Raw genomic sequence first — 72,089 nt, 5'->3', positions numbered from 1 at the left:
CATCATACGCACGACCATATTGGTCACCACTTACACCGGGTCCTCTTCCTCTTCGCTTCTCCTCCATCACCTGCGAATCCCTCATCCGGTTAATGAGCACATCATCACGATCCAAACACAGACTTTGGACCAATTCTTTTATCTCCTCTTTTATCTCTTTCTTATCCCCTCTCCGTCGCTTCTTAATTTCGCTCACCCCTTCTTCCACTTCTTCTAATTTGTGCCTCACCTCTTTTATTCCCCGGTACGTCTCCTCAAGCTCATCCTCTAAGGCTACCTTGACCGTTTCCATGTGCGTCCTCACCTGCCGGTCCGTCGTCTCCATTACCTCTATCACCTCGTCCAACCTCGTTGTCAGTCCCTCACGTACCATCTGACATTCCCTCTTTGTCGCTATCAAGTCGTTTTTTATGTCGTTTTGTGTCGCTTTTAGACCTCCTAATACCGCAGTGTTCCTTTGAACCTGCTCCACTAACTCCGTTTGTCCCACCGTCAGCTGCTCCACCTCCTGCGTCAGGTCCTCTATGCCCCCTTGTAACTTTACAGTCCCCTTTCTCACCTCCTTCTCCATGTGCTCCTTACAGTGCCTCACCTCCTCACGCACTCCTCCGACCTCCTCACTCACTCCTCTTCTGATCTGCTCTCCCATCACTTGCATCTCCTGCCCAGATGCCACCCTCATCTGCTCCATTTCCTCCCTGTGAGCATCCAGTTTGGTTTCTACCCCCATTCTGACCCCCTCTATCTGCTGCTCCATTTGTTTAACTTCCCTTTCCGCTTGGTCCCTCGTGTCCCTCAATTTGCCTTCCATACTGTTTTCTAACCCCTCTAACCCATTTTTCACTCCCTCTATCTGATTCTCCTGGGCAGCCATTCTATTTTCTACCCCCATTAACCCATTTTTCACTTCTTTTATCCCGTTGTCTAACCCCTCAAAATTATTGTCTAACTTCCCAAATTTCTTGTCTAACTCCTCAAAATTATTGTCTAACCCCTCACTGGTACCCCTCGCTTCGTCCCTCATTACCCCCATTTGCTCACTCTGAGCATCCATCCGGTTCCCCAACCGCTCACCCAATCGCTCAATTTGGCTCCCCATACTCATCTGTACAGCTGCCTGTAGCTGCGCAATGAGGGCCTGTATGTCAATCGGCTGCATGTTAAAGCCCGTTGATACAGCGGGCTCGGCTACCGCGCGCTCTTGCGAGGCGCCATTTTGCGTGCCTGCTACCCTCGCTGTTTCGCTCTCCTCATGTCCCTCATGTCCCTCAATTTGGTCCTGGACCGACCCTGCTTCACTCTCCCCTACCGGACCCCAGCCGTCTTGATCCGCCATGGCGCGACTTTCAAAATTCGAGTTTCGTAACACAAATTCGAAATTTCGCCGTTATAATTTCGTCGAGCGCAGTAACCGCGGGACCGCGCTCCGGATCGATTTGGTCGAGCGCCGTACGCGCTCCGGCTCGATTTTCCCTCCCAAAATTTGGGCCTAACTAATTTAGTCCCGGGTCCGAATCTCACTCCTCGACACCAATTGTTACAGACGTGGCTTAGATGTTAGTTTACCGAGCGGTTTTGGTATGACCACGTCTGCACAAGTTACCGATTATACTCGACGTTGACGAAGCCGCGCCACGCTGGCTCAATAAGAAAAAGAAGACACCCGGCTGGGTTATAAAATGACGACACCAGGGATACGGTTCTCAAGACCTCCGGAGGAGATTATATTCGTTACGGAAAAGGTTAGATTACAGGGGCTAGAGGTACAACATAGAAAGACAAGCACTTAGACACAATCTTATATTATTCCCCAACAGACGACAGGCAAACGGGACAACGGCTGACTCACACGGGGGTTGATGGAAAGGACAGGCGGGTAGCGATGGCTCCAGGTGCACCTGTGCTCAAAGGTTAGAATCGACCCGGTCCGGTCCAGAGATGCGGGAGGTTTCACAGCGCTCGGAGGGGACGTTCTTTCACAGGCGGGCCTTTCTCTCTCAGCGCTCGCAGGTCCTTCTTTTTCCAGCTCGGGGCGCATCTGACGTCACGTCCGCTACGTGGCCGCGTATATCCGGCGGGGAGTGACACGCCCTCGGCTCGCTAGCGCCGCCCCAGATGGAATCGGTCCGCCCTTCTGATTGGGTGCGGGGGGTTACCAGGCTCCGCCCTTGAGGAGGAGCTGACAGCCAGCCCCTCCGTGGTAACCCCGTGGAGCGCGTGGTCAATGGCGCTAATCGAGCCGGTGTGAGGACGCATCCTCCCCCGCTCCGCCGCCATCTCCTCTGTTGTTGTTGTAATTGTTGGGGAAGAAGATGGAAGGAGGTATGGGAAAGGTCCTAAACTCACTACTGATGCCATATAATCACATTCTGGTGCAACGAAGAGTCATAATTAATGGAGACGAGGCCTTAACTGACATAGAATAAGAATAACTAGGAAGATGTCCGAAAGTTGTCTACGTGTGGTGCGGTGGACCTGGGCACGACATTTAATGGGGGAATAAGGGGAAGGTCGGCTCTACTGATTGTTATCTATCTATAATTCCAGTAATCTCTGTCTGTACGTTTGTACGTTTGTACGTTTGTCTGTTTGTCTGTGACCGCTGTTTCTCGACAACTACCGGTCCGATATACTTGAAACTTGCCAGGTATATTGCTGGGGACCCGAGGATGTGCCTTTTCAAGGTTTGAAATTAATCGGACAAGTACTTACCGAGCTATGGCGATTTAGCCGTTCGCCGTTCGCTTTGCCGTTGCGAATGGACCAAACCATTCATGTAAATAGAGGGGGGGGGGGGGGGGGTTCTGTGGTCGTTCGCTTTGGCTTTGCGAATGGACCAAACCATTCATGTAAATAGAGGGGGGGGGGGGTTCTGTGGTCGTTCGCTTTGGCTTTGCGAATGGACCAAACCATTCATGTAAATAGAGGGGGGGGTTCTGTGGTCGTTGCGAATGGACCAAACCATTCACATCGAATCATCGAATCACATCGAATGGACCAAACCGTTCGCTTTGGACCAAACCATTGCATGTAAATAGAGGGGGGGGGGGGTTCTGTGGTCGTTGCGAATGGACCAAACCATTCATGTTTTTTTTTTTTTTTTTTTTGGCAAGGAACGGGCACCCACGTACGGGCACGTCCTAGCTTATATATAGTACGGGCATGCCCTAGTTTACATGCAATGGGACTAGGGAATGGGGGATTGGGGAAAGTTGGGGAGTATTGGAGAAAATAGGGGAATATTTACAAGCGGATATGGAGGCCAAATTCCATATTCGCAACAATATATATATATACATGTATATATATATATATATATATATATATATATATATATATATATATATATATATATATATATATATATATATATATATATATATATATATATATATATAAAAATATATAGATATAGATATAGATATAGATATAGATATATATATAGATAGATAGATATATAGATAGATATATATATATATATATATATAGTTATATATATATATATATATATATATATATATATATATATATATATATATATATTGTTGCGGATATGAGGATGGTATTTTTTTTTATTGTGTGCTTTATTATTATTATTGTTGATTATGGCCCCTCCTGCCTCCGGAGTTGTGTAAAGGTAAAGAGGGCGTCCCGGTAGTTATTCCATGAAACACCACATTGAAGGACACGATAAAACCCTTGTTCAGTAGCTTATATCTTATTATGTGTTTTAGAGTAAGGCCTTGTCTTCCATTAGAATAATACTCCATTGCACCGAATCAATTAAGAATAGCTCCCCTTCAATACTTCCATTTCCCAGCCAAACTCTCCATCTGCGGGTAAAGCAGTTCACAAGCGTGGGGTGCACGCCCTCTCATTTCGCTGCTATAGTGAATATGTGCTCCGTGCTCTGTTTGAACAGGAGGGGCGGGGTCGCCCGGGAGAGGCAAGCCCAGGGCGCGCCACGAAGGGCGGGGCTGTTCAGCCCCATGCCCAAATAAGGAAACAAGCCCGTGGCTCGCCACGAGGGGCGTGCCGTCGGCGCCATGCCCAAATAAGGAGACAAGCCCGTGGGATTACCATACAAGGTCACGAAACAGAGCACGGGGGGGGGGGAGGGCGGTACCGAAACCGAGGAGGGCGTGTCAGACCCGCGCTGAAGGTTTGGACAGAAGGGTGCGACGATCGCTGGGACAAGCTACACCAGAGATACGGCAGATGAGTCCAGGTGCGTAAGAGGGTCGGCAGTCCACCGGGAGAGAGTTCAGAGTTGCACCGGAGTTGCGTGAGAGATACGAAAAGCCTTTGACAAAGAGCCGCTTCAACCAGCCCCGTTTCAACCCGCCGAGTGACCCTGCCGGCATGCGCTGTAAAGCCGAATACAAGGAGCTGCCGGCGTGCGCTGTAAAGCCAAATACAAGGAGCTGCCGGCTCCTCGCTTCCCGCCCGGAGTGGACCTGCTCGCTGTGCCCTGTGATTCCACCTGCTCATCCCTCCAAACGATTCCTACCCTTCCATCCATTTGCGTACGTGAGTTTGTTCTGTTCGTGCTGTCCTGGGTAGTAAACTAAGTCAGTATAAGCTAGTAATTTGCACTGTGTTACCTGCTTTTTCATGTCAGCTGTAAATACCCGTGACTGCTCTTTTTTCTTATGTGTGTGTAAATAATAATAAACCCCGTTACTCTTCTGTACGTCTTCTTCTTCCTCTTTGCATTCGTCGTCTTAGTCTTTTCCTGATTGAATAGCGGTGGCGCGATACGGCCAACGTCTGGGTGAATCGGGTGAGTCGGGGAACAACTGTTCGGCCGCGGTGCCTTCGCTCGGCAAACAACATCCATATCCGCGGACCGTAACAATATATATATATATATATATATATATATATATATATATATATATATATATATATATATATATATATATATATATATATATAATTATATATATATATATCATACTAGCAGGAGTACCCGGCGTTGTGTTGCCGAGGGGGGAGAGGAGAGGGAGGGGTAAGATATACTACATATACATCCTTTGGGGGGGGGGAGGGCAGAGGAGAGGGAGGGAAAGATATACTACATATACATCCTGTGTGGGATGGGGGGGGGGGGGAGGGTGGCTTTGACAGACCCCTCCGTTTTGGGGGAGGAGGGGAAGGGAAGGAGGAAAATTTTACCCTTGCAAAGAGTGCTTCATAACCTCAGTGTTGCATAGGTAAAAAAGGAAGTTGTAATACCCTCTGCCACCATCACCAGGTGGGGCTACACGGTACACATTTACATAGAGAATATACTCCCCTCTCTCGGTCCCCCACACCCCCGAATGAGTCTGCGGCGATATACTACTGGGCATTATATACTACATAGACTACAAGGACTATGTTACCCCCCAGACAAAGTTGTATTTGTATTTGTACCCCGAGTAAAGTATAAAAGTGTTTATAGCTGGAGTACCCGGCGTTGCTCAAGCAAGAAAGAAACATTAACATCAATGAAATGAGGGCAAATATAATGGAAAAGCAATTACATCCAAATCAGAATCCATCACAAATGTCAAATCATCATTTTACCTTTTCGTTTAATATCTGCTGGTGAATGTTCCGTTCATCACGTTTCTCAGGAAAAAGAAGAAGAATGAGAAGCCTTACCACCAACTTCGACCGCTTCCGGAATTGTTATATTATTTGTGTTCAAATGTCTGGTAATTGGTATTTATTTATGTGAATGTGTACTTGTATATAATTGTCATTAATCAAAAAGGTTTCGGCAATATAATGCAATGTTTAAAAATCGAAAAAAAACAAAAAAAACATTTTTCAAAATATATATTTTTGGCCTAAAACACTCCCAGGCACTCACTGATGAACTTCTGAAAGTTTGACGAAGATCCATTCAGCCATCTGAGAAAAATGGCAACACACAGACACAAAGACCAACGGCTCTCTTATATCGTAGAATGTATAATATAATACAGCACAAGCAAAATGATTGATACATCCCAAGGATTTTTCGGTATCACCACAATGAGTGATAAAAACAGCAAATGCCAAACTAAGGTTACCTGCAGAAACGAGACAATGAAGTGTGGCCCGAGGGAGATGTGTGTGAAAGGAAGCGAGAGAACAGAACCAAGACAATGGCCCTTTGCGTGTGCAAAGCAAGTGTCGTGCGAGGCGTGTTCGACTCTTTTGTGGTACTCCACGAAAACTCAGTGATTAGTAAACATTTCAAACTGAATAGAAGGCAGTTACTTGCACTGGTCGTCTTGATGTAGTCTTTGAATGCTCGCTCTTTTGATTCTGCAACTGGACCTGACGGCATCAGCCCACGGGTCCTAAAATCCTGTTCTTCTGCTCTTTCACTCCCTCTCTCTGTTCTCTTCACCCTCTCTTTTGCTCAAGGTCATCTGCCATCTGCTTGGAAATCTGCCAACATCACCGCTTTGCACAAAAAGGTGCAAAAACAGATCCCAACAACTACAGACCAATCAGCCTTCTCCCAATTATCAGCAAAGTCATGGAATCCATAATTGCTTCAGATATGAAATCTATCCTCTTCTCCAATGGCTTGATCTCTGATCATCAAGTTGGTTTCAGACCTGGTCACTCTACTCTGGACATGCTGCTTCTGCTTTCTCAACAATGGATGGAGGTCCTCAATGCCAAACAGGAAATTAGAGCTGTCTCCCTTGACATATCACGTGCCTTCGATACGATCTGGCACCCCGCTCTGCTCACCAAACTCTCCTCTTTTGGTATCCATGGAAATCTCCACGCATGGCTGGCGGACTTCCTCTCTAGTCGTAGTCAACGTGTGGCCCTGAATGGGTTTCTCTCATCTCCTCTTCCTGTTCAGGCTGGAGTTCCCCAAGGCAGTGTTCTGTGCCCTGTGCTTTTTCTGGTCTTCATCAATGATCTCTCTGACTCTTTTGAAAATCCTCTCTATCTCTTTGCTGATGACTCTACTCTCTGTCGCTCCATTCTTCATCCCTCAGATCGGCAGTCTGCAGCCTCCTCACTCTCTGCAGACCTGGACAAAATCACAGACTGGGCAAACAAGTGGAACATGTCTTTCAATCCTGACAAATCTCACACTCTTACGATGTCTCTCCGAAAAGACCGACTGGACAACCCTCCCATCCACTTTCTGAATAATCCTCTCCAATAAGTTCTGTCACTCAAGCTTTTGGGTCTCACTATCTGCCATGATCTTTCCTGGGAAAACCACATTTCAAATCTGGCCTCCAAAGCCAGTCGCCGACTGGGCATCCTCCGTCGTGCGAAGTCCTTCCTTGGCACACCTGAGCTCCTCACCACATACAAGGCTTTCATCCGCAGCTCAATGGAATACTGCTCTCCCCTCTGGGCTTGTGCTCCTGCCTCACACCTTGCTCGTCTTCACGCTGTTGAAACCAAAGCATTCAGAATCATTGGAATCTCCTGCGATGACGCTAACTCCAAGGGCCTCTCACTCACTCACCGCAGGCAGGTTGGTGGTCTTTCCGTCTTCTACCGACTCCTCTCTGGCCTTGCCCCCCCAGCTCTCTCTCTGGGCTCTGTCCCGCAAATATTCCTACAGGTCGCACAAGATCTGCCTGCAACCCTCTTATGGTTAAACTGCCAAAATCAAGACTCTCTGCTCACCTTCACTCCTTAATTCCTCTTTTCTCCCGCCTCTGGAACAAACTCCCTCACTCTCTTCAATCCCATTCCACCCTCCAGGTCTTTAAAACAGCTGTTCACCACCATCTCTTATCTTCCCCCATCCAAAACCTTGATCTTTTCTACCCCTGCTAATTTCATCCCAAATCCACTTTTTTGAAATACCAACTTCTGCCCTGGAAGTCCTTGGTGTCCTTGTGTTTTATACTTCTCCCCCCCCCCTTCCCACGCCTCCTCCCCCCAAGCCCTCTCCCTCCCACACATCTCCCTGCTCTCAAATGTTGTGTGCCCTCAAGTGTTTGTGCGTTTCCCCATCTCTCCCCATCTTGTCTTCCGCTCCCTCTTTTTATATATTTTGTTTGTCTGGTTGATTTGTTTGTGAAGTAAATGTCAGCTCTTTCACGAGCCTCGATTCAGTATACAAAAAGAAAAAAGAAAAAAAAAAAGTGCAATACAATGTTCAACGACCTGTGATAGACGTATCCTCCTTCAATGTCCTTCAATGTCCTATTATGGAGCAATGTCCTAATATTATATTGAATATATATTATTATTACATTGAATACATTGAATAATATCAATGTCCTAATAACTCCTTCAATGTCCTATTATAGAGGCCCACATGTATCTTTATTAGGGATTCAACCTGGAGGACAATTGTTGGTTCACGAGTTATCAAACAGAGTGACCACTATATTCGTCATGTGTGTGCGTCTGTCTGTCTGTCTGTCTGTCCGCAGCATAACTACCCGATGATATCATCCGATCTTGATGAAACTTGGGTGGGAGGTTGATATCATGATCTAGTTGTGTCCTGCCTAGAGTGGACGCATTGCGCCCATTGTGGGCGGAGCCACGCCCAAAAAAGATGTCTTTCGGGGGTAATCGAGTTCAAGCTACATCTTCTCCGAGGGAGTTGGTGGAATCTGACAAGGGTTTCGGTATTTGGTTAGGCCAATGTCATGTGTCTAGCCCCACGGAGCTAGATTTTTCATTTTCGCCCCAAGGTCAAGGTCACAAGGTCACGAAATTTAGAAAAATCGATTTTTTATGGTTTTATTACATTGTTCGCTTCCTGGTAGGGTGAAATGTCGTACATGATCTTATATTATCACATACATCATGAAATACAAGTTTTCCAACAAATTTCAGAATCCTCGGCCTTTGACCTTTGAAGGTCACAAAGGTCAAAGTTTCAAAGTTGTCGGAATCAAACCGAATTTTCGGTATTGTGTAGCTAACTAACCTTATAACTGACTATACATTATTTTCTATCTCATTTCAAGGTCAGTAACCTTCGTTTTGACATTTCAAGGTCACAAAGGTCAAATTTTCAAAGTTGTCAGAATCGAACCGAATTTTCGGTATTGTGTAGCTAACTAACCTCATAACTGATCATACATTATTTTCTATCTCATTTCAAGGTCAGTAACCTTCGTTTTGACATTTCCAGGCCTGTCCGGGCCAGTTTCGGTTATAGTCCGTCCTTTGTCATTGAATACCGCTCGCTCGTGAACCATCGTCGTCTCCTGACTTGTCCTGTTTATTGTGTCCAACTGTTGCCCCACTGTAGGTTCATACACTCAGTCACCTCGCTCTTCTTATGATCCTCGATCCTGTAAAGAAGAAAAAGAAAGTTTTTTATTGATAAAGTTATCTTGGGCTGTCAGGATGGCCAAGATGTGCGCACACTCACTCACCTCGAACTCACTTTTAAGATCTCTTTTTGTGTTCTAACCCTGGTGATTGTGTCGCTGATGTTCTCCCTGCAATTGGTGACACTCCTGGGTTGAAATCCAGGCCCAGCTATAAACTTCCATCCTGGTGTTTCACAGGCAGGGTGATTGATTCGTCAATGTGTGTGCCGTCCCTCGGATGGTAGTTAAACAGGCCTATTATAGAGGCCTGTGTCTCATACCTTAATTGGACCTGAAAGCAGCACGTATCTGCCAGCATTAGTTAATAGATGTAAAAGACCCCACAGTGTAAATGACGAAGAGTAGGCAAGCTAGCACCTTGAACAAATTACAGGTTCCTGGTCCTAACCTTAGTCGAACATCAGGCCTTGCTAGACATTACGTGAAAGACTTGGGCCAAGCTTCCGCTGGCCAACCGCACAAGAAGGTGGGAATAATGGTGGCCATTAAAGAAGAAGATCGAAGTTATTCTGCCCTGGATTGTCTTTTGTGTTCTCTTCTGTAGAAATGGAGGGTCTAGAAGAGGGAAAGAGAGAAGGGAGGAGGACTAGATGGGGAACGATGAGTTAGAAGGAGGAGATGGAAACTGAGAGTAGAGTGAGACGAGGACTTGATCGGAGGCTGGGGGGAGTGGGTTCAAGAAAAAGGCAACAAATTCAGCGGAAGATGCATTTCAAGTGTCTGCCTGTGTCTCATACCTTAATTGGACCTGAAAGCACTACGTGACACTTCCTCGGTTCCCCATGAGGGCCACTCTGACCTTTTAAAGCAATTGTTGGCAAACTATGAGTAAACAAATCCAGGGGCTCATAAGCGGTGTTCAAACACAGCGACCAATTTGCGTTATTTACTCTGAACAGGCTCAAAGGAGAACTTGCACATGGAAACAAGACCGAAGGTCTAACAAAGGCCTAGCCGGGCTTGTTTGATACTCTAGTTTAAGAGGATAGTATGACCTGGGTCGGGATACCCGTTAGCAGCAGCAAAATAATGTAAGTATTAAGTTTTTTCAATAAATTCCACATTTCTGTGCCACCTTCAGTCAAACGTCAGGCATTGACACCAGGTTCGTGAAGGACTTGGACAAAAAACAGACCCAGTCTGAATGTTGCTTTATCCTTGCAATGGTGAAACTGCAAATGGGGAATCCGCGAATGTCACGGATGGAAACCCTTACGTCATTTCCTCATTCTGCTTTCAACTCAATATCTCTATATTTTCATTCCAAACAACATCATTCATCATTCCAACCACAAATTAATACTGTAGTGTTGATATATCAAAATATAATGTCAAATCAGGATTGTATTTAGATATTATCTAAACAGCAAACCGTCATCATCTGTTCACTTCCGCTTTCGAGAGCAAGGACCATGTCGATCACATTTCTGAAACCTCCCAACTACCTTACGACACCCGCTGGGATCCCAAAATGTTCCACAGAAGGTTATTATATTTCCTTTCAGTAAAATATGCAACTTTAATGGTTACGAAACGACGTCCCCCTGTCATGTGACCAGATCCTCAGCTCTGATTGGTGGACGTTTGTGACGTGCATGAATTCCAGTCACGTGGGCTAAAATCAGGAAGACTTGTTAGGAAATGAGATTTTCAGGATAACGACCGATCTGATTAATAGATTTTAATGCAGTGGATCTGAGGCTCGTTTGGGAGCACTGGATTACCCTATACCAAGAGCTAAGGGTTCAGAAGAGAGTCTCTATCTACGGCTCTGATCTCAACCAAGAACGCCATTGATGAGTATAATCTGTTTCGCCCTTTACCTGTTACTGAAAGCATTAACTAGCCAGGTGTTGACTTACCGGTTAAGGTAGCTGGTTTAGGATCTTAGGGTCCTGAATTTGAGCCCCTGTCAGCCGTTGAATTAACACCAGGCGGGTTGATAATTTGCTCAGGATGCAGGTGATATCTCGCCTACTCTTCACGAAAGACACGGTGGCATCTTTACCGTGCACCAAGCCACCAACTAATGCTAGCAGGTGGGACAACCGGCTTAACGTTCAACCGGGTTGCTTAACGTCCAATTTATAAACCAAGCCCGTCGTATACAGCAGCCGGCTAAACAATTACGGTACCTAATTTTCATGTCGATTCTAGAATCTCAGATAGGTGAAACCCACCTGTTGTGACTCCAACACATTCTTTCTCACCTTATCAACTGAAACGATTTAATCTCGTTCGGAGACCAACTTCAAAGTCAAAGAGTTTCACACATTGGGGTTATGGGGTCGATCCTACCCCCAACTTAAGAGTAAGGATGGAGAAAGACCCCTATGACGTCACATATCATACTCACAACAGTGCAGCAGTGTGCAGCAGAAGCGTGACGTGGCATCACGTGATCCCTCGCAACGTGCACAACTGCCAAAGTTCCATGTATTCGAGCACACACATTTCAGTTGAGCAACACCACGTGACCCTCAGGGTGGTGGTTCCTGATTCGAAAAATAAAAAATGAATCTCAATATGTCCAAAGCTCATTCAAGCGTTGACCATGTTTTGAAAGAGCTGTGTCGTTTCAGGAGTACTATGACGTCATCATTATGTACCATCTGTCGGGAACACGCGCGAGTTGATTTTGCAACAACCCTGCTGACTCGGTGGTGCAATGGTTACACTAGAGTGTCTGCACTGTCTGGCAGGTCAATGGTTCGAATCCTGACCAAGTCATACCAAACACTTTAAAAACGGTACATGTAACCATAGCGCAGACTTTGATGAGCCTAATGGCCTCTGCTTGTGTTGAAGTTCCTGGTACTGTATAAGAAAAAAATCATCTTATTATACTGTGGCGGACACAAAAGCTCACTGGCGTGATGGCATCATTCCGCGCACCAAGTGGGCGGAAGCCACGCCCGAGGGGTAGGCGTGGCCGCGGGATATACACCGGGCGCGCAGCCCGGAGCGCTCCAGTGCTACAGTGGAGCTCTTGTAATAAAGACTCTTTGAACTTACCGCGTTGTCTGCTTCCTCCTTGCTATACAAGTAGCGCGCGTAGCACCGCGCTTCATTGGTGACCCTCCGACGTTCTGGTCAGCCGTCGCTGACCACCCGAACCCGCCACAGCAATGGCAACCAACGCGGTCCAAATCAAACTCCCCGAGTTCTGGGAGGCTCAAGCCGAAGTTTGGTTCCTGCAGGCAGAAGCCCAGTTCCGACTTCGAGGCATCACGGTGGACGAGACCATGTACTGCCACGTGGTCGCCTACCTCGGGCCCGGCACGGCCGCTCGCGTCGTGTTGGTCCTGAGGAACCCACCGGCCGACGGCAGGTACGAGGCGATCAAGCGTCTCCTCCTCGCCACGTTCGGCCTCACGGTGGACGCACGGGCCGACCGCCTCCTGGACCTCCCCGAGCTCGGTGACACGTGACCGTCGGTCCGCATAGACCATATGCTGTCGTTGATGGGCGACGAAACCCCGAACGCTCTATTCCGGGCGTTATTTTGACGCCTGCTGCCGGCACGAGTACGCCTCGCCTTGGCCGGTTCTGCGACGACGGAACCCTGAGCTCTCGCTGCCGAGGCCGACAGGTTCTTCGCGGCTTTGAACATGCAGGCGAGTTTTGGCGCGGCCGTTGCAAATCCCGAGGCTGATGCACACCTCGTGGCTGATGCTGATGCACACCTCGCGGCCGCCGCCACGCCCCGCCCACCACCGCCGCCGCGGAGAAAACTGCGGCCTCCGCCGCCAACCTGGTGTTTTTTCCACGCCCAGTATGGCCATGAGGCTCGGCAATGTCGCCCGCCGTGCTCATTCGGCAGGTCGGGAAACGCCCGGGCCGGCCCTCGGTAGTGGCACTGAGCGCCGACCGTTCAAACAGCCTACTGTTCATCACGGACACCTTATCCGGGCGCCATTACCTGTGCGACACAGGAGCGCAGGTGAGTGTCGTTCCAGCCGGTACGTCCGACAAGCAGACCGCGGGCCGGGGCCCCGCGCTGCTTGCTGCCAACGGTACATCCATTCGCACATACGGAAAACGCTGCCTTTCTCTGCGGTTCGGAGGGCAGGTTTTCCGGTGGTCGTTCGTCACTGCCGACGTGCCTATGGCACTGCTTGGCGCGGACTTCCTCTGTGCCAATGGCCTGTTGGTGGACGTAAAGCAAAGAAGGCTTGTCCAGGCTGAGACGTTCAGCTCGCTCGCTTGCGCGCTGCCCGCCTCGTTGAGCATCTCCCGGAGCGGCTCATCGAGCGGCTCGCCGAGCGGCTTGCTGAGCGGTTCGGTTCCAGCCAGGTTCATCTGTACGCTTCCGGCAGCGAACGAATTCACCCGCCTCCTCGCCAGCTTCCCGGCCCTCACGCGGCCCACCTTCTCAGTGGGGGCCATCAAGCACGGGGTGGAACACCACATCCCCACCGCCGGGCCACCGGTCTACGCCTGGGCACACCGCCTCGAGCCGACGAAGCTCGCGGTAGCTAAAGCGGAGTTCGCTACGCTGGAGCGGCTCGGCATCGTGCGGCGCTCCGAGAGTGCTTGGGCGTCGCCGCTCCACATCGTGCCAAAGCCCGGCGGGGGATGGGGACCGTGCGGGGACTACCAGCGCCTCAACGACGCCACCACCCCCGACCGCCACCCCGTCCCACACATTCAGGACTTCTCCGCCCGGTTGGCGGGCATGTCCTTCTTTTCAAAGGTGGACCTCATACGCGGCTACCATCAGGTCCCCGTCAGGCCGGAGGACATCCCGAAGACGGCGGTCATCACGCCATTCGGACTTTTCGAATTTCTTAGGATGCCCTTCGGATTGAGAAATGCGGCTCAGGCGTTCCAGCGACTAATGGACAGTGTCTTGCGCGACTTGGATTTCGTCTACGTCTACCTGGACGACATCCTCGTCGCCAGCGCGTCCCACGAAGAGCACCTACACCATCTCCGCACGCTCTTCGAACGTCTGGGCCAGCATGGCCTCATCGTGAACCCCGCCAAGTGCCGGTTCGGCGTCGCCGACATTGACTTTTTGGGGCACAGCATCACCAGGCACGGGGCCGTCCCCCTACCGGCCAAGGTGGAGGCGGTGAAGGGGTTTCCGCGCCCCCGCACGATGAAGGGGCTCCAGGAGTTCCTGGGCATTGTAAACTTTTACCATCGGTTCCTGCCCCGCATCGCCCAGCTCCTGCGCCCCTTGCACAAGGCCCTCCGAGGGAAGCCGGGCAAAGGTGACGTTACCTGGACCGAGCAGATGGACGCGGCGTTCGCGGGCGCGAAGCTCGCCTTGGCTAACGCCACCATGCTCGCGCACCCGGCGCCCGATGCACCGATCGCCCTCACCACCGACGCCTCGGACTACGCGGTGGGCGCGGTGCACGAGCAATGGGTGCGTGGTGCCTGGCAACCGCTGGCGTTCTTCAGCCGGCAGCTTCGCCCGCCCGAACGCCGGTACAGTACCTTCGACCGCGAGTTCCTCGGACTTCACTTGGCGGTCAGGCACTTCCGCCATCTGCTCGAGGGCCGGGCGTTCACTGCCTTCGTCGACCACAAGCCGCTGATCTTTGCGATGGGCAAGGTCACCGAGCCGTGGTCGGCCCGGCAGCAGCGTCACCTCTCGGCCGTGTCCGAGTACACGACGGACATCCAGCACGTCGCGGGGAAGGACAACCCGGTGGCGGATTGCCTTTCCCGGGCCGTCGCCCACGCAGTCCACCTCGGCATCGACTATGCCCGGATGGCAGCGGACCAGGCCGCTGACCCCGACGTCCAGGCCTTGCGGACCGCCGTCACGGGCCTCCGCATCACCGAGGTGCCGTTCGACGGCGCGGGCACGGCCCTCTTGTGCGACGTCTCCCTCGGGCGTCCTCGCCCCATCGTGCCCGCGGGCTGGCAGCGCCAGGTTTTTGACGCCATCCACGGCCTGTCCCACCCGGGCACGAAGGCCTCCCAGAGGTTGGTCGCCGACAAGTTTGTCTGGCATGGCCTCCGGAAGGCCGTCCGCGGCTGGACCAGGACGTGCCTCGTGTGCCAGCACGCGAAGGTGCACCGGCACACCCAGGCCCCATTGGCCCCGTTTATGGTGCCGGAATGGAGGTTGGACCACGTGCACGTGGACCTGGTGGGACCTCTGCCCCCCTCGCGGGGTTTCACCCATGTCCTGACAATGGTGGACCGCACCACCCGGTGGCCGGAGGCCGTGCCTTTGGCGGCGACGATGGCGGCGGACATCGCGCAGGCGTTCATCGCCACCTAGGTCGCCCGGTTCGGCGCCCCCTCGGACATCTCGTCCGTCCGCGGCCCCCAGTTCACCTCGGAGCTCTGGGGGGCGGTCGCACAGGGGCTCGGGGTCCAGCTGCACCGAACCACGGCCTACCACCCCCAGGCCAACGGCCTGTGCGAGCGTTTCTACCGCTCGTTGAAGGCCACCCTCCGCGGGCCACCCTCCGCGACGGCGGCTGGGTCGACAGGCTCCCCTGGGTCCTGCTGGGCCTCCGGACGGCACCCAAGGATGACCTGCGCGCATCCGCGGCGGAGTTGGTCTTTGGACAACTGCTGCGGGTGCCGGGCGAGTTCCTCCCCGACCCCACGGCACCATGGTCCACGGCGCAGGAGTGCTCCGCACTGCAGGGGACCGCCCGGAGGTTCGCCCCGGTGCCGACGGCGCACCACGGGCACCCGCCTACGCATGTCGCCCCGGAGCTTCGCACCGCGGAGTACGTCTTCGTCCGGCACGACGCCCACCGGACACCACTGCGGCCCCCGTACGACGGGCCTTTCCGCGTGCTGGAGACCGGGGTGAAACATTTCACCTTGGACATCGGCGGTACTCCCGACCGCGTCTCAGTGGATCGCCTCAAGCCGGCCCACCTCGACGTGGACCACCCACCGCCGGTGGCTCGGCCCCCGCGTCGGGGCCGCCCCCCTGCGGGCGGACCCCCGGCACCGCCCAGGCCCGCCGGCACGCTGCCCCCCAGTCCTGCACCCATCTCGGGTGCAGCCGGAGGCATCCCAGCTGGCATCCCTGCACCCCGGACGCCGCCAGTCACCAGAGGGCGCTTCGGCCGGGTCATCCATTTGCCCCGCAAACTGGCCCTCCAGGTGCGCGGGAATTCTGGGGGGGCGCGTGTGGCGGACACGAAAGCTCACTGGCGTGATGGCATCATTCCGCGCACCAAGTGGGTAGCGGCCACGCCCGAGGGGTAGGCGTGGCCGCCGGATATACACCGGGCGCGCAGCCCGGAGCGCTCCAGTGCTACAGTGGAGCTCTTGTAATAAAGACTCTTTGAACTTACTGCGTTGTCCGCTTCCTCCTTGCTATACAAGTACGCGCGTAGCACCGCGCTTCAATACTATATTATAACCCTACAACTCCAATACATCAACGGTTCGGTCATGCGCATACATTCGTAGTCATTACCTTGCTATTCCCACAGGTAAGAGTTGCACGTAGCCACTTGAGCGAATTATCGACCCCATGCTGTTAAAACGTTAAAATACTTGGCACACCTTGATCAGAACACACCGACTTGGCACACATTGATCAGAACACACCGACTTGGCACCCCTTGATCAGAACACACCGACTTGGCACCCCTTGCTCAGAACACACCGACTTGGCACCCCTTGATCAGAACACAACGACTTGGCACCTCTTGATCAGACCACACCGACTTGACACCCCTTGATCAGAACACACCGACTTGGCACACCTTGATCAGAACACACCGACATGGCACCCCTTGATCAGAACACACCGACTTGGCACCCCTTGATCAGAACAAACCGACTTGGCACCCCTTGATCAGAACAAACCGACTTGGCACCCCTTGATCAGAACAAACCGACTTGGCACCCCTTGATCAGAACAAACCGACTTGGCACCCCTTGATCAGAACAAACCGACTTGGCACCCCTTGATCAGAACAAACCGACTTGGCACCCCTTGATCAGAACAAACCGACTTGGCACACCTTGATCAGAACAAACCGACTTGGCACACCTTGATCAGAACACACCGACTTGGCACCCCTTGATCAGAACAAACCGACTTGGCACCCCTTGATCAGAACAAACCGACTTGGCACACCTTGATCAGAACAAACCGACTTGGCACACCTTGATCAGAACACACCGACTTGGCACCCCTTGATCAGAACAAACCGACTTGGCACCCCTTGATCAGAACAAACCGACTTGGCACACCTTGATCAGAACACACCGACTTGGCACCCCTTGATCAGAACAAACCGACTTGGCACCCCTTAATCAGAACAAACCGACTTGGCACACCTTGATCAGAACACACCGACTTGGCACCCCTTGATCAGAACACACCGACTTGGCACACATTGATCAGAACACACCGACTTGGCACACATTGATAAGAACACACCGACTTGGCACCCCTTGATAAGAACACACCGACTTGGCACTCCTTGATCAGAACACCCCGACTTGGCACCCCTTGATAAGAACACACCGACTTGGCACCCCTTGATCAGAACACACCGACTTGGCACCCCTTGATAAGAACACACCGACTTGGCACCCCTTGATCAGAACACACCGACTTGGCACCCCTTGATCAGAACACACCCACTTGGCACCCCTTCACCACAACAAACCGACTCGGCACTTCTTGACCACAACAAACCGACTTGGCACTTCTTGATCAGAACACACCGAGCTGGCACCCCTTGATCAGAACACACCGAGCTGGCACCCCTTGATCAGAACACACCGAGCTGGCACCCCTTGATCAGAACACACCGAGCTGGCACCCCTTGATCAGAACACACCAACCAACTCCACCATCACAATCACCGGCAATACCCCCACTTTCGAAAACAAAAAAGGGTAAAAAAAACTGGAAGAAAAAAAATGATTGGAGCCAAATATTATGACGATGTGGCGGGAGATGTGCAAGGAGTGAGGCTACGTTATGACGTAGATTGGCAGAGAGGGTCGGGAAGGAAAGAAGAAGAAGTTAGGAAGGATAAAGAATTAAGACGAGGAAGGAAGGAAGCTTTGAAGAAGTTGGCATATTAGTGTAAAACAAAATTGCGTACGTAATAAATGGACGAGCCATGCGTTGAGGATTTATTCTATCTTTTGCAAGCGACGTTTCTTTGCAGAGTAAAGTGTTTACATCGAATAAATCTGCGCTTGCAGCTTTCCGCACTCCGCCGCCTTCCCGTCTCCATATTTGTGGAAAACAAAACAGTGACCCCTCAGCGTGGGCTCGTCGGGATGCAGCCAACATCAGTTCAGGCCGAAGCTCAGAAGGTAATTGATAACATATGCCTGGAATTCCCACTCTTGTTGTTGACAAAATGTTTCGATCGCGGAGATAAAATAAAATTGCTGACACTGAAAACACTACAAATTGTGTGGGGACGGAAAGTTTACATGCCAACACACGATGTGCACATCACAAGGTGATAACGCCATTATATATATATATGTATATACGTATACTGTATATACGTATACTGTATATACGTATACTGTATATATATATATATATATATATATATATATATATATATATATATATATATATATATATATATACTGTATATATATATATATAGATATATATACATTATAAATGCATTATATATAAATATATATACATATATATATTACATACGCCTACTGTGGAAACTGTTCAAAACCTCAAAACGGTCCACAGATGGGATTCCTCCACTTGGGGAGGGAAAAGGCAGAGGAGAAAGGCTCGCAGACTCCCCACTCTCCCAATAGCCAAATATGGGTTTTTCAGAGTCAGCAGCCTTGGGAACGTCCCCCCAGCAGCCAGTGATGTGGGAATCGAACCCACAACAGTAAGTGGAGAAAGAAACAAATGTGACCACTCGACCAAAAACCTCCTCAATATGTGGTCTTAATATTGAGTCATCACGTGTTCTTCCCATAAAGTCGTTCCCTCGACAAGGAAGGAAGAGCCCGGCAGATTCGATTTTTTCCGGCGCGAGGTTTCATGGCAAAATCGCCGCCTTTGTTGTTGGAATCGAAATGTCAGGAAGGACCGAAATGGTCGCTCGACGGTTCAAGTTGTGACAAACACTTTGGAAAGTTTTTATTTCATCAACTCCCGATAGAATTTATCGTACAATGTATCGTTGTGTTCATTCCATGATTCTATCATGTTAGCAGGAAAGAAAACTACGAGGAAGGTGTGCTCCAGGCACTTCGTGTATCATGGAACACGCTGTCCCTCGTGGTGGGCGTTAAGCCGGCTGTCTTCTTTGTACCGCCGAAGTTTAGATCCAATGGTATAATTTACCTTCACAAGACTATGCCTAAGGATTCGGACCATGGTCTAATTCAACATCATTGTAAGGATCGACCATCATTGGTTTACTGCCTTGCCTTAGTAAAAGCCAATTCCAGGTTACGTGTTCGAACAATGGAACAATCAATAAATCAATAAAACAATCAAAGAACAATGGAACAATAAAAACAATAGAACAATCAAATAACAATGGAACAATAAAAAACAATCGAACGATCAAAGAACAATGGAACAATCAAAAAAACTAGAACAATCAAAGAACAATGGAACAATAAAAAACAATAGAACAATCAAAAAATACCTCGAGCTTTTGTTACTTGGTTGACTTTGTTATTGTCTGTTTGTCACTCGCCTACAGGTCACAATTCTAAACCGATCGTCATGAAACTTTACCAAGCTGTTAGGTCGTCACAATTGAGAAACCTATTGATTTTGAGGTCAAAGGTCATCTTGAGGACAAGTTTCTAAAATCGTCCATTTTTATCCAGTTGACTTGAAAGTTGAACAGCATTTGCAAATTGGGTCGCTCAATTGAGAAACCAACTATTTTTGAGCTCAAAAGGTCAAAGGTCAACTCAAGGTCAAACTTCTAAAATCATGAATTTTCATCTGAAAAATCAGTAATTTTCATCCAATTGACTAGTGAATTAAACAGCAATTGCACACTACCTCATATAATTTGGAAACCAAGCTGGCACCATCTTCTGGGTCATCTTCTGGAAGGTCAAACATCAACCCAAGGTCAAACCTCTAAATTCATCTATTTTCTTCTGAAATATCGGCAATCTTCATCCGATTGACTTGAGAATTAAACAGCAATTGCATAGTGCATCACTGAATTGGGAAACCAACTATTTTTGAGCTAAAAGGTTGAAGGTCAACTCAAGGTAAAACTTATAAAATCATGAATTTTCATCTAAAAAATCAGCAATTTTTATCCAATTGACTAGATCACTAGAACATTAAACAGCAATTGCACACTGCCTCATATTAATTGGGAAACCAACTATCTTAAGGTCAAAAGGTCAAATGCCAAATCAAGGTCAAAGCTCTAAAATCATCAATTTTCTTTCGAAAAATGGGCAATCTTCATCCGATTGGCTTGAAAATTAAACATCAATTACATAGTGCATCACTGAATTTGGAAACCAACTATTTTTGAGCTCAAAAGGTCAAAGGTCAACTCAAGGTCAAACTTCTAAAATCATGAATTTTCATCTGAAAAATCGGCAATCTTCATCCGATTGACTAGAACATTAAACAGCAATTGCACACTTCCTCATTGAATTGGGAAACCAACTATCTTAAGGTCAAAAGGTCAAACGTCAACTCAAGGTCAAAGCTATAAAATCATCAAATTTTCATCCGATTGACCCAAGCATTGATTAAGACCGTTAATTTGAATCTTAATGAAATGGATAATTTGATGCATCCATGGCAACCTTTTTGGGGACGTGGGGTGGATTTTGCAAGTGTCGTGGTCTGCATGACGTTTTTCTTGTTACTTGTAAAATCGAAGATTTTTCAAGTATATTGGTCGGTTGCGTTTGCGGTTCTGTCTGTTTGTTTGTTACTTGCCGGAAAAGATTCCGGCAAGTATGTTGATCGGTTGGTTGTCTGTCTGTCTGTTTGTTCGCAGTACTACGTCTACACCGTTGCACGTAGAATCGCCAAACTTTACACACATATTTGTCTTGCCCTGGAATAGATTGTGCCAAATTGATGACGTCATCAGTCACGTGGTTCGGCCGCCATCTTGGAAAAACCAAAAAACGTTGTACCTCTATATCTCCGAAAGTGCTGAATAGAAAAAATTGAGACATGGCTCATTGTAAAGAACTCTCCATGGGGAATAAAATATGTTAATGATGATGCCATAGGTGCCTCCATTATGACGTCATAATTCGACAAGTACAAAACTTCATCCGATCAAGATGAAATTTCTTGAGCATCATCAAGGAATAAATTAGTTTAGAAAACAAATAATGATGACGTCATCGGTCACGTGGTTCGGCCGCCATAATTGTCCAAAATGGCCGATAAAAAAGTACAATCCGGCAAGTCCTCGGTCTCTGATTTTTCATTTGTCTGTCTGTTTGTCACCGGCTTACAGGTCACAATTCTAAACCGATCGTCACGAAACTTCACCAAGTTGTATAGGTCGTCCCAATTGAGAAGCCTATTGATTTTGAGGTCAAAGTTTATCTGGAGGTCAAATTTCTAAAATCGCTATTTTAAATCTGATTGACTTGAAGATTGAATAGCATTTGTGTATTGTCACTAAATTGGGAAATGAACTATTTTCGAGGTCAAAAGGTCAAAGGTCAACTCAAGGCCAAATTTTAAAAATCATCCATTTTCATAGCCGTCAATTCTCAACCGATTGACTTGAAAATTAAACAGCATTTGCATATTGAGTCCCTAAATTGGGAAACATACTATTTCGAGGTCAAAAGGTCAAAGGTCAACTCAAGGTCAAACTTCTAAAATCATCACTTTTCATCTGAAAAAACCCGTCAATTTTCATCCGATTGACTTGAAAATTGAACAGCATTTGCATATAGCCTCACTGAATTGGGAAACCAATTATTTTTGAGGTCAAAAGGTCAAAGGTCAACTCTAGGTCAAACTTCCAAAATCATCAATTTTCATCTGAAAACCCATCACTTTTCATCTGAAAAAAACGTCAATTTTCATCCGATTGACTTGAAAATAGAACAGCATTTGTGTATTTCCTCACTGAATTGGGAAACCAACTATTCTTGGTCCAAGGTCAAGCGGTCAAAGGTCAACTCAAGGTCAAACTTCTAAAATAATTTTTCATCTAAAAAATCGTCACTTTTCATCCTGTTGACCCAAGCTTTGATCAAGATCATAAATTTTAATCTTCATGAAATGGACAATTTGCTGTATCAATGGAAAACTTTGGGGGGGGGGGGGCGGATTTTGCAAGTATCGTGCTCCGCATGACGTCTTCTTGCTTTTTTATTTATTGTATATACATAGTCAAGGCCCGTGGAAGAGCTAGTACTAGTACAGTGAACGGATCAGGAATTACAGGACAAAAGGAACAGTAGAGAGAGATGGGAAACAGCAGAGTTGAAAGCCAAGACAGAGGGAGACTTGAACAAAGAATGGGTGTGGGGAGGAATTGGGGGCAGGAGAGGATGCATGGGGGTGGACAATATGGATACAGAAGGAAACTCCAAAGAGGGAAAACTGGAAATTTGGATTGAGGAGGGATTGAGGTGGGTTAACGAGGACAGAAAAAAAAATTATGGTTTTAGATTAGGGACGATCTGAGATGGTGGACAGCTGTCTTGAAGACCTGGAGGGAAGAATGAGATTGAAGAGAATGATTGAAGAGAATGAGCTAATAAACCCGACAAACATTCTCATTTCGCTTCTAGGCATGAGGTGTCAAGCCCACACATGCGCGTCTCGCTACGAGAGGACCACACCCTGCACTATCCTCAACACCCAATGCTGGCACACCTTTTCGACTCACCTGCACGTCACGTCACGTGACACATCTCACCCACTCTCAAAACTGAGGGACCTGATTCACACATTTGAATTCGAAATGGTCATCGGTCTATGGCATGCCCTATGGATATGGGTATCAGGGTGTGTATACCCACATGAATACCAACGACATAACACGCAACATAAAAATATTGTAATTTTTAAATGTAATTTTCCTATTTAACTACATAATATTTTTTTTTTTCGTTATTAGCAACCAATTTCGGTACAAAAAATGTTCTTAATTGCAGTGGGCTCAGATTCACCAAATGTTACATCATTATCAACATGATTATGAGTTTATGACGTCGCATATCGAGGCAATTGCAATCGCGACTCCCCGCCAATGGTACGGTCCGTGTTGTCCGCTTGAAGGAGAAGAAGAGCGCGCGAGTGCGTCGCGTCACGTCCACGCGCTCGCGCTCCCTCGCTGCCGGCGCGATGTCCGCAGACTTCAGTCAAGAGGGAGTCCTCCGGTTCCTGCTGGAAAAGGGCGGCCGGTGCTCGAACGCCGAGCTCATGGAGAGGTACGGCTCTTTCCTGAACGACCCGCACGACAAGAGCACGGCCCGCCAAGCGTTCAAGGGATTTGTGAACACCCTGGGCTTCGTGAACACCGAGGATGGAGTCAAGTACATCTTTCTCAAGAAGAAGTTCAGGCACCTGTTGCAGGATCATGGAGCGTCTCAGGAACGCGCCACTGATGTCCAGGATTCCCGGGAAGATGTCCGGCTGTCCACTCCGGCCCTTCAGACGCAGACGGAAACTGAAGGTGAACCGGTCACCGAGACTGCGGTCGGATCTCCTGTATCTAATGTCCCCCATCGTGTCCAATGGGACACGAACAATAGTTTTGGGGGCATCCTGGCTGATTCAGGTGGATTGGTGCATTGTCCCACAGGTCAGTCGGGGACAACAACAATTGAAGACGATGTTTCAGGGATTCAGTCGCAAATCAAGTCAACTTTAGAGACAGGCGCCGGAAATGGCCGTGGTCTTGGTCCAGGTGGTCGCCAAGACTTAAGTAAACGTGACAGCAGTAAAACTTCCCAAGACAACGAAGTCGGTGCAGATCCGAGCACGTTTGGACCTTCTACGAGTGTGCCCAGTGCTGTCAGCACGTTGTCCGACTACCCTGGACAAGACGACCAATGCACGTCAGAGCTTCGAGACGTTCTGAGCTTAAAGAAATCCAACGGTGAGTCAGAACGTCGAGACAACTTCGCAAAAGAGATCGACAAGAATGTCTCCAGCAACGCGGTTGGAAATTTGACCAAAAGCGACGTCGACCGGACAAGCGTGACGCAATCGAGCGACGATGACGTCAGCAGCAACCACAGCGGTCCGAGGCTAGCTCTGGATCCGACGGAGCACGAATGGACGATCCGTGCTGCGGAGGGGAACTGGGAGGCCGTGCGCGCCATGTTGCTCAGAGACCCAGGGCTGGCCTTAAGAAGAGACCCTTTGACCGGCCTGACCGCCCTTCACTGGGCCGCCAAGCACGGCTCGGCTGACATCATACCGTTGCTCCTGGCAGCGGCGGAAAAAGCAGGCCAACGTCATGAGGACGACGGTGTGAATACGCGCTCGGCCGGAGGTTACACACCGCTGCACCTCGCCGCCATGCACGAGTCCCTCGATGTGGCCAAGATGCTGGTGGGAGCGTACGAGGCGAACGTGAAAGCGCGAGATTATGGCGGATTGAGGCCGTGGCAATACTTGCGGCCTACGGCCGGGTGGGACATTAAAGACCTTCTCGGAGCACCGGAGATTGAAGACGACGAGGACGACGAGGTCTGGCTGGATAATCCACGACGACGACCACAAAGTTGGCGCAGCCGGCTCGGCAAAGCACAACTCGCTGGTTTCCGGCTGCACAGCCAATCGGCCGATAGCGGTTCGGACGACGAGGTGGACGCTGGAGGTGGAGGTGGGAGAAGTGGTGCAGGATCACGACACGATCACCTGCAATCACTCGTCAACCACAAAGCGTCTTTTGTAAAGTTTTTCCGTCCGCAGATCAACAAACATGGAACCAAGTCACAAAGAATGCCTTCTGCGACCACGATGTCGACGGAAGAGCAAGAAGCACAAGAGCCTCATGAGTCATGCTAATTTCGTGGTGTGTGTGTGTTTGTATATGTATGTATGTGTGTCTGTCTGTCTGTCCGTGTGTGTGTGTGTGTCTGTGTCTCTGTCTGTCCGTTCATTCACGTGTGTGTCTGTCTGTGCATGTGTTTGTATTCATATGTGTGTGTGTGCCTCTGGACGTGTGTGTGTGTCTGTCTGTTCGTTCGTGTGTGTGTCTGACTGTCTGTGCGTGTGTGTCCGTCTGTGCGTGCCTCTGCACTTGTGTGTGTCTGTGTCTGTGTGTGTGTGTGTCTCTGTGTGTGTCTGTGTCTCTGTGTGTGTCTGTCTGTCCGTTCACGTGTGTGTCTGTCTGTGTATGTGTTCATATGTGTGTGTGTGCCTCTGCACTTGTGTGTGTCTGTGCCTGTGTCTGTGTCTGTGTACAAGTGGATGACAGGTTCAGAATGCTGGAGCTACACTAAATGTTAGCACAGTCCACCTAGCTTCTATGGCTCCACTTTGTCCATATTCTTCTCTTCTGTTTGTATAACATTAACATGAGAAATTGAACTCTTTTATAAATTTGATGTAACGTTAAATATTCTTGTATAATAATAATTTTGTTTTCCAGTTTTATTGACATTTTCTTTGTGGATCTTTCCTCTTAGATATTTTTGCATAAATTATGCACAAATTCGCAGGAGACACTTCCTGGTTGCAATCTGAACCTGTACAAATTATATTTAACTGCAATATATTGAGCTGTCTAACCCAGTGCTTTTGCTCCTGCGGACATGCGAACACTGTGGACACTGCGGGGACAGTGAAACAGTGGAATCCTCTGTGTCAGAGGCTACCTATGCGCACCTGTAATGGAATATAGCGATGATGTGCTTTTGATTTGGATAATTATACTTGTTGAACAGGTTTGCTGGTCTAGACGTAGAGGTATGCACACTCGCCTCTAAGCCGTATACCCTGGGTTCGAATCCCGACCCAGTTATAAACTGCCGTCCTGGTGTTTCACAGGCAGGGAGATTCATCAATGTGCGTGTGCCGTCCCACGGATGGACGTTAAGCTGGGCGTCCGGCAATAGTTGGTGGATGTTAAGGATCCCACGGTGTCCTTCGTGAAGAGTAGGCAAGCTATCACCGGCACCGTGATCAAATTCCCAAATTCCTTCCCAAACTACTAGTCGAACGTCAGGCCTGGCCAGCCGGTTCGTGAAAGACTTGGGCCACAAGGATGTGGGAATAACTGTGGCCGTTCGAGAATATACACTATACTTGTTGAACATGTGCGTAGGACGTTGATTTTTATACTTTGTAAGGGGTTTGATATGTTTTACTCTTCTTACACCTGTATTTTATTGTAGCTTCATGTGTGGTAGGATTAGTAAACAAAGTTCGTGGACTGGGTGTAGGTGGTGGAGGGAAGAGAAGGGAAAGGGGGTTGGAGTTCTGTACGTTGGGACGGTTTTAGTGGTAGGTGATACAATGACTCTCATCGTCTATTTATATGACATCCCTATGCTAATTGTGGTTACAACTCCAGACAACTTGCAGACAACATCCTAACCCAAAGTGTTGCCAGTGAGCCAGGTGTTTTTACTCTAGACAACTTGTAGACAACATCCTAACCCAAAGTGTTGTCAGTGAGCCAGGTGTTTTTACTCTAGACAACTTGCAGACAACATCCTAACCCAAAGTGTTGCCAGTGAGCCAGGTGTTTTTACTCTAGACAACTTGTAGACAACATCCTAACCCAAAGTGTTGTCAGTGAGCCAGGTGTTTTTACTCTAGACAACTTGCAGACAACATCCTAACACAAAGTGTTGCCAGTGAGTCCGTTGTTTTTACTCAAGACAACTTGTAGACAACATCCTAACCCAAAGTGTTGCCAGTGAGTCAGATGTTTTTACTCCAGACAACTTGCAGACAACATCCTAACCCAAAGTGTTGCCAGTGAGTCATGTTTTTACTCCAGACAACTTGCAGACAACATCCTAACCCAAAGTGTTGCCAGTGAGTCAGATGTTTTTACTCCAGATGATCCCCAGGGTGCACTTTACAATGGTTACCAAGTTACCCATTGTGCCCTGATAACTAATTTCGGTTTCCTTCTGTCTTTTTTAGAGTTTAGACCAGACGCATGTTAAGTTCACTTTAACTGTTTCTCAAAACTTTTAGCACTTTCAAAAGCACCACATGATGTCCCAAATGTAATTGTAATACAATTATCATTTGTTTTAATGTTTGTGTGAATCATATTATTTTTTGAATGCAGGGTTTGGGGGACTGGTTGTAAAATTCTGTGCAATTATGATGTTCTGCTTTGCGTCTTCCGTTGCTATGACGACACGGACGAGCAATGACACCATTTTGACCCAGGAAGTCATGTTTTGTTTGAACATGTTGGTTCAGCATTATGATGCTGGAATTCTTTTAACTGCTACAAGAGTTGTGTGACGGCCATTTTTAAACACTTCGTACTATTAACATTCCCGAGGCATGAACGCACCCTTTTGCGCTGCACTTCGTACTTTGGACGCGTCTGGTTCTTGTCTGATGTTTGTTTTGCTGAAAGACTCATGCAGAAGCAGTCTGTTTGGGAAGCCATAGATAATCTTTAAATGTGGCGTGTACTCTGGACACCACGTGTATACCTGGGCGTGTGATGAGCCTTTAATTAATTTAAGTGAGCAGGTACAATAAATAGCTGATTTATACTTTGTACAAGTGTGATGTTTCTGTGTGCAGCAGACATACCTATACTGAGTGCCTCTGGCCGATGTATAGCAATTGTAAAGATTCCCGGGTTTTGATATTGTTTTAAAGAAAGAAAAACACATTAGGAGAGGGAGAGGAAGACATGGATAACAGTGCTTTCACCTTGATGGAATACTGCTCTCCCCTCTGGGCCGGTGCTCCTGCCTCACACCTAGCTCGCTTCACACTGTTGAAACCAAAGCTTTCAGAATCATTGGAATCTCCCGCGATGAAGCTAACTCCGAGGGCCTTTCACTCACTCACCGCAGGCAGGTTGGTGGTCTTTCTGTCTGCTACCGACTCTTCTCCGGCCTTGCTCCCCCAGCTCTGTCTGTGCTCTGCCCCCAAATATGGTGAAACTGCCAAAATCAAGACTCTCTGCTCATCTTCACTCTTTCATTCCTCTTTTTTCCCGCTTCTGGAACAAACTCCCACACTCTCTGCAATCCCACTCCTCCCTCCAAGGGCTGTGCACCACCATCTCTTATCTTCCCCAATACCAAAACCATGATCTGTTCTACCCCCGTGAATCCTCCCCAAACCCACCTCCTTTAAATTCCCTGGTTTCTTTCCTGAAATCCCCTGTAGTGTCCATCTTGTTTATCCCGTGGACCCTGTGCCAGCCCTCACTCTTCCATAGATCTCCTGATGTCCCTGTTCCCAACTGTTGTTGTGCTTCCCTCTCCCCCCCCCCCTCCCTCCCCCCCCTCTTGTCTCCTGCTCCCTTTGTTATATGTTCTGTGTGTTAGCTCCACTACGAGCCTCGACTTGGTATCCAAAACAGAGTCCATAACTAATTCTGCTTCTGGTTTTGATGTACTTTCCTCTGTTACAGAGGACTCATGCCAACAGATGGGATGCCCAGTTTAATGCCAATCCGAGGGTTGGCACACACATTGAGGAATCACCCTGCCTGCGAAATACCAGGTTGAGAGTTTATCGCTGGGTCAGGATTCAAACCCAGACTAGACAGCTTGGAGGCGAGTGTGTGTGTGCCTCTTTTTGTGTTCCTCTTAGACAGCTTGGACGCTCTAGTTTCGGTACCCCTAAAGTATCCTACCAGCCTATCAGAATAATTCGTTCTAATAGTGAAAACTAACTTCTTCAGAGTTCTGTGTGTGCTGTGCAAATTAAGTTGTATTTTAAAGGACAAATTGGCCAATTCCATTAATTCCCACAATTCTCTCCTGGAGGCGAGTCTTCTTCACTCGGCGTTTGAAAAGGTGGACATTGACGGTGTGAGTAACGCGTTTGAAAAGGTGGACATTGACGGTGTGAGCAACGCATTTGAAAAGGTGGACATTGACGGTGTGAGCAACGCTTTCGGTTACCTTAACACCAGAATCGTTTAACTTCAAAAAGTTAAAAAGTAGTGAAAAAAGAGGCTGACATATTGATTCCTTTAAAATAGTGCCTCACACTCCTCCCCACCTACACCACTCTCCCCGCCCACCTATTCTTCGACCCTTCGTCCCCACTCTTCCTCCCACCCATCCCCACACAATGGGTCTAAATTCAAAGTGTTATGTCTGGTGCAAGCCGAACACTGCACATCATCCAGTCAACACAATCTCTACTGTCAAACATGGTGGTGACAGCATCATGTTATGGAGCTGCTTTTCATCAGCAGGGACTGGAAAGCTTGTCAGGATAGAACGGACAATGGATGGTGCAAAGTACAGGAGAATCCTTGATGAAAACCTGCTTGAGTCAGCCATGAATCTGAAATTGGGTAGGAGATTCACATTTCAGCCGGACAATGATCCGAAGCACAAAGCTAAAGCCACACTCGAGTGGCTGAAAAATAAGAAAAATAAATGTTCTTGAGTGACCCAGTCAAAGTCCTGACTTGAACACAATTGAACATTTATGGCGAGACTTGAAGATTGCATTCCATCGCCGATCCCCATCAAACTTGGAATAACTAGAGCAATTTTAACCTGAAGAATGGGTAAATATTCACGATGTCATCTTGCAAAGCTGGTAGCGATCTACACAAAAAGACTAATCACAGTCATTGCTGCAAAAGGTTTTTCCACCAAGCACTGAGCAAAGTGGTTGAATGCTTTTACCACCAGTGAATTTTGCTTTGTACATGTTTTTGTAGGTATTCTTGACACATAACCTTCTTCAACTATAACAGTGTTTAGTTTGATCTCTTCAGTTGTGAATAAAAAAGTTCATTTGGAGAAATTGTTGTGGTGATATGAATGTACAACTCCTTCCAAATAGTGAGATTTATTGAAATCAAATCTTCCACGTCATCTACAAAGAGAATAATCACATATCAGCAAACTGCCATGAAACCCTATAAAAAGCAAGCCGTATAAAGAAGCGACAATTATGCTTACCAGCTCGTATCGTCACAGAATACAGGCAGTTTCCTCGCACGCATACCCAACCGCTTATAAGGCATTGCTTATCTCAACCGCTAGGGAGGAACTACAAACAACCATTATTTCATTACAATTGTTTCTACATAATTCATCTGGATGTGGCATTATTGGTAGGGGGTAAATACTTTTGCAGGCCACTGCATATGATCGATGAGCCATGGGGAATATAGTTTGAAAATTTCAACATCATAAGTCACATGTTCTGGCAGCCATGTTGGATTGAGGGTAAAACCTTTATAAAACCTTTAAACATATCTTCTCTCAAAATGCTGAACCAATTCATTTGAAAGTTTAAGTGCAGTAATTATATCATCAACGACCCTGGAGATACAAAGTTGATAACTAACGCCATTGGTCATGTGGTAAGGCAGCCATCTTAGATTGAATAAATCCTTTTAAAAATCTCTGAAATCAATAACAGATGGAAATGAAACTTCACACACACACACATATATAATTTTATATATATATATATATATATATATACACTGTTGGCCATAAAGATGGAATAAAATATTTTTGACATGATTCCAGTTTCTTTGGTATTTGACAGTCTACGTGTAAACAAAAGGGTAATTGAGTGATTACATAACGTTTCCCCATTACACAGGTGATATGATAACATTGAAAAAATGTGTATTACGTAATAATTTTTTTTGTTAGGGACTATAAAAGCCCATGCATGTGATATTCTGTCCCTTTCCCTGATTCAACACTGTGTTAAACGAGGCTGGTTTTTTTTCGAGTTCCTTGTACCGTTTGCAAGAAAAATCGGTGGAGACGTTCCCTGGGCTCTGCCTGGTCCAACGGAACCAGCAATACGCGAGAGAGTGGTAGCACTGCGGCAGGAGGGCTACAAACAGAGTGATATCGCAGATGTCGTCGGGATATCACAGAGTACAGTCTGTAAGATCCTGAAACGTCAACGTGAGGCGGGGAATGTGCGGCCGCGGAAACCTCCAGGACGTCCAAGATTAACCACGAGACGAGATGATCGCCAACTGTTGAATCTCTGCCGCAGAAACCGGAAAATGCCGACGAGTCGTCTTCGTCGCTTGTGGAAGAGACATCATGGGATCCACGTTTCCTGGTCAACCGTTAATCGGAGATTGCTCCAACATGGTTACCGAGCACGACGGTTGACTAAATGTCCACGCCTGGCTGTTCGCCACAGAGTTGCTCGTCTTCGCTGGGCTAGGGAGCACAGAAGGCTTCATCCTGGACACTGGCGACATGTTGTCTTCACGGACGAGAGCCGCTACATCCTTGACCGTACAGATGGGAGACAACGAGTTCGTCGATTACCCCGGGAGAACCTTCGTGATGACTGCATCCACGAGACGACTCAAGGTGGTGGCGGCTCAGTGATGATATGGGCCGGCATCCATTATGGAGGGAAAATCGCCACTGGTGGTTCCGGACGGAAACGTCAACGCCGTCGTGTACCGGGATATCTTGGAGTACCACTGCCTTCCACATGCAAGACGAGTGTATGGACACAATTTCCGACTGCAGGACGACAACGCTAGACCGCACAGGGCCTCTGCAGTAACGGAATTCCTTGAGGCAGAGGGCGTGGAGCAGTTGCCATGGCCAGCTTGCTCGCCGGATATGAACCCCATAGAGCATGCATGGGATGCCCTAGGCCGAGCCATCAACGACAGAGATGTTATTCCTCAAACTTTGCAGGAGTTGGCCGACGCTCTGAGGGAAGAATGGGATGCTATGCCTGTTGACGTCGTCAACAAGCTAGTGGACAGCATGCCACGACATCTGCACGCCCTGATTCGTGCCAGGGGTGGACATACCCGCTATTAGTGACTGAGTAACAACAAGGACTCTACTGTGATGCAAATTGATCCATGAAATCACCCCAAAAAATGTTATCTGGAAAACTGACAGAGATTAAAAAGAAATGTGTCATGATCCTTAATTTACTGTCTATTGTCGTCATTGTCGTTTTACGCTCAAGACACCAACCGATTAGGACTGATATATATAATTAATAAAAATCACTGTCAAATGTGCGTAAGACACAGAATAATAAAGAAAAGTGGTTATATGCACCATAAATGCCAATGGTAATTTAGATTGAAATAATGATGCTATGAAAATTTGTTGAAAAAAAAATATTCCATCTTTATGGCCAACAGTGTATATGTATATATTGTTATGGATTCGGGGGCCGCTCTCCCCTTATCAAGGGGGGGTTAATCCCCTTGTCTTTTAAGCTGGCCGTCCCGAGTCCTTGGGAAGTTATAACGTTCCTTCCGGTCATTGGTAAGTAGGGTTATAAGCCGAATTAGTCTTAGTACCTAAGTACTACCACCGGCCGTAAAGCAAGGAGATAACTCCCACCCGAGCCACAGCGTTAGTGGACACGCCAAGCGAAGCGAGCCGCGACTCAGGCCGTTAACAAAGACTAACCCGATTCTGAGCGGTTCCTAATCGTGCCAAAGATACTCAATTGAGAGAAAGGACGAATGCGATCGGATGGAGAGGAAACCAGAAGGTAGGAAGAACAAAGATGGGTTTATTCACAAATATACAAGAGAAGAGGAAATGAAAGGAATATACAAGAGGAAGAAGAAGGAGAAGGACACAGGGCAGGCTTAACTACACAGTCTTAACTTACGACCCCGGACAAACATACACACTCACACGGGATTGTAGCTGGTAGGGTGGAAGGTCCAGGTAGTTGGTCCAGGCGATGGGGTCCAGGCTCCAGGTGAGGCTCCGGTTCCATGGGCGAAAACCCAGCAGGCAGCTTCGCGTGTATCGTTCGATGCGAGCGGACCTTACATATGGTGGGGGGGGGGGGGGGGGGGAGGCTCGTGGCCGCCTTCAATGAAGCGCCTTTTGTAATCGAGCTCGTATACAATGCGCTCTCCCAACAAGTCCGTATACAATGCGCTCTCCCAGCAAGTCCTTCCAAAGAAGTCCGTTTGCCAGCGTGCGCAGTCCTCATGTCCTTGCGCAGTGCACGTTTCCCAGCGAGTCTGTAAAAGGGCTTTGCGCTCGCGCTTTTATATCGCACTTTAAGATCACTACGCGCTCCTCCGAAACCACGCCCGCCACCGAGCTCACCTCAGCCTGGTTGGTTGGTGTGGGCTTACCGACCATGCCCTGATGGTGAGTTAACGTGGCCACACCTTGTTCCTGGCGCTCCGCCCCCTTCTTCCTCGAGCCGACCGCATGGTCAATGGCAGCGCTTGAGCGAGCGCTAACCAAGGTGCATAACAGAATTTGGAGAGAGGTCGCAAAATGAACAGAAGGGCCTAGTCCTTATTTGATTGATGCATCGCAGATTCAACTATTGGAAACACAGCCTTAACTAACACATAATAAGGAAATAACTGGAATTTCTAAGGTGGCCTACATGTTGCTGTGGCCTAACTAGGGGTGCTACCTTTAACCTTTAATGTGGAGAATTTATAAGAGTTTCATATTTACACAAGTGATTATTTATTTACAAAAGTGTGGGTGCTAAAACCACAACACTGCACCCTCCCTTTTTCCAGGCTCGCCCCGAGCCGAAACACAAGGGAACTATCTTTTAACTTAATGTGACACTTAGGTGTGGTTACCCTCTACTTTTAACCTCACCCTGAGTGCGACAGTTTTAACACTAAATATGTCCCGCCTGCTGCGTTGCATCCTACCTAACTGACTCACACCCACAATTAACCGAATTACGGAATGGTCTTCAAACTAAACATTTAGCCGGTGGGGAGCATTATTTACAAAAACACGAATTATTTACAAACTGTCACCCAGGACCTGTCTTTGGTGGGAAAAGATGGTTTTGAAAAGAGGAAAAATACCACTGCCATGCATTGCACTGATACACCATACCATATGTACCAATATGCACCAATAAAGAAAAAATGCACCAAAAGCACCAAAAAGCACCATAAAAGCACCATCACCAAAATGCATAAAACAAACATTTTAAAAATAAGCAATGATGTCTTCTGCTTCTCTGCTCTGCTGGGCCGCTGTTTCTGGTTGTCTTGATCTTCTTGCTTGATGTTAATTTTAATAAGAAAGGGCACAAACCACGTCCGCTTTTTATTATTGATTTGGCCAGCAGGGCCAACTCTGGTGGTCCACTGCTGGGCATGGGTGCTACTTTAAAACAGTGGTCCGCAAGGCAGACACCCACAAGGCAGACAGGCCGGCACAATGGTCGGTCCCAGCAGAGACGCCAGGCCACAGAACGTGTGGTCCATAAGGTGCTAGGGCACAGAACGTGTGGTCCATATGGTGCATCAGTGCAGGCAGGAGGCAGCAACGGTGCGGGCACACAACTGCGGCACCTGCACACTTCCCTCAGGCACAAAAGAACAAGGCCCATGAGTGGGGAAGGAAGGACAAGCAGATCAGCGGGCAGAGGCGCAAGGGTACACATCAAAACCAGGCAATGCAACATGAAGGGCGCGGGAGAGTGAGCTGAGAAAGCTCGTCCCTAACCGTTCGTCACCTCCCATGTCACCTACTCTACCCTTGCCCCTACCCCGTATTTACACAATTTACAAATTACAAATCCGTCGCTAACGTCTTGTCTTTCCCATTCCCTCTAATGCCAAATCCGTCCCCAATCCCTCCTAAGGAGGGAGGGATGGAATAACAAACAATGTCTCACCCATGTCGAGATGCGTCTTTCATTCCAAATGTTTGCACAAAAAACTGGTGTGGAGTCTTATCACCTTAGGTGAGTGGATGCGGATGGTGCGAAGAGACTTTCATCCTAGCTATTCTTCTAAATGACATTAACTCTCTTTAAACTACCCGGGGTCTTGCCCTGCAAATCCATTGGCCATTTTACACTATGCGGTTCTAAAAACCAATTCCCATTGACCAAACTGTGGTGCCCTCCAATTTGGGGTCTCACTCCCCCGATTTTTCTACCTGTGCCCTTGCACAATTTCAGGGCTGGGTCATGTGGCTCACCAGCAGGTCCGCTCACCTGCACACCTCCGCCACTGAACGTCGCCACCCGAGCTTACCTGCTCCTCACCCTAACCTGGGGAAAGCCCTCTGGCTCCCTTACCCCACTAATGCCCTCTCTGGCATCGGGCTACCCGGGTCCTCTCCTTGTGATCCTCAGGCCCCATTGAACTCTACTTGGCTCCCAGAGCCTACCTGCGGCCTCACCTGGCCGACAGACTGCCGGTGGCGGAGTGCCCAACCAACCATTCTCACTAACAGGCCACACGCCCAGCCATTCCATACACTCATGCACCCAACAAAACACTTCTTTTCCACAAACAGCACCACAGATGTCAATTTCCAACCACAATTTACCTACTCCCTCTACCTACTTTTAAACTGCCCTCCCCGGGTACTCGTGAAGGGGTCCATCCTTCCCCCATCCACTCCTTCGCACCATACACTCCACTCCACTCATTCCACAATAATCACTCCACACCATTCATTCCACACACCTGTACTTCACTTGCACATCATGCAAGTCAATCACTCAACACACACACACATCTTTCAGGAGCATTGCCTCATTTCAATAAGCTCACCGGGAATCTCATTCCAATTCCTCATTTCATGCGAAACCTCATGCTCACACACACAGCATCATCTGGCTATCTACTCCGTTCTAATATTAGTGCTCCCCGTCATCCCTTATACTATGCACATCCCCCGTCATTATAATCCAACTACTCTACTCTACGTCCCCACTACCTGTACAAAAGTCACTACTTAAATCTCAGTCACCTATAGTCATTTCTAGTTCCCTAACCATTTATTCTAACCCTCCCGGGCTAGTTTTCACCGCCACCCCATAAACTATAGCTCCTCTGCCCAAAAGTAAGGATGTGAGGGATGGTAGAGCTACCATCCCTCTACATCACTATCGCCATTACTACTACTATTAGTCCACTATTCTGAGCCTCTCAGTGCGTCATTACATCATCAAAGCTCAGCTTCGCAAAGCCGAGCAATGAATTCGGGTGGTTTGGTCTACTGTTGGTTGGGTCCGTCCGGCATTTTCGACTCTGGGGAGGAGGTTTTGTCGGGCCGAGATTCCATGGTCCATCCCGGCACAGACCCTTTCGGTCTCTGGCCCGATGACCCAACCTTGCCCGGCCGGAGCGCCGCCACCACAAGGGGGCGCCGCTCCAAACCCTTCTCCTTCCCTTCGAACCGGGCCGGTCGCCTTGCCTGGCAAAACGCGGCACCGACCATGCAGGGCGAGGCCCGGCCCGAATTGTGCACGGCGCTCCGTGCAGGAGCGACGTGGCACCGATCCCCGCCGGCTCCCGCAGCACACAAAGAACACCGCGCCCGAGAGCTCGCGTCGGCTATAAGTCGGCCTGAACTCGCTCGCTCGTCATTGCACTCGCTCCCGGTTAGCGTCGATGCTCCCCTCGCATGCCCACACCACTCGTTCCTTTTCTCTCTCGCAAAACCAGGCACTCCAACGCCTCTCATACACTCCATACACTCCGTCATTGCACTCGCTCGTGCATTCCCTTTCGCTCCACACTCAGGTGCACACCACTCGCTGCTCGCACACTCCATAACACAACTTCCTTCCGTTACGTACTCCGTAACACTCATGGGTGTGCACTCTCTTCCACACCCACTCAGCGCACACCGACCCACGGGTGTGCAATCCCTCGTCACACACCCAATCACGCGCTCCGGTGTGCATCCTCGCACACTCGCCACAATCACCTCAGGTGTGCATTCTCGCACACGCTCCTCATCCATCCCACTCTCGGTATCACTATCACCCTCATACATACACTCTGTTGTGCATTCGCTCTCGCACTCGGTATCACACTCGCTCTGGCGCACACTTTTCTCTCACACGCGCGCCATTCACTTTCACACAGCGCACAAAGGACCTTCCACGAACGCTCGGGTGCAGTCTGGATCCCAAGCGCGTGAAAAATCCTTTCGCGCCAAACACTTTTCCGCAAAACCTCTTCGCACCATATACAGCCCGGCTTACCTTCGGGATCCTTTTCTCCACACGCACCTGCAAATCTTTATAAGGATTAGCAAGTACGGCATCGTGATGTGAATACAGCCTTTGAGTACATTCCATCTCAATCTCCGATTCATGTACTAACTCCGCCGTCTTTTCAACCCCAATTTCCACTATTATTAATTCATTTTCCTTTCCCTCGACGACCGCTGGCGCTAATAAAATTAAATTTTCGAATCTGTGGTCGTCGGCTTCTCTATCCCCCGGGTCGCGATTTCTACCCCGGTCCACCCGGCTGTGCCTTGCTCCACTTCGCTCAACCCGCGCTCCTCAAGCCGCACTACCTCGTCGCGTACCCGTGTGCCTCTCCCGCGCAACTCGCGGTCTCCTTCCCTCTCCAATGCTTTTATTTTATACGTGGCTTTGTCCCTCGCTAACCCCTTGTTAATTTCCCAGGCTTGGCCACCCATGTCCTCCAATTGACCCCCTAATTTGTTCTCTAGTCCCCCCCAATTTGACATCTAACCCCCCAATTTGACTTCCCAATTGCTCCCTCATTCTATTTTCCATTCCCTCACTATCGGCCCTCATTTCTCCCATCTCCTTACTCAACCCCCCAATTTGGCTTCCCAAATCATTTTTTAATCCGCCAATTTGGTTTCCCACTTCATTCATTTTATGGTCCGACTTTACCATATAGGCCCATATTTGCACCATAAATAGGTCCATATTCATTGGTGCGGCGGGCTCAGCTCCCGCTGCCACGTGCGAGGCGCCGCCATTTTGTGCGCCTGCAACCCCCACTACCGCATCTTCTTCAATTCCCTCTTCCATTACTCCCACTTCTTCCCTGGGATCCTGGGTTGACTCTAACCCTTCCTCTACCCCCTCATTTTCCCCCATCGGCATCTGATCGCCTTGATTATCCATGGCACGATTTAAATTTAGATGTTGTATAAAATTTCGGTCGCTCGTAATTTCGACCAAAACTTTTTTTTTTTAGATATATAAAATTTGGTTCGGGTCCAATCCCACTCCCAGACACCAATTGTTATGGATTCGGGGGTCGGCTCTCCCCTTATCAAGGGGGGGTTAATCCCCTTGTCTTTTAAGCTGGCCGTCCCGAGTCCTTGGGAAGTTATAACGTTCCTTCCTGTCGGTGGTAAGTAGGGTTATAAGCAGAAATAGTCTTAGTACCTAAGTACTACCACCGGCCGTAAAGCAAGGAGATAACTCCCACCTGAGCCGCAGCGTTAGTGGACACACCGAGCGAAGCGAGCCGCGACTCAGGCCGTTAACAAAGACTAACCCGATTCTGAGCGGTTCCTAATCGTGCCAAAGATACTCAATTGAGAGAAAGGACGAATGCGATCGGATGGAGAGGAAACCAGAAGGTAGGAAGAACAAAGATGGGTTTATTGGGGGGGGGGGGGGTATTGGGAACAAAGATGGGGGGGTTGGGGGGGATGGGGGGGTTGGGGGGGAGGGAGGCTCGTGTCCTTCAATAAAGCGCCTTTTGTAATCGAGCTCGTATACAATGCGCTCTCCCAACAAGTCGGTATACAATGCGCTCTCCCAACAAGTCCTTTCAAAGAAGTCCGTTTGCCAGCGTGCACAGTCCTCAAGTCCTTGCGCAGTGCGCGTTTCCCAGCGAGTCCGTAAAAGGGCTTTGCGCTCGCGCTTTTATATCGCGCTTTAAGATCAATACGCGCTCCTCCGAAACCACGCCCGCCACCGAGCTCACCTCAGCCCTGGTTGGTTGGTGGGGGCTTACCGGCCACGCCCTGATGGTGAGTTGACGTGGCCACACCTTGTTCCTGGCGCTCCGCCCCCTTCTTCCTCGAGCCGACCGCATGGTCAATGGCGGCGCTTGAGCGAGCGCTAACCAAGGCGTGTAACAGAATTTGGAGAGAGGTCGCAAAATGAACAAAAGGGCCTACTCCTTATTTGATTGATGCAACGCAGATTCAACTATTGGAAACACAGCCTTAACTAACACATAATAAGGAAATAACTGGAATTTCTAAGGTGGCCTACGTGTTGCTGTGGCCTCACTCGGGGTGCTACCTTTAATCTTTAATGTTGAGAATTTATAAGAGTTTCATATTTACACAAGTGATTATTTATTTACAAAAGTGTGGGTTCTAAAACCGCAACAATATATATATATATATACGTATATATATATATATTGTTATGGTTCTCTCGCCGGCCTTCTCCCCTTATCAAGGGGGGATTAATCCCCTTGTCTTTACTGGGCCTGGCGGAACCGGGGCTTGCAACGTCCCTTCCGGACAGCGCCAAATAGGGTTTCAGGACCAAATTCCCGCTCGTACATAAGTACTCGCGCTGCCCTGGAAGTGAGGAAACAAGCCTCGCACGAACCACGTGAAGTTGGAGTACGCCGAGCGGTTTGCGTACACGTGATCCGCGCAGTTATAATTAATGGACCCCGATTTAAGCAATCTTATTCATGCCACGCTTAGTCAATGATGAAACCACAAAGATGATCAAATCAAGAAGAAAGAACAGATTGGTTTAATTATTATTACACGTATATACAGCTCAAGGATGAAGAGACACAGAGAAATCCTTATACAGTCTTAATTATCCCAAGGACAACGGGCCCATCTCACACTCACATGGGGTATTGCAGATGGGCAGGTGTTCCCCAGCACGTCCAAGGATGGTCCTAGTCCAGCTCTCCACGGTCCCCGGCACGTCTGCGAAGATGGAGGTAGGCGAAGGCAGGGACTCGCAGCGTGTCCCTCGAACCACGGGGATAATATCGGGGCAAATGGTAGGGAGGACTTTTACGGCAAAGGTGGGACGGCTTTTACGGCAAAGGGCGGTTACTCAGCCTCGTTCACTCGCCTGGCTGAAATGCGCAAGTTCGTTATAAACGCGCCTGGCTGCGCCCGCGTATATCTAGCGACCAACTCTTCGTCCTGAATGCCTTGGTGTTGGTTAGCGCACGCGTTCTCATGCGATGGTCAAGTTCATCAAGCGGTACAATGCTGTTGCGGATATGGGATTTGCATCCATCCATATCCGCTTGTAAATATTCCCCTATTTCCTCAATACTTCCCAACTATCCCCAATCCCCCATTCCCTAGTCCCATTTTCTGTAAACAACACTCTGTAGACCCGACCTCCCCCTATTTCCCCCATTAAATGTCGTGCCCAGGTTCACCGCATCTCATGTAAGACAACTATAGGACATCTTGCTAGTTATTCTTAGTCTATGTCAGTTAAGGACTCGTTTCCATTAATTCTGACCCTTCGTTGCACCAGAATGTGATTGTATGGCACCGTTAGGAAGTTTAGGACCTCCCGATACCTCCCCGCAGCTCTTCCTCGCGGTTCAGCAACAACAACAACAACAACAGCAAGGGCAGCAGCGGGCGCGGGAAGTGCGCGTCCTCACTCCGGCTTGGTTGGTAGGGGGTGTGGGGAGGGCACCAGGCCTTCCCAACGAGCCGCCATCGAACATGTGCTCGACGGGGTTACCAAAAAGGGGCTCCCTGTCGGCCCCTCATCAAGGGCGGAGCCCGGTAATCCCCGCACCCAATGGAAGCGGCGGACCGGCCCCCAGTTGGGGCGGAACCAACCAGCCGAGGGCGTGTGACTCCCCGTTGAGCATGCGCAGCAGAGGGAGTGGTGACGTGAGATGCGCGCAGAGCTGAAGGAGAAAGGACGCACCCTCCGAGCGCCGAGAGACCTCTGCCATTAAGAAAGACCTCCCAAAGACTGAGCTGTATCCTGTCCCCGGGCCAAGGTGCACCTTGTGCCATCGGTCTACCTGCCATCAATCCCTGTGTGAGTCAGCCTTGTCCGTTTGTCCGTGGTCTGTCTGGGTCTAAGTAAGCCAGTTAGATAAGCTAATCTTTGCACTGTGTCACCTGCTGTAAATAACCTTGACTGCTCCTTTTCGTTTGTGTGGTATAAATAATAAAGCCTGTTCCTCTTCTGTACGTCTTCGTCCTCTTCTTCCTCTTTCCATTCGATCGCTTTAGAGTTTTCCCCAATTGAATATCTGTGACGCGATTTGGCCGACGTTCGGGGTAATCGGGTTAACTGTACGAACACGGCGGCCATTCCGCTCGGTCAAGCAACATCTTTAGCCGTGTCCGTAACATTTGGTGTCAGGAAGTGAGATTGGACCCGAAGCGCGCTTCACGCGCTCGAAATTATTAACTGTGAAATTTGTTTTGTTTTAAAATAAAAACCCGAATTTTGAAATCGCGCTATGGACAATCAAGGCGATCGGATGTCGGTGGGGGAGATAGACGGGTTAGGGGTAACCCAGGATCAGAGGGGAGAAATGGAGGAGAGCAATGAGGAGGCGGTTGAGGGGTATCAGACGCACAAAATGGCGTCCTCGCGCACGAGGCTTCAGGTGCACAAAATGGCGGCCTCGCGCACATGGTTATTGTGGCGCCAAATTTAGCCACGCCCGTGACCGTAACAGCGCCGCGGATTGGGGCCTTTTTATGATCCAAATGAAGGCCCTTATGGATGCTCAGAGTGAGCAAATGAAGGCTCAGAGTGAGCAAATGAAGGCTCAGAGTGAGCAAATGGGGAACCGAATGGATGCTCAGAGTGAGCAAATAAGGGCTCAGAGTGAGCAATTGGGGGTAATGGGGGGCGAAATGGGGGGCAAAATGGGAGAAATGGGGGGCAAAATGGGAGAAATGGGGGAACGGCTAGAAGCTAAATTTGAGGGGTTAGACAATAATCTTAAGGGATTAGACAAGAAATTTGAGGGATTAGACAATGGGTTAGAGGGGGTGAAAAATGGGTTAATGGGGTTAGAAAATAGGATGGAAGACAAATTGCGGGAAATAGGGGAGCAATCCGCCCGGGAAATCGAACAGATGGGGAACCAGATAGAGGAGGTGAAAATCGGGTTAGAAAGTAAGCTGGATGCTCAGAGGGATGAATTGGGACAGATGAGGGTGGCATCTACAAAAGAGATGGAGGAGATGAAAGAGGGGATACGACGAGGTGTGAGTGAGGAGGTTTCGGGGCTACGCGAGGAGGTAAAGCGAGGTGAGAAGCGTATGGAGAAAGAGGTGAGGAATAATACGGCTAGGTTACAGGGGGGCATAGAGGGTCTGACGAAGGGAGTAGAGCAGCTGACAGTAGGACAAAGGGAACTAGCGGACCAAGTGGAAAAGAACACTGCAATCATCGGGGGTTTAAAAGCGACACAAAAGGACATTAAAAATGAATTAATAGCGACACAGAAGGAATGTCAAATGGTACATGAGGGATTGACGAAGAGGTTGGAAGAGGTGACAGAAGTAATGGAGACGAAGGACCGGGAGGTAAGGACGCACATAGAAACGGTTAAGGTGGCGTTAGAGGAAGAGATAGAGGGGGCGCACCGGGAGCTGAAGGAGGTAAAGGAAAAATTAGAGGAGGTGGAAGAGGGGGTGAGTGAAATTAAGAAGAGACGGAGGGAAACTAAGAGGGAGATAAAGGAGGAAGTCATGGAATATGTACAAGGTCTGTGTTCAAATCATGATGAGGTGCTCACTAACCAAATAACAAGTTTGCAGGTGGCAGAGGACGTGCGACGACGAGGTACGGAGGTGAGTGGCAATGTATATGATGTGAGGGGAGATTCAGTCGGCTTGGGGGGTGGTGTAGACCCGGGTGTTCGTGAGGGACCAATGGTAAGATGTATGACTGGTCCGGAGTGGATGGACAGAGGAGGTGTGCAAGGAGGTTTGGCTATGGGGAGTGAGGGGGGTGCTGGTGAGCAAGGATGTGGGGGTATGGCATGGGTAGCGGGTTGCGGAGGGGCGACCCAGGCATCGACACCAGGAGGGGTAGTGTTTGGAGGGACGGGGGACGCGCGGGAGCCCCCCGGGAATAGCGTACTGTGGGAGCCCGAAGGGGTTGGTCCCGCGTTGATCCCGCAAGGAGTGACGCGCGGGGTCCGACCTTCGGGCGCCCACAAGGTCCCACTCGCGCCGTATGACGGCAAGAGTGATTTGAGGGCGTACCTGGCGCAGTTTGAGTACGTGTGTAAAGGCAACGGTTGGAATCCGGACGAAGGTGGAGTACACCTGGTGGGGGCACTGCGCGGCGCGGCGGCGGAGGTGCTGACAGCTTTACCACCGGGTGCTCTCACCCTGTCAGCCCTCCGTGCGGCATTAATTAATCGGTTCGGCATTGAACAGCAAAGCGAGCTTGTTAAAGCCCAACTTGCGCAGCGAAAACGCAAGCCCCAGGAGACCATCGGGGAACTTGCTCACGATATTCGCCGCGCGGTCGGGATTGCACACGCGGACATGGCAGCGAGTTCCCACGAAAGCCTGGCGCTGGATCACTTTATTCAGGCCCTTCCGGATCTGGAGCTCCGGCAACAGCTCGCCATGTGGCGCCCGCAAACCATGAGTCAGGCGGCCGACGCTGCAGCCCGTTGGGAAGCAGCGAGGCCCCTGGCCCGGGGAGGCGAGCGCCACGCAGTGGCGGTGCGTCAGATGGGGCCCGTGATGGGGGGCGGCCCCCCAAGGGGGCCCGCCCCCGACGGGGGCCCTGACCTGGAGAGCATGGTCCGGAGGTTAGTGGATCGGCGCCTGGCGGGACATGGACCATGGCAGGCGGCCCCAGCGGTGGCACCCGGTAGTCCCCGACAGAGTACCCCAATTCGGACATACAGGGGGGGGAATTTGGAATACCGGAGGCAAGCACCTCCTTACCAGGTGAGGTGCTATAATTGTGCTCGGATGGGTCACCGTGCATGGGAGTGTCGAGCTCCGCACCGGGACGTTTCCCGCCAACCGATGCCCTCAACTCCGCCCCGTATAGATCGGCCTAGCCGACCTCAGACGCCCCCCGCCAGGGCCCGGGAAACTAGAACGTGCCGGGCATGCAGGGCGGTGTTCGGCAGTAGGGGATGGAGAGAAGCCCTCGTTGACGCGACAGGTCATTCATTGTGGCCAAATTGGGACGGGTAGTTTGACAATTCGGTGCAAAATTGCCGGCGTGGGGGTGGACGCCGTGGTGGACACGGGAGCCAGCGCCACGATCATCAGCCCCGTGGTCCTTAATTCGAGTGCAGACGGCTGGGGTAAAATCCAGCGTCTGGAAAATCATAGTTTGCAGTTGGCTACCGGGGCAACGGCTCCGATCATAGGGCGTGGTTTTGTGACCCTCAAGTTGGGATCGGTAAAGCAAGAGATAGAGGTTTGGGTGGCGGAGGTGTGCGACCCGTGCTTAATAGGGTTGGATTTGTTGACTGCCAGCGGTTGTAAAATCGACTTGAGTCGGGGGATCCTGCGATGGGGAGTGGAAGAGCTACCATTGGAGGGGGTGAGCACGGCCGAGAGGGTGGAGCTGGAGGCTCCTGAGGCCGTGACCATCCCTCCGGGGGCCGAGGCCATAGTGCCGGCCCGATGGTCAGCTCGCCCGACATGGCAGGAATCCTGCGGCCTGGTCGAACCGGTGGCAGCGCTATCCATACCTGGTTTAATCGTGGGCCGTACCCTTGTAAAAACGGACGGGCCGTTGGTGGCCGTCCGAGTAATTAATAGTAGCACAGAACCACGCACTATAGTAAGGGGCACGAAGGTAGCTGGCTGCACCCCAGTTAGAGAAGTCGCGTCAGTGAGGGGCGAGAACGTCCAGCCGAGCCGGCCCCAGGGGGAGCCTTCAATAAGTTCTAGGAATTGGCCCGATCCCATTTGCGAGATGGTAAATCGTAGTAGTGTAGATGTTGGGAGGTACCCAGAGGGAGGCCTTACACAAACTGGTTGGGTCCCATTTGGACATCTTCTCCTTGTCCACCGAGGATATTGGACGTACGGGCCTGGTGAAACATCAGATCCACACCGGTGAGGCCCGGCCTATTCGTCAGGCCGCCCGACGGCTCCCTTGGAGCAAGAGGGCGGAAACTGACGAGCAGGTTGAAAAAATGCTCGACGCAGGCGTGATCGAGCCCTCGGGAAGTCCTTGGATGTCACCTGTTGTGCTGGTCAAAAAGAAGGATGGGACCACGCGGTTCTGCGTGGACTATCGCCAGCTAAACAACGTGACACTCAAGGACTCATATCCCCTGCCAAGGATTGATGACACCCTCGATGCCGTTGCGGCTCAAATTGGTTCACAACTTTGGACCTCAAGAGTGGGTATTGGCAGGTGGAGATGGATCGGACAGGGAAGGAGAAAACGGCATTTTCCACAGGTAAGGGGCTGTATCAGTTCACTGTGATGCCGTTTGGTTTGTGTAACGCCCCCGCCACCTTTTAGGCTATGAGCCAGACCCTCAAATTTTCGACATTATGCTCAATCAGAGGGAGGATGGCTAACAGTTATTTTTGGCAAGGCCAGGGACCCTAGTGCTGAAAAAAATGTGATAGCAGTGTGAAACTCTTAGCCGTATCTGTGTTATCATCACATTTGTCAGACCACCCCAATAACGCTTTCGGTAATTTTTCCGCCTAAGATTTAGGGGGTAGGGTTCGTTTTGGGGCTTTCAAATAATATCTCCTATATGTATCAGTTAGTGTTGTATACCAGGTGAAAGGTAATTGAATTATCTTTCACATGATGTATAGAAAGTGCCTGTGTGATATATAGTAACCTCTTTATGATCATTAAAACATAATTATTTCCACCAACCCTCAAAAATTTATCACAAAATCCCCAATGAAAACAAAATTAGGCAAAAATTCAGTTTGGTGGATATTAAATGAATTTTTGAATTTGAGAAACACACAGTATGATTAAAGTCAAATTTGGGCCTTAAATCTCATACACCTTGATAAAGATGAGAAAATCCAATATACAGTAGTTGCTGTAACCATGACCTAAAATCCATAAATTTATATCTTTCCGCTCTTATGATATATTGATTTACATTTTACGATTTTTGACCGACAGCATGTATATAGTTTGTATACCATTATTGGTCTAAAAATAGTATATATAATATTGGGATGTCAGCCATATATAGGCCAAAAAGTACTGAAATTGGTGTCAGAAATGTCTAATTCTAAAAATATGAAGGCATTATGACCAAACTGTATGTGGTGTTCTTGAATATACCACAGACGTATGATGCATGTGATGATTAACCTACTCCATGTATATGTATGTATCCTGATGTACCCTAACTTGGCGAGATAATTTACATCATATTCATGCAAACGTTTTTAGTCTTGTAGTGTTGTATGGTTCTCTTATATTACCAGCTATACATAAAGTAAACCAAAGGAAAACAATGTACTTTCTATTTAAGCAACATATATTTATAGACATCATACCATAAAGTACACGAGTTATCAATTCAGCGTACACCATATTTGTTACACATATGTACATGATCTTTCTCCATACAGTTCTACAATTCAGAAGTTATCCTCGTCATCGTCGTCGTCTTCTTCATCGTCTTCTGCCGAACTGTCATCACTCTCACCATACACTCTCTGGTTGTCACATGTGGTGAGTTTGCACATGTCTGTGCACTTCAAACCACTGGCCATGCAGACACACATGGGTAGTGTGCATCTTTTCGAACAGGTGCATGCCAGTAAATCCAGAACCGCCTGTGGTGCGGGCTGTCCTTGCATCCAGTCGACTGCCAGCTGCACGCGACCATCCTGGGTATCCCAGTGCCATCCTTTCCCGATTGGACTCGGTACTGCTGGATCCATCTTGAGACTCCTCTTCCAAATAGCGGCTTGATAGTTGGCTCGCTGTGCATGTTTGGTTAAGCAGTCTTTGCACGGAGGTAGCTGGTGACTGTCGATCTCTCCCCTCTTGGCATAGAACAGGTGATATCTCAAGTCATTCACCTTCACTGTCCCCGACTTCGGTGCATACATGAGACAAGTGAAGTTCTCCAATTTATCCATCAGTTCCTCACTGACGTCCCAGTCCTCTCCCAGCTGTGTACATGCATCCTGCACATCTTTGTTGGTTCTGATGAGTTTTAGTGCAGTCAGTTTTCCTCGTCCAGCGAACGTTCTGACTGTGTCGCATCCGGTATAGGCATGCATTCCAATTAGGGCCTGACATACATTTGTGCCGACTGACTTTCCTATTTTCCCTATGTCTAGGATTTTAGCCCTTGCTTTGGTGCCACATTTCTGAAACAACTTGGCATGAATCTTGGTATGAAATGCCAAGCCAATGACAAGTACGTCGGTGTCATCTGAGCTAATAAGCACAGACTGGTATCCATGTGCGGCAGCATGGGCAGCATGCAAGAACAGACGACCATCTGCTTCCTCGTGTGTGCTTTCCAGGGCCACTACTTCTTGGCTAGCATCAAATGTGATCTGATAACACTTGTCATCGCATGTTACAAAGAGAACCTTTCCCTGTAGGCGTCTGATGTACTCTGGTTTCTTCCACTCTTCGACCAGGAACATGATAAGACTTGACTTGTTCCCAACATAGCTGAGAAACTTGCGCCATTGCCTTACAATTTGAGATGCCGTGATGTTTTTCAGCTCAAGTCCAAGTTCTTCCCCCCTGGTTAACCGTTCGCTGTTTTTGATGGAAGTCTCCTTGTAGGTGTCAAAGACGACATCGATCCTCTGGCTACTGCATCCATCCATCAGGGCAATGGATAGGACAATCATGGCCACTTCGGCAAATGTAGTTTGATCACCTGCCACCTTCTGTATAAGGAGCATCCCATCAATAATTGTTGCCGAATTGTCGGGTATCCTTTCAGCCGGGGTCACAGTCCTTTGCAAGGCCGTGGCTAGGGCAGCTTTGTTGGTTTTCCGTAGAAGGCCTTTGGGTGTCGCCAGGGCCCATGGCAAGGGACCTAGAGGATGAGATAGCACCTCTGCCATGTGAAGATCTCGGCCCTGTGCCATCACGATAATTCTACCAAATAGAGCTCTGTCTGCTTGAAGAATTACTGCCCTGCCATTGCTTCTGCATTCCTTCTTCTTAGTGAGGTTGCTGAAAGTCTTCAGCTTGTTCAGTTGCAAAGGGTCGTGGAATTTCTTGATTGGTGGGTTGCTCTCAAGTCGCTCAATCTTGAAGTTTGTGTAGCGCTTGTGTCCGACTTCCCATGCTTTCTCCAGATCCTTGGCAATATTTGGAGGGGCTGCGCGTGCGGTGGAAATACTGATGAGAGAGCTGGCCATAGTGAATGGGTTCACCCAACTCTGGATCAGAGTTATCAGTGATGATACAGCGTCCTCATCTTTCTTGATCCGTGTTTGCTGCAGATCCGCGTGTTGTACGTGTGTGTTGCTCACATTCACCATTTCCCTGATCTGGCGGAGAAATGCACTCCTGTGTTCGGATGTGACATAGTAGCGCTTCACTGCTCCAGATTTCAAGTTGAACCTGGTAGTGCCACCTGGTGTCTGTGTGTCTTTGTTGACAGTGACCTCAGTAGTTTGGTCAACTGGAATGCGTCCAAACGGATTGCTTTTTGACATTTGAACTGAGAAGTACCCATCCGAGAACGCTTGGAAGATGCCAGGGTGCTGCGTTGGAAGGTTTGTCATTTGTGCGTAGTATGCTGATAAATACCGTGCATAGTTGATTTTGTCGTATGCGAAGCACCAAGGAATCATGGCTTGGATAGCAGATAGATGTAATGGCCAATTACCTTCTCGGGAAGCGCGCAGTAGAGCAAGCAAGACCGTTTCAACGATATCCACGTACGACATCCAGAATGACGACAATTCACCATTATCATGACGAAGGTGATGCAGGATTTGCTTCCAAACAGCCTGAACTTCTTCACACGATTGATCTTCCAACAGGTTGTTCCACTGGCTCTCATCTTGTCCCAATTCAGCAACTTCTGCTAACAACGTAGTGACCGTCTGTGTTGCCTCTGGTCGCATCTTTTCCAACCAAGGGAGAAATTCAATCCACGCAAGCCTCATGAATGCTTCGTAGATGCTCTTATGTACACGGACTGCTCGGTTGTACATCTTCCCCTCCATAACCCGATTGAGTGAGCCTTCTGCGACGATTCCTGTTTCGATGCAAAAGTCTCTAAGACCAGCATCTTGGAAACGAGCACCAAGAATCGACATCACATTGCAGATTGTGTGGAACGTGCCGAGGCGAAGTACGATGTTAGCATATGTGTCTGTGTGTTTCCAGACGATCTCGGCAGCCTTAGCATACAGGGCCTGATCCATGACGACGACGATGTCCTGCAAGTGTAGGATCTGTCGGACGCTTTCAGACTGCTTCAAGATTTCTGCGACTGTGGACATCTCTGTAGCGGGTGCATTTATTGTAGGCATATATCGAACAATATCCTGAGAGACGCTGATAGATGCCCTGACGGTGATGTTGAATCCTGTCCAACTTGGTGTTTTTTGTGTTACTGGGTCCACCTGACGGGCAATGACCCAAAGAAGATTCTTGATTTGAGCAACTTCCATAGCCATCTTGTTTTCCGCTGCAGCTGTTGATAATGTTTGTAGTGGATGAGGCCCAACACGTTCACCTGCAATGTAGACAGGCAGTGTTTCTTCTGTTATGTAGACTGTTCTTTGCTTGAGCTTCTCGATCTTCGGAAGTGGCTCCTTTGGAAGGTGTGGTCCATACATTTTGGCTTGCACTGCAATGCCATTGACTCGATGTGTTGTTCCTTTCCCGGTCAGCGTCTCTTCCAGTCTATCAATGTTATCCCATGCCAAGTTTGTGAATACATACGGCTGGATGCTGCTTGGTAGGACTGTTTGCTCATTTAAGTTTGCTGCAAGTTTTTGAAGACATAGTGCAGTGTCATTTTCCTCCAGTTGAGTGTAGGATATTGCATGTCCAAGATGGTTCAATGTGCGAATTAGTTCTACGTTCCCTGTGAGAGTCTTAACTGCATATGGGAGCAACATGTGTTTCGGAGGCTTTTGTTGTCCACAGCTCACTGCATAGATAATGTCCTGGCTGAAAGATTGCATCAGCATGATGACCCTGTTTGATGGAAGCTCGTTTTCCGGATCTCCAGTCAAGAGGCCAAGTATAAAGCGCTGGAGATAGACGGGAACGACGAAAGAGTCATTGTCGACGTCGGCTGGATGATAGGGCCATGGAGTTGGTTTGTTATCCTTCCTTATCATCGATCTGATGTGTGTCGATGTCTGATCAATGACTTTGGACATGTTTGATGATTTCCCTTTCCAAATGCTCAGTTGTTTAAGTGTTTGTATTTCTTTGACAGCATCTTGTAGTGTTACATTATCAGGTACGACAATCAGTTTTCCACTGTTGTCTTGAAAGATGTGAACGCTATTTCCAAGATCAGTTTCCAGTTTCCGTGCGAGGTTTTTTCTTGTAGCAGTTCTTATCCCATGCAACCCTCTTGATGTCATTATCGATTGTAGGTGCTCTACCAGCGTTGTCATCCTAACAATTTCCTTATTCGGGATTATATGGTTCCGGATGTATACTAGCAACTCATTGTATGCTTCTTCTTCAGTGTAGTCAGATTCGTTTGTGGCGGCCGTGTTTCTGTCATGTGCATCTTTAGTGCTTGGTCTCGTGTAACTTCTGTAGCAAGAGAAATGGTATCGTGCTTCAGCTGCCACAATGTCTCTACTTGTGGCAGCCATGATTTTCGTGTCACATTTACGCACGGCGCTGTTTCGCAGCATTTCATCTGCTCTCAGATCAACAGCCTTGCTCAACTTTTCACTGGATGACGTTCCCTTGCACCACTTGGTCTTTCCACAGAATATACAATCCGGTTCATAGATGCGTGATTCCGAAGATGCCCTTCTGGCTTGTCTCTTGCTCGCTGAACATGTTGCAGCAGCATCGTCGGTTAAATTGGATTCAGCTTTTCGTTTCAGTGCTTCCAAATCTCGCTTCATGGTGAACAATCTCCTGCACTGCCTGTGGTAGAATACTCGGGGAATCTCCTTCTCTGGCAGCGACTGAGCAAGGTCGAGAATGGGTGCATGGTTCCGTATTTTGGCCGCATCCAGCAATGTAGTCCACGAATCGAATGTTTGAGGGCTTATGAGCGGATCTTCTGGTTTGACATCTAACGATAGCTTATGAATGATACAAACGTCCTTGGGAACTTTCTGAGTGATCGCAATCTCCATTGCAAGTATTTGTTCAATTGTCTATCTGCGGTACACTCTGTTTCACCACCACCAATATCACCACCACCGTCTGACCTGGAAAGACACATAATATCGAATGAGACCACCACCACCACCACTACTACAAATTAGCATCAGTTGCTATAGTTGCTTAAAAATGTATTCTGCACCAACAAATCTACAAAGAGAAATACATTAGATGTCGTGCACCGCTGTCATGGTTGCAAATCACCTAAAATATAATGAAAATATTGACATTGATGACAACATTCGTATTAGCATGTCTACACATATTGCATTGAATTTCATAGCACATCATGATCATATGTGTGAGGATATTGACTCGAATTATACTGTATGTGTGTCTCAAATCGAAACATACCTTTTACATACCTTTTGATTTTTGCCTATTTTTGTTCCTAAAATTGGGGATTTTGTGATGAAGTTTTGAGAGTTGGTGGAAATAATTATGTTTTAATAATCATTATAAAGAGGTTACTATAGATCACACAGGCACTTTCTATACATCATTTGAAAGGTAATTCAATAACCTTTTACCTGATATACCACACTAGCTGATATATACACGTGATATTATTTGAGAGCCAAAAAACTAACCCCACCCCCTAAATCTTAAGCGGGAAAAATGACCCGAAAAGCGATAAATGGGTGATCTGACAAATGTGATGATAACACAGATACGGCTAAGAGTTTCACACTGCTATCACATTTTTTTCAGCACTAGGGACCTTGGCCTTGCCAAAAATAACTGTTAGCCATCCTCCCTCTGATTGAGCATGGTCGACCCCTCGGCTCATAGCCTATTTGAGCGATTAATGGAACATGTACTAGGCGGCATGCCATGGCAATCATGCCTGGTATACCTGGATGACGTCCTAGTACATGCCAAGACCTTCCCCCAGGCGGTAGCTAATTTGGACCAGGTGTTGGGGTGCCTCAGACAGGCAGGGTTGAAGCTGAACCCGAGTAAGTGCACTTTGTTTGCAAGAGAGGTGGCCTATCTAGGTCACGTGATCGGCCGCGAGGGGGTAAAAACGGACCCAGACAAAATTAAAGCGGTAGAGGAGTGGCCCGCACCACGTACCATCAAGGAGGTGCGGGGATTTTTGGGACTCTGCTCCTACTACCGGCGCTTTGTGGCAAAATTTGCGGAGTTGGCCCGTCCCCTCCACCGGCTTATGGAGAAGGGGACGCGATTTAATTGGACACGGGAGTGCCACGAGGCCTTCCAAAAATTGAAGGGGTGTTTAACATCCGCACCCCTTCTAGCTTACCCCACTAGTGACGGGGCATTTACCCTGGACACGGATGCGAGCCAGGAAGGATTGGGCGCAGTTTTGTCCCAGACACAGGAGGGCGTGGAGAGAGTGATTGGTTATTATAGTCGGGCCTTAAGTAGGCCCGAGCGAAATTATTGTGTCACTGCAAAGAGTTATTGGCTATGCTGGCTGCCATGAACCATTTCCACCCGTACCTGTACGGGCGGAAATTTTCGGTTCGAACTGACCATTCCTCCTTGCAATGGCTCCTTCGGTTCAAGGAACCGGAGGGCCAAATTGCAAGGTGGTTGGAAAAGTTGCAGCAGTACGATTTTGATGTGACCCATCGGGCCGGGAAGGCCCATGGTAATGCAGACGCACTCTCTCGGCGTCCTTGTCTGGGGGGAAAACTGCAAATTTTGTGCGAGACACGAGGAGAGGGAGCAATTGGGCGATTCTGCCCCGATTCTCGTCGTCCGGGCAACCCGGGTGAGAGGGCCAATTTTGCCACTAACCGCGGACGAGGAATTTGGAGAATTGGCCTGGAGCACGGCCCAGCAGGAGGATCCTGTCCTGGGGCCGGTGTTCAATTGGGTCAAATTGGGGCAAAGACCAAAGGGGGAAGAGGTCACCCCCCTTGGGGCGCAAACAAAGGCGTATTGGGCTCAGTGGCAGACCCTGGAGTTGAAAGGCAACATCTTATATCGCAAGTGGGTGGAGGTTCCCTCTGATAGAACTTCCTGGCTGGTGATAGTCCCTGACAAATTCAAGAACGTCATATTACAACAGGTGCATGGTACCCGCTCCGGCGGCCATTTGGGCAGGACAAAGACAATATCTCGGGTCCGCCGGAGGTTCTATTGGGTGAATATGGGGCGCGACATACAGGACTGGTGTCGGAGATGCGACGCCTGTTCTGCCAAAAAGGGACCAGCACGGAGGATGAGGGCCCCCCTTCAATTACATCAGGTGGGGGCCCCCCTTGAGCGGGTGGCTATGGATATTCTAGGACCGCTGCCCCGCACCCACCAAGGTAATAAGTATATCCTCGTTGTAATGGACTATTTCACCAAGTGGCCGGAGGCCTACGCCCTCCCCAACCAAGAAACCGGGGTTGTGGCGCAGGCCTTCGTAGAAGGATTTGTATGTCGGCACGGGATTCCACAGGAGCTGCACACCGATCAGGGTCGAAATTTTGAAAGTCAATTGCTAAAAGATGTGTGTAAACTCCTGTCAATTCGGAAAACCAGCACCACGCCCTTGCGGCCACAATCTGACGGGATGGTGGAAAGGTTCAATCGAACATTGATCCAACAACTGGCATTGTTCACCACCACCCGTCAGGATGACTGGGACGAACATCTCCCGTACCTGTTGATGGCCTACCGAACTAGCCATCACGGGGCCACCGCATGCAGTCCAGCGCTGCTTATGTATGGGCGGGAGTTACGGGCTCCCGCCGACTTGCTGTGCGGTCCCGTGCCAGACACCACGGATACACCGCCGAGGGAGGGTTACGCACGTCACTTGGAGGAAGGCATGGAGCGGGTCCATGCCTTCGCCCGCCGCCAGCTCCATCTGGCGGGGGCCAAGATGAAGCGCAGGTATGACGACCGGAGCCAGGGGAGTCAATACGCTCCGGGGATGAAGATTTGGTTCTTTAATCCCCGGAGGCGAAAGGGCAGGTGCCCAAAACTCACCTCCCCCTGGCAAGGCCCGGGAGTCGTCCTGTCGCAAATCTGTGATGTGGTCATTAAGATCAAAATGGGGCCACGGCCCCCCCCCCTCGGATCGTCCATGCCGACCGGATAAGACCTTATCCCGGCGAGCAGGCGCCCTCATGGATCGCCTCGGCTCTAGATGCCAAGGCAGGACCCAGTACCTCTTGCGACGAGGGCTCGTAGCGTCAGAGGACTGGGGGGATGGTAGTGGAACCCCCCGCTGTGGTGGGATGGCAACTCTGTCCTCCCTTACAGAAAGGGGGGGCAAAGGAGCACTAGGTTTATGGGGTTTATGGCAGTGAAAACTAGCCCGGGTGGGTTAGGATATATCATGTGTAGGGATCTAGCGAAGATGACATTAGGTAACGTTAAGGTTTAGTTAGTGACTGATACCGGTAGGGGGGACGCAGGTAGATTAGTGTGGATTATAATGACGTGGGAGCGCTGAGTGTAAGGGAAGACAGAGGAGCGCGAGTTTTAGAAGGGAGTAGACAGAGCAGATGATGCAGTATGAATGGAAGTGCTGGTGAGCAGCTTCAAATGAGGCATCGGTGAGGCAATGCTCCGAGGTGTGTGTGAGTGTACAAGTGATGAATGAGAGAGCATTGCGGATGAGTGTCATGGTGAGTAGTGAGTGTTGTGGATCAGCGCGAATGCGCTTGGGGGAGAGAAGGGTGCAGGCGGCACCAAGTATGAGAGCACAGGTGTGCAAGTACAGGTGTGTGGAATATATGGAGCAGAGAATGAGTGGTGTGGAGAGAGTTGGAGTAAGTGGTACGGAGTGGTGTGCATGGTGCGAAGGTGTGGATGGGGGAAGAGTGGACCCCCATCACGAATACCCGGGGCGGGTAGTGTAAGTGTTAGGTAGAGGGTATAGGTAAATTGTGGTTGGATATTGGCATCTGTGGTGCGAGGTAAAAGAATGGTATTTGGATGGGTGCATTAGTGTTGTGGAAATGGCTGGGCGTGTAGCCTGTTAGTGTGTGTAGTTGGTTTGGGCACTCCACCACTGTGAGGATGTCGGCCAGGTGAGACCGCAGGTGGGCTCTGGGAGCCGGTAGTTGTGGATGGGGCCCGAGGATCTGGAGGACGGACCCGGGTAGCCCAGGGCCAGAGGACACCAAGGGGTGACAGAGCCAGGAGGGGCCTTCCCCAGTTAGATAGGTTAGGGTGAGGAGCAGGTAAGCTCGGGAGGCAACTGCAGTGGTGGAGGTGTGCAGGTGGGTAGACCTGCTGGGAGAGCTACACGCCCCAGCCCAGAAATTGTGCAAGGGCACCGGGAGATGAATCGGGGGAGTGAGACCCCAAATTGAGAAGCACCACAGTTTGGTCAATGGGAATTGGTTTTTAGAACCCATAGTGTAAGTGGCCAATGGATTGGCAGGGAAAGACCCGGTGTTACATATTTATGTGAATGTATGTGAATTACCATTCAGGTCTTTGCTTATCCGTGTGTAGTATATTAAGTTGTTGTGTAGTTGTTGTGGTTGGAGGGTCAGGAGCCCTTCTGAGGGAGTGGCCGGAAACGGAAGTGACCGGAAACGGAAGAGAAAAAGACACGAGGAAAAAAGGACGAGTATTATTATTCTTCCTCGCCCCGCTCCGACAAAAGGTGGGATCGACCTTGCGCTGCGTGGAACAGCGGCGTTCCGAAGCCTGGCTGGCGAGAGGAATTACCGGAACGTGTACCTGCCCGGTGGAGACGTCAAGTTGACGTGGGGCCGTGCATCGAACCCGCGTCTGGCCTCGTTCGCGGCACCGTCCAAACAGACGCGTGCGGGTCGCACGTTGGGGCCTAACGCGCCTTGCAAGCGGCGTGGGGTTTGGCTTGCTCTACCGTATCCGCTTCGCGTGGCCACGAGGGGCTGCAGCCTCGGTGCCTGGTACGATACCTGCCCGGTGGAAAAACGTCCACCCGGGGTTCGTTCAACCGCCCGAGAGCGGCGACGGCGACCATCATCTTGGTCAGGAGGGGCCCAGAGACATTGTGCGGGACCGAGACCAAAAGGGGGTGTGAGTACTCACCGGGACACACATGTATAAGATGGCCATCTTACTCATAGGGAATTGATTGTGGATTGAGAATTGTTGATGGTTGTGTATTGTTGATTGCTCGGGGAAAATCTCCGTGGTGGGGTCATTGAAATATTGTTGATGGTTGTGTATTGTTGATTGCTCGGGGAAAATCTCCGTGGTTGTGTCATTGGAATTGTATGGTATCATTACCATTGAAATATATCCTTGAACGTCAGTTGTCTCTTGGGTGAAATTCATATGGATTGCGTGGCGAAAGCGCATTTATAATACAGCTTTCTGGCGAAGTTCCTCTCACGGTCCGGGGGTCACTGAGACCAGGTATTCACCGAGGGGACCACGTAACAGAATTGGGGGCTCGTCCAAATTACGATTTGCGGTTTCGCAATTGGGTCTACGTCCGGGATTTAAAATTGTATAAAATAATAAAATAATAATATTTTTTATTAATTAAAATTTATTAATTAATTATTAATTGGTAATTTTTTTTTTGGAGAAATTGGGGTAAAGTCTTGGGTGGAGGTTAACAGGTGTTAACGATAGGCACCATGGCGTTTGTGGCACAGAACTTTGGGGTAACCCCGAGTGAGGCACAGTTCCGAGCGTTGCTAAAGTCGGACCTCTTGAAATTGGCCAAACATTTTAACTTGGAGGTCCGAACTAATTTGAGGAAGGCAGAGTTGCAGGCCACGGTGATACAATCTATGGTGGGATTAGGAACATGGGACGAGTTAGCCTGGGAGTGGCTACCCGAAGAACCAGAAGATGTTGAGCTCCGGAAACTGGAGTTGCAATTACGGAGCCAGGAACGGATTAAAGAAGAAGAAAGGAAAGCAGAAAAGGAAAGAGCAGAAGAAGAAAGGAAAGCAGAAAAGGAAAGAGCAGAAGAAGAAAGGAAAGCAGAAAAGGAAAGAGCAGAGGAAAGGAGAGTGGAACGAGAACTCCAGGAAAGGATGAAAACAGAGGAAAGGAAAGCAGAAGCAGAGGAGAGGAGAGCTGCAAGGGAACTCGAAGCAGAGGAGAGAAAAGCGGAAAGGGAATTAAAGGAACGTGACATGGAGCTTCAGCAAGAAATCAAATTCAAGGAGCTGGAGTTAATGAGAGAACGGGGAGAGGCACCACCCTTGCTGACGGGGTCGACACCTAACCAGAAAACCTGGGATGTGGGCAGACATGTGAGGCTGGTTCCACCGTTCAGTGAAAAAGAAGTTGCGAAATTTTTTCCACACTTTGAGAAAGTGGCTCGACAATTAAACTGGCCGGAGGAGGCCTGGACCATACTCGTGCAAAGTGTGCTGGTGGGGAAAGCTCAGGAAATTTATTCGGCGCTACCAATGGACCAATGTGCAGATTATGAGGTACTGAAGAAGCACATCCTCAAAGCCTATGAGTTGGTTCCGGAAGCTTACAGGCAAAAATTCAGGAATGCCAGGAAGAGGGAGAGTGAGACCCATGTGGAGTTTGCCAGAGTGAAAGAAAACATGTTTGATCGGTGGTGTGAGTCAAAAGGAGTCGGGAAAGACTTCGAAACATTGCGGGACTTGATCCTGGTGGAGGAATTCCAGCAGTGTGTCCACGAGGACATCAAAGTGTACCTGCAGGAAAAGAAGGTACCAAAGTTGTGGGACGCAGCCACCATGGCAGATGATTATGCCTTAACCCACCGAATAGGGGTCCACGAACCTAACTCCTCGCCTAGATCTCCGCAGGGGAGGTGGGGAACAGCAGGTGCGGAGAACGACCATACATGGCGGCGGCCTCGAGATGATTATGGGGACAACTATGATACCCCACCGGTTCGAAATCAGAGGGATGCGGGCCCAAGACAAACTTATAGTTCGGGGGGCCCGAGGCAGACCCCGAGTTTTTCCTCCGGGCCTACTTGCGCGTTTTGCAAGAAACCTGGACACTTGATGTCCAGTTGTTACCTCATGAAAAGGGACAACCCAGAGCGGAGTCCGACTATTACAACTCCGAATGCGATGGCTAGCATAAGAAATCGCCATCAAAAGGGTTACCAACCATTTATTTCAGAGGGGTTTGTGTCACTGGATGGAGCCTCGACTAACCGGAGACCGGTTAGGATATTGAGGGACACAGGGGCCCATCAATCTTTAATGCTTGAAGGCATTTTGCCATGGTCCGAGGAGACGGCAACGGGGGATAGTGTTCGTTTACAGGGGATCGGGGGCGGTGTTAGTGCTCCCCTTCAGGTCATCCAGTTGGAGTCCGATTTGGTGTCAGGACCGGTCACCGTCGGTTTACAAGCCACGCTTCCTGTAGAGGGTGTATCTGTGGTTATCGGGAATGATTTGGCCGGGGGTCAAGTTTATGGTAACCTGAGGGTTGGTAAAGAGCCCAGCAGGGAAAATAACATCACACCAGCTCGGGATGGCGACCAAAGTGCCAAGTTATTTGTAGGGGGACTGAACTTCAAAACAGAGGAAGAAGTTCTGACCTCTGTCTTCAACAGATATGGGCCGCTGGTGGAAGTGCGGTTGGTAAGAGACTGGGAAACGCAACAGTCAAGAGGGTTCGGCTTTGTCACGTTTGCCAGCACAAAAGACGCCAGAGAGGCAGAGAAGAATTGGAATGGCAAGGATTTGGAGGGTCGGACCATAACAGTAGGGAAGGCATTTCGTAGGCGTCGAGAGGTCTACAGGAGAGGACAACTGGGCGGTAGTTTTGGTAGTGGCCGAGAAGGAGACCGCTATTCATGGGACTACAGGGACCAGTGGTCCCACCCTAATTATTAGGGAAGTTCTGAGAAGTTGAAGCACTGAAGGCGGCGGAGCCGCCGAGCCAAGATTCCTACACGAATTAACCGTGAACGCCGTTCCTAAAGGCGTCCATGTAGTGAACTTTCATGCACGGACTAACCGTGAACTCCACGTTCCTCAAGGCGCCCATGTAGAGAACTTTCCTGCACGGACTAACCGTGAACTCCGCGTTCCTAAAGGCATCCATGTAGTGAATACTCGGCTTGGCCTCCCGGAAAAAGTGCTATCGAGTTGCTTAACTTTGGATCTTTGATCAACCCCTTAACCTTCATTCCCAAGAAACTGACGGTCAAAGTCAGAGGGTCATGAGATGGAGTTTGATTTGGCAGGGACAATGTCGTTGTTGGTACTTAGTCCAGAGGGAGTAATCTGGAGGGGTTGTGGTGAAATTTTGGTTGCTTTATTTTTAAGTGATAACTGTGCCCGGGGGGAACGGATAATGTGGGGGGGGTTGAGTTATCTGGTTTGTTTCTCCAAATTGGCCGGCAAAGAAAGTTTTCGCTGGGTTCAAACTTTCTTTCTTGAAGGGGGGGAGTGTTACATATTTATGTGAATGTATGTGAATTACCATTCAGGTCTTTGCTTATCCGTGTGTAGTATATTAAGTTGTTGTGTAGTTGTTGTGGTTGGAGGGTCAGGAGCCCTTCTGAGGGAGTGGCCGGAAACGGAAGTGACCGGAAACGGAAGAGAAAAAGACACGAGGAAAAAAGGACGAGTATTATTATTCTTCCTCGCCCCGCTCCGACAAAAGGTGGGATCGACCTTGCGCTGCGTGGAACAGCGGCGTTCCGAAGCCTGGCTGGCGAGAGGAATTACCGGAACGTGTACCTGCCCGGTGGAGACGTCAAGTTGACGTGGGGCCGTGCATCGAACCCGCGTCTGGCCTCGTTCGCGGCACCGTCCAAACAGACGCGTGCGGGTCGCACGTTGGGGCCTAACGCGCCTTGCAAGCGGCGTGGGGTTTGGCTTGCTCTACCGTATCCGCTTCGCGTGGCCACGAGGGGCTGCAGCCTCGGTGCCTGGTACGATACCTGCCCGGTGGAAAAACGTCCACCCGGGGTTCGTTCAACCGCCCGAGAGCGGCGACGGCAACCATCATCTTGGTCAGGAGGGGCCCAGAGACATTGTGCGGGACCGAGACCAAAAGGGGGTGTGAGTACTCACCGGGACACACATGTATAAGATGGCCATCTTACTCATAGGGAATTGATTGTGGATTGAGAATTGTTGATGGTTGTGTATTGTTGATTGCTCGGGGAAAATCTCCGTGGTGGGGTCATTGAAATATTGTTGATGGTTGTGTATTGTTGATTACTCGGGGAAAGTCTCCGTGGTTGTGTCATTGGAATTGTATGGTATCATTACCATTGAAATATATCCTTGAACGTCAGTTGTCTCTTGGGTGAAATTCATATGGATTGCGTGGCGAAAGCGCATTTATAATACAGCTTTCTGGCGAAGTTCCTCTCACGGTCCGGGGGTCACTGAGACTAGGTATTCACCGAGGGGACCACGTAACACCGGGTAGTGTAAAGTGTGTTAAAGTCATTTAGAGGATAGTTAGGAAGAAGGATCTCCTCGCACCATCTGCATCCACTCACCTGAGGTGACAGGTACTCCACACCATGCCATGTTTTGATTATTTTTTACTATGCAAATGTTTGGATTGTGAGACGCATCATGACGTGGGTGTGACATTGTGCTTTGTTGTTCCATCTCTTCCTCCTTATGAGGATTGATGACGATTGGGTGATGGCAAATTTTGGTTAGAGGGATTGTGGTGACGAATTTGGTATAGAGGAAATATGGGGAGACGTGACAGTAGCGACGGATTGGTAATGTGTAGATTTTGTACATATGGGGTAAGGGCAAGGGTAGTGTAGGTGACAGGGGGGTGACGTACGGTAGGGACGAGCTTTCTCACTTCGCTCTCCGTACGCATTTCGCCTTGCATTGCCTTACTGATGTGTACCCTTGAGACCTTACCCCTCGCTCATCTGTCTTGTTCCCCCTTTTTGTCTCCCACATGAGGACCTGTGCGCCATTGGGCGCCAAGGGGAGTGTGCGTGAGTCCGCCATTGGGCACCCGAACCTCTCGCAACCATAGCTGTCTGCATCGATGCACCACATTATGGACCACATGTCTGTGGCCGAGCACCACTTATGGACCCCATGGGTTGGGGCATAGCCCCTCTGCTGGAACCGGCCATGAGGGCCCGAAATCTTGCTGGCGGACCTTGGCCACAGGGCACCGATGCCCCACAGGTGAACCACACGTAGTCGGCCCTGTGGGCCATAAACAAAGAAAATAAAATGGACACGTTGGGCACACTTTATTGCAAATAGGCCGCCAGTAAGAAAATGAGAGAGAATGACAACAACTGGAAGACATAATAATAGCCAGCAGAGGGAGCCGAAGAGCAAGAGATCACCTGCAGGGTTAGGGGTTTGTTTGGTTATTTTTTTATTGTTGAACATTGATGAACAGTGGTGACTGCACTGATTGGTGCTTGAGAATGTATTGGTGCGTTTTGGGTGTTTTCATGGTGCGTCGATGCAGAGCAGACTGTCTCCCCCCAGAAAGAACAATCGCAGGTCCTGGGTTAGTTTTGTAAATAAAGTAAATAATGCTCCCCACCGTCAATGTATAGTTTGAAGACCATTCCGCGATTCGGTTATCCTGTGGGTGTGTTTCTGTTAGGAGAAGGGTGCAACGTCGCAGGGGGACATATTTACTCATTTGTGAATATCTGTAAAACTGTCACACTCAGGGTTGAGTTAATAGTAGAAGGAACTACATCTGAGTGCCACACTAAAGTAGGTAAAAATTTATCGGGTCGGGCCGCCCCGAGGTAGAGAAGGGTGCAATGTTGCGGATATGGGATTTGCATCCATCCATATCCGCTTGTAAATATTCCCCTATTTCCTCAATACTTCCCAACTATCCTCAATCCCCCATTCCCTAGTCACATTTTCTGTAAACAACACTCTGTAGACCCGACCTCCCCCTATTTCCCCCATTAAATGTCGTGCCCAGGTTCACCGCATCTCATGTAAGACAACTATAGGACATCTTGCTAGTTATTCTTAGTCTATGTCAGTTAAGGACTCGTTTCCATTAATTCTGACCCTTCGTTGCACCAGAATGTGATTGTATGGCACCGTTAGGAAGTTTAGGACCTCCCGATACCTCCCCGCAGCTCTTCCTCACGGTTCAGCAACAACAACAACAGCAACGGCAGCAGCGGGCGTGGGAAGTGCGCGTCCTCACTCCGGCTTGGTTGGTAGGGGGTGTGGGGAGGGCACCAGGCCTTCCCAACGAGCCGCCATCGAACATGTGCTCAACGGGGTTACCAAAAATGGGCTCCCTGTCGGCCCCTCGTCAAGGGCGGAGCCCGGTAATCCCCGCACCCAATGGAAGCGGCGGACCGGCCCCCAGTTGGGGTGGAACCAACCCGCCGAGGGCATGTGACTCCCCGTTGAGCATGCGCAGCAGAGGGAGTGGTGACGTGAGATGCGCGCAGAGCTGAAGGAGAAACGACGCACCCTCCGAGCACCGAGAGACCTCTGCCATTAAGAAAGACCTCCCAAAGACTGAGCTGTATCCTGTCCCCGGGCCAAGGTGCACCTTGTGCCATCGGTCTACCTGCCATCAATCCCTGTGTGAGTCAGCCTTGTCCGTTTGTCCGTGGTCTGTCTGGGTCTAAGTAAGCCAGTTAGATAAGCTAATCTTTGCACTGTGTCACCTGCTGTAAATAACCTTGACTGCTCCTTTTCGTTTGTGTGGTATAAATAATAAATCCTGTTCCTCTTCTGTACGTCTTCGTCCTCTTCTTCCTCTTTCCATTCGATCACTTTAGAGTTTTCCCCAATTGAATATCTGTGACGCGATTTGGCCAACGTTCGGGGTAATCGGGTTAACTGTACGAACACGGCGGCCATTCCGCTCGGTCAAGCAACATCTTTAGCCGTGTCCGTAACAAATGTCCGTAACAAATGTTACGGACACGGCTAAAGATGTTGCTTGACCGAGCGGAATGGCTGCCGTGTTCGTACAGTTAACCCGATTACCCCGAACGTTGGCCAAATCGCGTCACAGATATTCAATTGGGGAAAACTCTAAAGCGATCGAATGGAAAGAGGAAGAAGAGGACGAAGACGTACAGAAGAGGAACAGGATTTATTATTTATACCACACAAACGAAAAGGAGCAGTCAAGGTTATTTACAGCAGGTGACACAGTGCAAAGATTAGCTTATCTAACTGGCTTACTTAGTCCCGGACAGACCACGGACAAACGGACAAGGCTGACTCACACAGGTTCGTTATAAATGCTCAAGTTCATTATAAACGCGCCTGGCTGCGCCCGCGTATATCTAGCGACCAACTCTTCGTCCTGAATGCCTTGGTGTTGGTTAGCGCACGCGTTCTCATGCGATGGTCAAGTTCATCAAGCGGTACAATGCGAGTTCTCTCATCAAGTCCCCTCTCTGCAAGCCCTCTGCTTCATTCCTGTTTGCCGCAAGTCCTTTCGAGGGCTTTGCACAGCGGGTTATATCGGCCCGCCCGCGAACCTTCTGGAACTCACCAGACTCTCCTCACCACGCCCTCTGACGCCACCACCTCTGAGCTCTGATTGGCGGCTCATGCTTACCGTCATCGCCTCTGCCGCTCCAACCTCAACGCCGCCCCCACCTTCTTAGGCCTACCTCGTGTTAACTCGACTAATGAACAACCAATGGGTAGCAAAATGGATTGCGCCTACAGAGGTAGAATGGTTTGCAGAAGTAGGGCCTATTCTCCTGTTTTTACACAACGCAGAACTAACAGAGGAAATGGCCTATTCTCACATATACTAAGACATAACTATACTACAAATGGGCCTACATGTTGCTTGTGTGACTATCTATGGGGGGCAAACTTCAACCTTTATTGAGCTCACTGTACAAACCTCAAAACCGTAGCAATATATATATATATATAATTATATATATATATATATATATATATATATATATATATATATATATATATATATATATATATATATATATATATATATATATACAGTCATGTGAAAAAGTGTTCATTGGCAAACGTTAGTCTTGCCCTGATGTTCTTTCTGGACAGCAAAGGTTTCCTCCTGGCACACCTCCCATGTAGATCAAATTTGTGCAGCCTCTTTCTAATGGTAGACTCGTGCACTTTGACATCAACAGTGGCAAGAGCTACCTGTAGGTCCCGTGATGACATTCTGGGGTTCTTCGAGACTTCCTTCAGCATATTGCGGTCTGCTCTTGGGCTGAACTTGCTGGGGCGGCCTGGCCTGAACAAGTTGGCAGTTGTTGGAATCTTCTCCACTTGTAGATGATCTTCCAGACAGTCGAATGATTGATTTCAAATTGTTTGGAGATCTTTTTAAATCCCTTCCCAGACTCGTAGGCATCTATAAACTTCTTTCTGAAGGCCTCAGAGAGCTCTTTTGATCGAGGCATGGTGACGCCGCACACTTCAACAACAACAGCAAACCAAACGAAATGTTTGAGGTTTAAATAAGACAGGTTCCTCCAAGATCCTCTCCAACGATGTTCTAATCATTTGCACCTGAGCTGGTGCACAGGATTCTAATTTTAGGTATTTGAAGTAGTGATAAATGTAGGGGTGTACTTACTTTTTCCACATGCGAAATTTGCATTTATGTTTATTTAAATTATACAATGGACTACAAAATGTAAATGTTTCATGATATTTGTTATATTATATCACCTTTATCTATCAATATTGTTGAAATGAAGATCAAATAGCTGTATGTTCAAATATCTTGAAAAAGACAAAACTTTACATGGGGTGTACTTACTTTTTCACGTGACTATATATATATGATCCCCTTTCACGACACTTTTTTTTTTTTTTTTTTTTTTTTTTGCATACAAGATCGAGCCTCGTGAAAGAGCTAACATTAATCACACGAAAAGTCAAACCGACACACAAAACACAAAAAACAAGGGGAGTGGCAGACAAGATGGGGAGAGAGGGGGAAGGACACAAACACAACATTTGAGAGCAGGGACATCGTGAGAAATGTGGGAGGGTGAGGGCTTGGGGGAGGTGGGAGAGGTATAAAACATATGAACACTGCAAGGACTCTGGGGTGAATTGGTGGGGGTAGAAAAGATCAAGGTTTTGGATGGGGGAAGATAAGAGATGGTGGTGAACAGCAGTTTTAAAGACCTGGATGGAGGAGTGGGATTGAAGGGAGTGGGGGAGTTTGTTCCAGAGGCGGGAGAAAAGGGGAATGAAAGAGTGAAGGTGAGCAGAGAGCCTAGATTTTGGCAGTTTAACCATAAGAGGGTTGCAGGCAGATCTTGTGCGACCTGAAGGAATATTGGGGGGACAGAGCACAGAGAGAGCTGGGGGGGGGCAAGGCCGGAGAGGAGTCGGTAGAATACAGAAAGACCACCAACCTGCCTGCGGTGAGTGAGTGAAAGGCCCTCGGAGTTAACTTCATCGCAGGAGATTCCAATGATTCTGAAAGCTTTGGCCTCAACAGCGTGAAGCCGAGCTAGGTGTGAGGCAGGAGCACCAGCCCAGAAGGGGAGAACAGTATTCCATTGAGCTGCGTAAGAAATTAAGGAGTTAAGGAGTAAAGGAGCCTTGCATGTGGTAAGTAAATTAAGGAGCCTTGCATGTGGTAAGGAGCTCAGGTGTGCCAAGGAAGGACTTCACACGACGGAGGATGCCCAGTCGGCGACTGGCTTTGGAGGCCAGCTTGGAAATGTGGTTTTCCCAGGAAAGATCATGGCAGATAGTGAGACCCAAAAGCTTGAGTGACAGAACTTCTTGGAGAGGATTGTTCAGAAAGTAGATGGGAGGGTTTTCCAGTCGGTCCTTTCGGAGAGACATTGTAAGAGTGTGCGATTTGTCAGTATTGAAAGACATGTTCCACTTATTTGCCCAGTCTGTGATTTTGTCCAGGTCTGCAGAGAGTGAGGAGGCTGCAGACTGCTGATCTGAGGGATGAGGAATGGAGCGGCAGAGAGTGGAGTCATCAGCAAAGAGATAGAGAGGATTTTCCAGAGAGTCAGAGAGATCATTGATGAAGACCAGAAAAGGCACAGGGCCCAGAAGACTGCCTTGGGGAACTCCAGCCTGAACAGGAAGGGGAGATGAGAGAAATCCATTCTTCTGAAAGCTTTGGCCTCAACAGCGTGAAGACGAGCTAGGTGTGAGGCAGGAGCACCAGCCCAGAGGGGAGAGTAGTATTCCATTGAGCTGCGGATGAAAGCCTTGTATGTGGTGAGGAGCTCAGGTGTGCCAAGTGTTATGGATTCGTCACTTCCGCTGTTGTGGTTTTCCTCCACTTGAAAGATTTCTGATTCTATGTACTATTATTGTCTTCCAAAGGTTTATTGTTGATGAACAGTTATTAAAAGTTAAAAAGGTTAACTTAAAATGATACAGGAAATCGAACCGGAAGACAAGGAGGTGAAGAGGAGGAGGCGGTGAGAAAAGTGGGAGAAGAAGCTGGTTGCTTTGCGTTCTGGATCGAACGTTGTCGAGCAAGAGACACGAGTGAACTTTGGGTTTCCTGGAAAGGGATTCCGCGATAGAGTTGTTATCGCTGTGACGGATCAAACCTGCGTGTCAGGTTGGCGTTGGATTCGGAGGAACCATCGTCGTGTGATTACGTCTCAAGTACGAGCCATCCGCCATTTTGACTCGTGTGCTTCGCGCGTCGAGCAAACTTTCCTTGCTTCGTCAACCGTTTCTACCACGTTGAGACGTATCTGTGGTGTGTGTGTGTGCACCGAGGCTTCTGACGATTACTTTGCGGCTCACCGACCGTGAACAGTGAAAGTTCGTACCTGGAGGGGGCCTTTGGATTTGCCAGTCGCCGTGAGTGCACCTTTATGCCACCTTAACCACGTGACCCTTTTCTCAGTTTTGGGCCGCATGCACCTTGGTGCCGTTTTGGGCGGCGTGTCTGTGCCTGCCCTCGGAACGAGATTCTGGTTTAGAGTCGACATCGTTCCGTTGATCACTGGAGGGGACCAACTCTGAGCTCGAAGACGGGAATATAGAGACATTGGGGAAGGTTCTTTCCACTCACTTGGAACACTGTGAGTTACCTTATGCATGCTAGCTGATGGAATAGAGAGTGCACTCTTAATTGTCATTTGTGGTAATGTTATTCCTGTGTGATTTATAATATATTATTGGTTTGTTCATAACCATTGGTGTGGTTTCCTTATTGATTTCGACACGGGATAATATATTTTTCTGCCGGTCTCCTCTCGGGGTTCAGAGGTTTACCGAGACCAGGGGATCGGTGAGGAACCCGTAACAGAAATTGGGGGCTCGTCCAATTGACTCGTGGGCTCGAAATTGGGTCTGCGTCCGGGATCTAAAAATCCTCTAAATTTAGTCTGGGAAAGAATTCCCCAACATTCCCAGAATTCCCAAATTTGGAACTCATTCCAACATTCCCAAATCTTTCCAAAATAAAAATATAAAAAATGTTGTTTTAAAAAAATTTATTGTGTGAAGGTTAACAGGTGTTAACAATAGTCACCATGGAGTTTGACGCAGAGAAGTTTGCAGTGACCCCTAGTGATGCACAGTTCAGAGCGTTAGTAAAATCGGACCTCTTGAAATTGGCCAAACATTTTAGCTTGGAGGTCCGAACTAATATGAGGAAGGCAGAAATGCAGACAGTGGTGATACAATCTATGGTGGGATTAGGAACATGGGAAGAGGTAGCCTGGGATTGGTTACCCGAGGAACCAGAAGATGTGGAGCTCCGGAAACTGGAGTTGCAATTGCAGAGCCAGGAAAGGTTAAAAGCAGAGGAAAGGAAAGCAGAAAAGGAAAGAGCAGAACAGGAACGAGAACTCCAGGGAAGGTTAAAAGCAAAGGAAAGGAAAGAGCAGAACAGGAACGAGAACTCCAGGAAAGGTTAAAAGCACAGGAAAGAGAACTCCAGGAAAGGTTAGAAAGGATGAAAGCAAGGGAACTCGAAGCAGAGGAGAAAAAAGCTGAAAGGGAGTTAAAGGCACCCGAAATGGCGCTTCAGCAGGAAATTAAAGTCAAGGAGCTGGAGTTAATGAGAGAACGGGGAGAGGTACTGTAGGGGAATTTGTAGCTGAGAGACTCAAGACTCCAATGACCGGACACAGGTTTACAAAAGGTCTGGTTTATTAACTGGTTATTCACTTCATTCCATTTACCAAATAATACCGCATAATTCAATGGCTGAGATTAACTCTTTTCGCATGGTCCTTCTCGTTCGGCTGATGTTCCTCCGCCACTCCCGTTGGTCAGAGCTCCTCGTAGCAAGTCCTGTCGACTCCACGTTTGCTCTCGTTTATATGGACAAACTGGACTTAATCCCCTCTCCGCTAATGCCCCGAGGTCATGCATGTACCAAGTCCTGGTATCAGCTCGCTCCCCTCCTGTTGTGAGTTCCGTTTACCAAACGATAGGGGGGTGCTTCAGCCAGGGGCTGTGACCAGGTGGACAAGAGATTATCATGTTCGGGCGCATTCCTGACACTCATTTACAAACTCGTCTTTCACAGAGTTTGCATGTAAAATGTATCTGCTTCGTTACCAGTTTAATTAATAAGTTACCAGTGCCAATTAATAAGTTACACTGAGTTACACTTCCACAATTCCCTCATCTTTTTGTTTTTGTTTATATTAACCATTAATCTAAACATCAATATAAGTAAACAATCAATCACTACAAGTAAACAAATTCCCTTGGGCATACACCGTCATCCTGCAAGAATCACAAAACATTTCGTTGGTCATTGACTCCTTCCATATCGTTCAATCTATTGCATTTGAATCACAAATATATTTTCAAAACAACACTTCACCATCACCAAGATACAACAATTTCACTTCATTTTCAAGTTTTATAAAGCATCTGCACCATCTGGCAAAAAACGTTTGCCTCCACACAAATGTTGACTTTGTTTGAAAGGAAGGGCTGATCACTTGTGTTTGAATCCTGGTATGAAACATTTTCTCCTAATGTCTTCATAGCTCCTGCACTACTTCGTGTAGGATTTCGCTGTTGTGGTAACATTGCGGAGTCATAGACTGACCCTGCTCTCCTTGTAGCATTCTTGCCACTTTTTGCTGTAAACCATAGTAATTCCTGAACACGGCCTTCACCCAGTTGTAGTCGACTTGCCTCCTCCCTCATTGTGAGTGGGCAGCAAGTATTGGTGTGACGTTGATTGGCCAGCAAGATGTGGAACAGGGATGCCGGATGCATCCACAATGATGTTGGGACCATGGTGTTCAGGTCATTCATGGTCCTTACCAGGAGCAACCAGCAGAATCGTGCACACCTGTTGTGACAAGGGCACAGCCGTTTTTTGCAGCTCCATGCTGGTTCCCCGGACGTTGGTGAAGTAATAACATATGTCCCCGCATTTCACAGAGGTTGCAGGTAAAATGTCGTTGTCCTGCAACTTCTGATGTGGTGAATGTTCGAAGCCTTCGAACAAGAGTAAGTGATCGCCTTTCTTTCATATGTTGCAGTGTGATCCAGGCAAATGGTCACATAAATTTCCTTGGTGAAGGTAAGCATTCATCTCCAAGTTACATGGGAGAATGTCTTCATCATTCTTTGAGAAAGAGGGTGTATGCCACGATTAACTTCATTTTTTAGCCACAAATTTTCTTTCTCGAACTTCTTCCCAATTCCGTTAGCAATCCCTCCAAAATGTGATCTCGTCTTATCCTTATGCTCAGTCACATCTGAATCTGCTTTCCGCACACACTGGATCAGATAGGGTACATCTTACCATGAAATCAGCATAATCATGTATATCTTCCGACAGTTTCGCATTCAACAATTTGTTGTTTTTCCTTAACACAAAAGTTATATTCATTTATATGCGTCACACAAATAATATTCAATCAGGTATGTATTTTATTACTAAACTAAGAATAGCATTGTATATGATTACAATCACAAACGGGAATACCTAATTCCCAACAACAATTTTTTCAAACCAACAAATTAAACATAATGTATTATTACCATAATTCCTCTCCACTTTTTCTTTTCCCTCTTTTTCCTAACAGTGTGTCACTCGTGGTGATATGAGTTCACTGATATTGTAATTGACACAACTCATAACATTGTCGTTATGCCATTATCTTAATTCTACTGTTTCATTTGCAACATCACTTGATTTAATCTTTTAATCTCAGTATTTATTCATATCATCATAACAATCTTTCTATTTTAGGTCCATATTTGTTTCTATTCTTATCAACCTCCTACGGTTTATCAATTTGTTCCAAAACACTGCAACCAAAGGTTTTAACCAAAGCTCTACCAAACTATTTCCAATTTGAACTCAAAATGCTAATTAAACAACAATTCAAAGAATTAACTTCAATGGGTCAACAAACTCATTTTATAAACAGATCTAATTTTCCCATCCAATAATTTTCCTTGCCAAATGTCATATTGCAACACTTTAATAAACCTTCGAAAAATGTCTCCCAAATCAATAAATTCCCTTTTTACTTCCCAAATACTCATCTGTAAATTACATATTCAATTACAGTTTTTCCCTATTTGTTCGGCCTAAATGGCCACTGAAGTGGCTGCCAACATGCAGTACCGTTTTATCTACCAAGCAAGTATTCGTCCACATAAGATCTCTACCAAAATGTTGTTTGTAAAAACAAATCTGGGATTTCTGATTACATGGATGCACACTCTCAGGACATTTCAGGCTGCTTGTTAACAATCCACTACGATTAATTAATTTCTTTACCCACAATCAAATAATTAGTACAAATTGAGGATATTATCCCTATCACATTCATTTATAGATTCATTATGTTGGATCTAAATTTTCTCCCACTGCTGCAAGGAAGAACAATAGCTCTAATAAGTCTTTGTAATATCTCACTTCATTTACCCAGCATCGAAGAATTTATTTACTATCCATTCCCATCTGTTAACCAGTGACTTTGTTTGAACTCCAAAACTTAATTTGATGAATCCCATGTGTATGGTACCACTTATTGAAACCCCTACTTTTGTAGAAAATATCCAAGTAAGTGTTTTTTTTTACACCCCCTTAACTGTTGCTCATCCATTTCTATGCACCCAGTGAGTACTACTGACACCAGTATGCCAATATAGGTGTGCGAGATTAACAAATATGTTGCAGGTACACGTAACAGCGCGTTCTGAGTATAAATAACGTAACAGCGCGTTCATGGCTGCCCCTTGGTTTAAGATGCACAATGCATTCCGTTTTAAAACTCACAATAGTTCAAATCAGCAAGATTTTCTTTACTATTTTCCCATATCATCTATGCCTAATACACATCCATACATGCAGCACAATTTATATGCTGATAAAATTCAAGTTTATATATATATATATAAATCCATGAGCAGAGTATTCTGGGAAGTCAGTGTAAGACCTCTCCCAAATTTGGATAATTTTGTACTCCCTCATTTCTTTTTATGAAGCTCATATCCATAAATAGCTGTTATTCTCATATAAATTCTATCAAAAATGGAATCCCCAAATTACTCACAATTTTACTATTAATTAATGGCTGCTCATAACCCAGCACATCAAATCTTTATATTCCATCTCCCTTGACAAAAGAGATAATGTTCATAATCAAATTTTATTTCTATTTTATTTTACGGATTCTCTGCATATTCAATCCCATCCACATAAAACTATCCATTTCCAGACAGGCACACTGTCGGTGTCAACAATCTTGGAAGATTGATACACAAAACAATAAAAAACACTAACATTGACACACAAAAAATACACACACACATGCATTATGCGTATTTGTTTGCGTTGGAACTATTATTTAC

The 72,089-nt window shown here is 48.4% G+C and overlaps 1 protein-coding gene across 1 annotated transcript; it reads left to right on the top strand.

Moving 5' to 3' along the window:
• Window positions 1-23,303: 23,303 nt before the first annotated feature.
• On the top strand, window positions 23,304-27,950 carry LOC137437701 (ankyrin repeat domain-containing protein SOWAHC). Its single transcript, XM_068132223.2, has one exon. The coding sequence runs from the start codon at window positions 23,593-23,595 to the stop codon at window positions 25,264-25,266; it is 1,674 nt and encodes a 557-aa protein (XP_067988324.2). The 5' UTR covers window positions 23,304-23,592; the 3' UTR covers window positions 25,267-27,950.
• Window positions 27,951-72,089: the final 44,139 nt, after the last annotated feature.

This window comes from Myxine glutinosa, chromosome 12 (genome assembly GCF_964187855.1).
Source record: "Myxine glutinosa chromosome 12, kmMyxGlut1.1, whole genome shotgun sequence".
In the NCBI taxonomy this organism is placed as follows: Eukaryota; Metazoa; Chordata; class Myxini; order Myxiniformes; family Myxinidae; genus Myxine; species Myxine glutinosa.
The sequence above is the reverse complement of the archived record's forward strand: the minus strand, read 5'-3'. Positions and strand labels throughout refer to the sequence as shown.

Excerpts from the sequence above, each read along its gene's own strand:
- LOC137437701 (XM_068132223.2), top strand. The coding sequence starts at position 23,593 with ATGTCCGCAGACTTCAGTCAAGAGGGAGTCCTCCGGTTCCTGCTGGAA.